Source organism: Vicia villosa, unplaced genomic scaffold, assembly GCF_029867415.1.
Source record: "Vicia villosa cultivar HV-30 ecotype Madison, WI unplaced genomic scaffold, Vvil1.0 ctg.000422F_1_1, whole genome shotgun sequence".
Lineage (NCBI taxonomy): Eukaryota > Viridiplantae > Streptophyta > Magnoliopsida > Fabales > Fabaceae > Vicia > Vicia villosa.
The window spans coordinates 14438-86526 of record NW_026705199.1 but is presented as its reverse complement, the minus strand read 5'-3'; the positions used below and the strand labels follow the sequence as shown (position 1 = coordinate 86526).

Below are 72089 nucleotides of genomic sequence, written 5' to 3'. Positions count from 1 at the left end.
GTCATATAGAAACTTGATCATTTTCTTAACACATTCATCAAAGTTGGTGAACCCATTTTTATTACCAGTCATGTAGTTATTGCATCATGAAATCGGGTACCACATATTGGTTTGTTTATTGCTCAACTGAGTATTGTCCACGAGTAACACATCATCAAAGTCACTTTCTCCAGCATGTGCATATTTCACATCTTCACTATATTTTTCTTTTGATTCCTTCTTTCTTCAACAGTCGCAAGGATAATGACAAAAGGCCTGATAGTTGTAGCACCACACCTCCTTTATGTCCACTTTCTTCCTTGCATACTTGTTGATTGCGTCTTTCTTGGTGGATTTACTATGATTCTTTGAGATCTCATCATTATCAAGCTTTTTTGTTTTACTTTTTCTTTTCTAGATGCATGTTTTTCCACCTTTTCCCTTTCTGAGCTCCTCTACTTCAGCCTCATCTCATGAGCTTCTAATGAAGCTTGAAGTTCTTCTAACTTCATCTCAGTTAGGTTCTTGGACTCTTGAATAGACACTACAATATAATCAAAATTTACATTTAGATATAATCAAAATTTTAGTGTGATCGAGGGGGAGAGGTTGTTGAAAGTTTGCCATTGTTATCTGTCTACCACATCTGGACCTCTAGCTGGTCTCCTCTTCATCTCCACGGAAAAGGTTGCCTTTTGCAGTGAGAGATCAATAAAAGTCTTCCACCAGAAAGGTCAAATGCGTAGGATCTACTATAAGGTATGTCATGAACAAACTTATTATATCTCAGAGTTTTCCTATTCAAATATTTTGTTAAGATTCTTATATGTGTGATGTACAGGTTTCCATTCCAGTGAAGAAGATAAAGAGTGTGAGACAAAGTGAAAATGTTGAGAAGCCAAGAGAGAAGTACATAAATATAGTTACAATTGACAACTTTGACTTCTGGCTTATCATAAGACTTGTAAATATTGTTAGAAATTTAATTTAAACCGAATAGAATCGAGGCTAGAATCGTGTACAGAACACTTTCCTTATAGTATTTCAAGCACTCTCAATTTGTCTTGGAGTTTCTACGCAGGAATACCCAGGATAATTCAGCCTTCTCGAGTTTGCGCAAGACCGGCGAAAACTCGAATGTAGCGAAGAGTGCTCTGGAATTATTTTAGAGGATTTGTATTTTGTGATATTAATTCTGAATATGAAATTATGCTTTTATAGGCCATGCTGATATTGTTTCACAAGGTAGCGACCCTTGGTGAAACAGTTTCTTTTCCAAGAGTTATGACTTTTGGCCCACAACATGGTTCACCAACGGTTGCAACATTTCATGAAGAGTTGTCAACTTTCAAATTCAAAATTCAAATCCACTAGCATATTTTCCTTGTCATTTTGGAACACACTCATATTATTAATTATAATTAATAATTTACAACAATCCCCCACCTGTTCTAATAATGACAAGTCTAATTCCAGAATATAGAAAGCAAAAGAGTGTTAATACAGTTAGGTATCTTTCGATTTGAACTTAACCTTAGTAAAGGCAACGCAAAGCCTAACCTGAACGTTAGGTAGCTATGCTTTGAACCGTTATCCCATGTGATCATACCGGCGTTACTATACACACACTCTTTAAAGGTTCTTCGCCTACATATCTCGCCTAGCACTATTTATGGCCATGTGCTTTTCTTGTTTTCATGAATTTTTCATGAGAGAAACTCCAACTCTCACTTTAAGACGGCACCATCTTGAAATTCATATAGGTGAAGTTCAGTTTGTATCTATTTTTTGAGATACATATCCTCCTCGATATAGAACTTCATTAAGAGTTTCTAAAAACTCAACCCTCAATTATGTAATAGTCAACATTGTCACAAAATGTTGCACCATTTTCCAAATCAACGACTTGTTGTTACCCATTGAATCTTAGGTTAAGATGTATTAACTTCAGATTGGGTTGCTATCATTGTTGGAACACTTATTCAAGGAGTTTCAACCTCACACCTCTTGAGGTTGTCTTTACTAAATCCCTGGCCAGTAGTTTAGTAAATGAAACATTCAAATTATAGATCAATCGTATATATGTGAATTAAATGATTACGTCTTTAATCAATTTTCTCACGAAAGAATGTCTAAGGCCTCAGTGCCCAGACTTTTCATTTTACACTTATCTGAATTCTCTTGCTAAATTGGCTTGACTATCACATTGTGAGAACACCTTTGAAACATCATCTTTAGCCAGTGGAACTTCCAACAGAAGGTCCTTCAACCATTCAAATTCTTGACCAGTGGAAGCGAGATCCACATACTACTATGGCTCCATGGTCAAGAGAGTGAGACATCTTTGTTTCTTGCTCTTCCAAGAAATTTCACCCCCAACTAGTGTAAATATCCACTTAGTTGTAAATATATGATCTCCAACACTTGATATCAAACTCATATTGGTATTTCCTTCTAATATGGAATGAAACCTACCATAATGGAGGTCAAGGTTTTGGTTTTTTTAAAAGATAATCAAAATCCTTGTGGTGGCCTTCCATTGCTCACCATTTAGATTGCTAGTAAATCTACTCATTTACCATTTGCAACTGCTATATCGCATATATTACATTGTATTAGAAAACCAATTTCACTTTTGTATTCTAATATATCCATAACTCTTCCAACATCATTTTGACACTAAGATCAGATTGAATTTTTGAAATGTGACAGTTTGAACTTATCAAGAACTTTATCAACAAAGTGTATTTGACTAAGTTCATAACCCCCACTATTTTCGCATTACTTTGATCCCCAAAAGAGTGTCAACTAGTCCAAGATCTTTTATCTTGAATGTGGAAGTTTTCTCAATATGTTTCTAGCCCCCCACTATTTCGCTTTACTTTGATCGAAAATAGTGTCTACCATTTCAAAATCTTTTCATCTTGAATGTCAAATCTAGAAACCTCTATGTTTCTAAAGTTCCATTCATATCATTAATGATGATCAACAATATCAACATGGAGACAAGAAAATCACAATGTTCTCACACAACTTTGTGTACAAACACTTGTCGCAAGAATTAGATGAAGAAATATATTTAGATAATCATGCATGATGATGCAAGAAGGTTTTTAGATGAAGTGAGAGTTGAAATTAAGAGCAATTTAAAACAGTACAATATAAATTGCAATGAGTACCTTGGTTATGTTTACTTCTCTCAAATTTTCACTTGAATTTCTATGTTAAACCTTCTTGGTCAACTTCGTCATTAGTGTGCATGATACTTTTGATCCTTTTCTTCTTTGATAATCTTTGTCTTCATCAAAACTAGATATAAGGTATATTCTTCACAATCTCCCCCTTTTTGATGATGACAAACTCTTTGAATTCTTGTTTTTGATAAGATTGAAAATTCTCCCTCTAACTTGTGTGTTTCCCCTTTAGTTTGTGTGTCTCCTCCTTAATCAGAAAATCTTACAATGAAAAATTCAAACTTTTAATGTCATTGTTTCGGTGCTTGTTTTAATCCATACAAGGATTTAACAAGCTTGTACACTTTTTTTGTTCATTAGTAGGAAATGCATAACCTTCTGATTTCTCCATATAAATCTCCCCATTGAGATTTCTATTTAGGAATTTCGTTTGACATTTACTTGATCAATAAGATCATGTAAAGAAACTAATGTAAGCGATACTTTTAATTATCGTTATCCTTGTTGGTGGTGCATATGTGTTGAAATAATCAACACATTTTTTTGTATAAAATCCTTGGTTACTAATGTATGCTTGTAGATGTTTAATGTACCATCACTATGATACTTTCTTCTAAACATCCATTTGCATCCAATGGATCTTGATCTTTTAAGTAGATCGACAAGTTCTCAAATATGGTTTGACATTATTGAATCCATTTCGTCTTGGATTACATCATTCCAAGAGAAGTCCCTTGAAGTTACTTTTTCATTGTAATTCTTAGGATCATCTTCCACTTGAAGAATAATAGGAATATTACGAACATAATTCTCACTATTTCCTTTTACTAGATAAAAGTGAAGGATAGAAAAACACTTAGAAAGGGGGGGGGGGGGGTTTGAATAAGTGTAGCTTTAAAAACTTGACAGATAAAAATAAATTGCACAGTTATTTTTATCCTGGTTCGTTGTTAACTAAACTACTCCAGTCCACCCCCGCAGAGATGATTTACCTCAACTGAGGATTTAATCCACTAATCGCACGGATTACAATGGTTTTCCACTTAGTCAGCAACTAAGTCTTCCAGAGTCTTCTGATCACACACTGATCACTCCAGGAACAACTGCTTAGATACCCTCTAAGACTTTTCTAGAGTATACTGATCCACACGATCACTCTAGTTACAACCTGCTTAGATAACTTCTAAGACTTCCTAGAGTATTCTGATCCACACGATCACTCTAGTTCCTTACAACTTAATGTAATCGATTCAAAGAGTATTATAATTGCTTCTTAAAAGCTATAATCACAAACTGTGATATTTCTCTTAACGTTTAAGCTTAATCTCACTAATATATTACAACAGCAATGTAGTGAGCTTTGATGAAGATGAAGATTCTGAGTTTTGATTTGAACAGAGTTTCAGCAAGTTGATATTCACAAAATAGATGTAGAATTCGTTCACCTTGCTTCTCATCAGAACTTCATATTTATAGGCGTTGGAGAAGATGACCGTTGAGTGCATTTAATGCTTTGCGTGTTCCGTACAGCATCGCATTTAATGTTATACGCTTTTGTCAACTACCTCGAGCCTTGTTCACGCTGTGTCTACTGACGTAGCCTTTAGTAGCTTTTAACGTTCCTTTTGTCAGTCAGCGTAGCTTGCCACTTGTACTTTCTTCTGATCTGATGTTTGTGAATACAACGTTTGAATATCATCAGAGTCAAACAGCTTGGTGCATAGCATCTTCTGATCTTCTGACCTTGAAGTGCTTCTGAGCGTGATACCATCAGAACTTCAGTGCTTCTGTTCTCTTGTTCTTCTGATGCTTCCATAGACCCATGTTCTGATTCTGCTTCGACCATCTTCTGATGTCTTGCCAGACCATGTTCTGATGTTGCATGCTGAACCCTTTGAGACAAAGCTTCTGAGCGCTGAATTATGCGTACTCTTTATATATTTCCTGAAAGGGAAATTGCATTGGATTAGAGTACCATATTATCTTAAGCAAAATTCATATTATTGTTATCATCAAAACTAAGATAATTGATCAGAACAAATCTTGTTCTAACAATCTCCCCCTTTTTGATGATGACAAAAACATATATAAATGATATGAATTTGCGATCAGAAAGAACAGACGGCAAAAGACAAATTACACAGCTATAGAATAAGCATATGAATATGTCTCCCCCTGAGATTAACAATCTCCCCCTGAGATAAATAATCTCCCCCTGAAATAAATACTCGAAGAACTTTAACAAAAGACTTCCCTGATTATTTCGGTAGAGACGATCATATAAGCTTCTGTCTTTAGAGAATTCATAGCTTCTGACTTCTGCTTCCATAGGACAGCTTCAGAACTAGAATTTCTTTAGATCCCTAGAACACTCACAGCTTCTGATTCCTGCTTCCATCTAGGACAGCTTCAGAACTTGAATTTCTTTGATCTTCTGAACATTCACAGCTTCTGATTTCTGCTTCCATAGGATAGCTTCAGAACTTGAGTTTTCTGGATCTTTAGAACATTCACAGCTTCTGATTTCTGCTTCCCTCGGATAGCTTCAGAGCTTGAATTTTTACCAACATCACTTCATGCTAGATTTGTATCAGAACATTGTTGAATGTACCAGAGCATCATCAGAGCATCTCTACATCCTGAAATGTTACAGAACAAAAACTAAACGACAAAAGTCAGCATGAACGAGTTAGAACATAAAATATATATTCGAACATATTATATGTATCAGAGCCATATAGGCTAAAATAATGTATCAGAGCAAATAGAATTTTGTCAGAACAAATAGACAAATATGGATCAAATTCTATTATCAGTGCTTCTGATCTCTGAAGCTTGACAGCACTCAGCTTGCTTCAGTTTCCATGGTTTTGCTTCTTGTGTTTGCTTTGAAGATTCTCTTTACTTCTTTATACCTGCAAAACACTTAAACCATATAGAACTTGCAGTTCTTGTTAGTGAATGTGTGGGAGCTTTACCCAGCAACTGATAGATTAATCAAATCATTTATCATTTATCTTCTCCCCCTTTTTGTCATAACATCAAAAAGAATATTTCAAAAGATTCAGATGCAAAGCAAGAGACAAATAAAAACACTGGAATGTAAAACAAAGAAACTTTTTCATTTATAATCAAAAAGGATTACAAGAGGTTCCTATGTTTAACAAGATGAGAAACATTCCTAGCAAATACATAAAAAGTCATCCCAAGAGGAAATGACTACAAAAATTAAAAACAGCACCCTAGCAGGACACGCTCTGTGTCAACCCATCAAGAATCCCTGTGGACTCTTGTCTTCCAGACTAGAACCTCCACTGTAGGAGAGATCCAAGTGACCAAAGAGGAAGAGAGGGACAGTTCACAGACAGAGAGCTAATGTTGCAAACGGGGCTTTCCCTTAACATAGAAGTTAAGAATATCATTCTTAACCTCCTCCCATAACTCAAGAAAGTCTTCTGTCTTTGGGTGAAAGTTGATAACAACATCAAAGAAGAGGTCTGACTTGAGAGGTATTAGGAGAGCCATCCCGAGATATGCAGAGATCTGTCGCCTTTGAGTCATAGATCTTCAACAGGCTTAGGGTGAACGCTAGGTTTGAGCTAGGATTTTTAAAAGAAAGAGAAAACTAGTTTGAGCAAGAGACGAAAACGGAAGAGAGAGAGAGAGAGAAAAACTTGATGAGGAATGCAAAGAGATAGAGAAAGAGAACACAGATAGAGTGTAAAAAAAACATATATGAGGGAAGGAGAAGCGTTTGAAGAGTATTTAAAAAAAATAAAATGAAACGAATGATGAATAGCATTTAATGTTACGTGACATGAGGAGAGATAATAAAGACAAATGAGGTGACTAGCACAGTTACCTATGGTCGGCGTCCCTTCAACTGCACGCGCGCTTATCCATGAATAGTAACGACAGGTTTACCATCCCGAGATAAAACGTTACAGCTGTTTTGCTTTTAAGAGAGGTTCTGAATCAACTTAGACAATGAAACGTTAGTAATAACCGAATCATAATTTCTAAAAGATTTCAATCAGAACTTCTGATTAAAAAAAATTCACATTCATTTCAGAAGATACTCATACGTAAGAACTTCTCATCTTCTCATTCTGGGCATAAATCCATACTGATGTTCTTCAGAATGAACTTAAACCTATCTTCAGCCAGGGGTTTTGTAAAGATATCAGCCCATTGATGGTCTGTATCAACAAAGTTTAAAGATATAACACCCTTCTGAACATAGTCCCTTATGAAATGATGTTTAATCTCAATATGTTTAGCTTTTGAATGAAGAATAGGATTCTTAGATAAACATATAGCAGAAGTATTATCACAGAATATAGGAATGTTACTCTCATATATCTGATAATCTTCTAACTGACTCTTCATCCAGAGCATCTGTGTACTACAACCAGCAGCAGCGACATATTCTGCTTCTGTTGTTGATAGAGCAATAGTTGCTTGCTTCTTGCTATACCAAGAGATCAAATGACTTCCAAGAAATTGGCAACTTCCTGAAGTACTTTTTCTTTCAATTCTGTCTCCAGCATAGTCAGCATCGCAGAATCCTACTAAGTTGTATTCTTTAGATTTTCTGTAAACTAAGCCAACATTAGTAGTACCTTTCAGATACCTTAGAATTCTCTTAACAGCAGTTAAATGAGATTCTCTAGGATCTGATTGGAATCTAGCACACAAACAAACACTGAACAGAATGTCAGGTCTAGAAGCAGTCATTTATAGAAGAGATCCAATCATACCTCTGTATAACTTCTGATCTACCTTCTTACTTACCTCATCCTTACCTAGGATGCATGTCGGATGCATAGGAGTTTTGGCTTCTTTGCAGTCTAGAAGATTAAACTTCTTCAGAAGTTCCTTCACATACTTGGTTTGGTGAACATACGTTCCTTCTGATGTTTGATTAATTTGTATTCCAAGGAAATACTTGAGTTCTCCCATCATGCTCATTTCGAACTCAGCCTGCATAGACTCAGCAAACTCCTTTCCAAGTGTAGCATTAGATGTTCCAAAAATAATATCATCTACATATATTTGACAAATTAAAATATCCCTTTTAAAGGTTTTACAAAAGAGAGTAGTATCCACTTTTCCTCTAGTGAAACCATTATCCAGAAGGAAAGAACTTAAGCGTTCATACCAAGCTCTGGGAGCCTGTTTCAATCCATACAATGATTTCTTTAGTTTAAAAACATGATTAGGAGATAGAGAGTCTTCAAAACCAGGAGGTTGATGGACATAAACTTCTTCATCTATATAACCATTTAAGAAGGCACTCTTAACATCCATTTGATAGAGAGTGATGTTATGTTGAGTGGCAAATGAAATTAATAGACGAATAGATTCTAACCTGGCCACTGGTGCAAAGGTTTCTGTATAGTCAATCCCTTCTTGCTGACTATAACCCTGAGCCACCAGTCTGGCTTTGTTCCTTACCACTTCACCTTTCTCACTGAGCTTGTTTCTGAAGACCCATTTTGTACCGATTATATTGAATCCATCTGGTCTAGGAACAAGATCCCAAACATCATTCCTTGTAAACTGATTCAGTTCTTCTTGCATAGCAATTATCCAGTTTGGATCTTCTAGAGCATGATCAACAGAAGTTGGCTCGATCAAGGATACAAGACCTAATTGACAATCTGCATTGTTCTTAAGGAATGCTCTTGTTCTGATTGGATCATCCTTCTTTCCAAGAATGACATCTTCTGAATGACCAGAGATGAGTCTGGATGATCTTCTGACAGATGGTTCTTCAGATATGCTTAGATTCTCCAGAGGAGCTGATACTTGATCTTCAGATTCTTTGCTTCTGAGAAGCTCTGCTTCTGATGCGTTGCTTCTTGGTTCAACAACTTCTGATATATCAATATTCCAATCTGCAAAATTATCAAACTGCTTTGGTTTTTCAGAACCAAGCTTATCATCAAACCTGATATTGATTGATTCTTCTACAATCAATGTTTCAGTATTGTATACTCTGTAGCCTTTTGAGCGTTCAGAATATCCAAGAAGGAAACATTTTTGTGCTTTGGAATCAAACTTACCAAGATGATCTTTAGTGTTCAGAATAAAGCATACACATCCAAAAGGATGGAAATATGAAATGTTGGGCTTTCTATTCTTCCACAATTCATAAGGAGTCTTATTTAGAATAGGTCTGATAGAGATTCTATTCTGAATATAGCATGCAGTGTTTATTGCTTCTGCCCAGAAATGCTTAGCCATATTGGTTTCATTGATCATGGTTCTGGCCATTTCTTGCAGAGTCCTATTCTTTCGTTCTACAACTCCATTTTGCTGTGGAGTTCTAGGACAAGAGAAATCATGGGCAATACCATTTTATTTGAAGAATTCTTCAAAGGATCTGTTCTCAAATTCACCACCATGATCACTTCTAACCTTTATGATTTTACACTCTTTTTCAGATTGAATCTGAATGCAGAAATCAAAGAACACTGAATGAGTCTCATCCTTGTGTTTCAAGAATTTTACCCAAGTCCAGCGGCTATAATCATCTACGATGACTAATCCATATTTCTTCCCTCTGACAGATGCTGTTTTGACTGGGCCAAACAGATCAATGTGCAAGAGTTCTAATGGCCTTGAGGTAGAAACAACATTCTTGGACTTGAATGCAGGTTTGGAGAACTTGCCCTTCTGACATGCTTCACAAAGAGCATCTGATTTGAATTTCAGATTAGGGAGTCCTCTGACAAGATTCAGTTTGTTAATCTAAGAAATCTTTCTCAAACTAGCATGACCTAATCTTCTGTGCCAGACCCACTGCTCTTCAGAAACAGACATAAGACAAGTCACCTTCTGACTCATAAGATCTTGCAGATCTGTCTTATAAATGTTGTTCTTCCTCTTGCCTGTAAATAGGATTGAGCCATCCTTCTGATTTACAGCCTTGCAAGACTCTTGATTAAAGATTATATCATAACCATTGTCACTCAATTGACTGATAGATAAGAGGTTATGTGTTAATCCTTCTACAAGAAGTACATTAGAAATGGAAGGAGAGTTACCAGACTTTATAGTTCCAGAGCCAATTATCTTGCCCTTCTGATCTCCTCCAAACTTGACTTCTCCTCCAGACTTAAGCACCAGGTCTTGGAACATAGACCTTCTTCCTGTCATGTGTCGTGAGCATCCAGAGTCCAGGTACCATGACATGTTGTGCTTTGTCCTTTTTGCAGTCAAGGATATCTGCAATAGGAATAATCTTATCCTTAGGTACCCACATTTTCTTGGGTCCTTTCTTGTTAGATTTTCTCAAGTTCTGATTGAACTTGGGTTTAACATTGTAAGCAATAGGAGGAACAGCATGATAATTTTTAATGTGAGTTTCATGATATTTCCTAGGTTGTGTCACATGCTTTTTGGTGTGTGTTATGTGAAAACTTTGAGCATGTGAAGTGTGCCTAATATCATGGGAGTGGCCATACTTGAACTGATCATACAATGGCTTGTATGTGAATTTCATTTCATCAACAGGTTCAAGTTTGTATGGGGTTTCACCCTCAAAACCAATGCCGACTCTTTTGTTTCCAGACACAGCATATATCATAGAAGCTAGCTGACTTCTGCCAATACTTCTAGATAAGAACTTCCTGAAACTTAAATCATATTCTTTCAGAATATGGTTTAGACTAGGAGTGGATTTTTCTGAATCAGAAGGAGATCCAACATTATTGGATAATTTTAAAAGTTTTTCTTTTAATTCAGAATTCTCCAACTCAAGCTTCTTTGTTTCAAATTCAAATTGCTTTTTCAGCTTTTTGTATTTGAGACTAATCTGAGACTTGAGTTCCAGAAGTTCAGTTAGACCGGAAACTAACTCATCTCTAGTAAGTTCAGAAAATACCTCTTCAGAATCTGATTCTGATGTAGATTCTGATCCGTCATCTTCTGTCGCCATCAGCGCACAGTTGGCCTGCTCATCTTCAGAGTCTGAATCATCTTCTGACTCATCCCAGGTTGCCATAAGACCTTTCTTCTTATGAAACTTCTTCTTGGGATTTTCCTTCTGAAGATTTGGACATTCATTCTTGAAGTGTCCAGGCTCATTGCATTCATAGCACATGACCTTCTTCTTGTCAAATCTTCTGTCATCAGAAGATTCTCCACGTTCAAATTTCTTTGAACTTCTGAAGCCTCTGAACTTCCTTTGCTTGGTCTTCCAGAGTTGATTTAGCCTTCTGGAGATCAAAGACAGTTCATCTTCTTCTTCAGATTCTGATTCTTCAGGATCTTCTTCTCTAGCCTGAAAAGCGTTAGTGCATTTCTTGATATTAGATTTTAATGCAATAGACTTACCTTTCTTTTGAGGCTCATTTGCGTCCAGCTCTATTTCATGACTTCTCAAGGCACTGATAAGCTCTTCCAGAGAAACTTCATTCAGATTCTTTGCAATCTTGAATGCAGTCACCATAGGACCCCATCTTCTGGGTAAGCTTCTGATGATCTTCTTTACGTGATCAGCCTTGGTGTATCCCTTGTCAAGAACTCTCAATCCAGCAGTAAGAGTTTGAAATCTTGAAAACATCTTTTCAATGTCTTCATCATCCTCCATCTTGAAGGCTTCATACTTCTGGATTAAAGCTAGAGCTTTAGTCTCCTTGACTTGAGCATTTCCTTCATGAGTCATTTTCAAGGACTCATATATGTCATAGGCCGTTTCCCTGTTAGATATCTTCTCATACTCAGCATGAGAGATAGCATTCAGCAAAACAGTTCTGCATTTATGATGATTCCTGAAAAGCTTTTTCTGATCATCATTCATTTCTTGCCTTGTCAGCTTTACGCCTCTGGCATTCACTGGATGTTTGTAACCATCCATCAGAAGATCCCATAGATCACCATCTAGACCAAGAAAGTAACTTTCCAGTTTATCTTTCCAGTATTCAAAGTTTTCACCATCAAATACCGGCGGTCTAGTATAACCATTGTTACCGTTGTATTGCTCAGCAGAGCCAGATGTAGATGCAGGTGTAGACTTTTCACTTTCATCAACCATCTTTTACTGAAGCGTTTTTCTCTTCCTGAATCTTTTCTAAACACGGTTAAGTGCTTGCACCTTAGAACCGGCGCTCTGATGCCAATTGAAGGATAGAAAAACACTTAGAAAGGGGGGGTTTGAATAAGTGTAGCTTTAAAAACTTGACAGATAAAAATAAATTGCACAGTTATTTTTATCCTGGTTCGTTGTTAACTAAACTACTCCAGTCCACCCCCGCAGAGATGATTTACCTCAACTGAGGATTTAATCCACTAATCGCACGGATTACAATGGTTTTCCACTTAGTCAGCAACTAAGTCTTCCAGAGTCTTCTGATCACACACTGATCACTCCAGGAACAACTGCTTAGATACCCTCTAAGACTTTTCTAGAGTATACTGATCCACACGATCACTCTAGTTACAACCTGCTTAGATAACTTCTAAGACTTCCTAGAGTATTATGATCCACACGATCACTCTAGTTCCTTACAACTTAATGTAATCGATTCAAAGAGTATTACAATTGCTTCTTAAAAGCTATAATCACAAACTGTGATATTTCTCTTAACGTTTAAGCTTAATCTCACTAATATATTACAACAACAATGTAGTGAGCTTTGATGAAGATGAAGATTCTGAGTTTTGATTTGAACAGAGTTTCAGCAAGTTGATATTCACAGAATAGATGTAGAATTCGTTCACCTTGCTTCTCATCAGAACTTCATATTTATAGGCGTTGGAGAAGATGACCGTTGAGTGCATTTAATGCTTTGCGTGTTCCGTACAGCATCGCATTTAATGTTATACGCTTTTGTCAACTACCTCGAGCCTTGTTCACGCTGTGTCTACTGACGTAGCCTTTAGTAGCTTTTAACGTTCCTTTTGTCAGTCAGCGTAGCTTGCCACTTGTACTTTCTTCTGATCTGATGTTTGTGAATACAACGTTTGAATATCATCAGAGTCAAACAGCTTGGTGCATAGCATCTTCTGATCTTCTGACCTTGAAGTGCTTCTGAGCGTGATACCATCAGAACTTCAGTGCTTCTGTTCTCTTGTTCTTCTGATGCTTCCATAGACCCATGTTCTGATTCTGCTTCGACCATCTTCTGATGTCTTGCCAGACCATGTTCTGATGTTGCATGCTGAACCCTTTGAGACAAAGCTTCTGAGCGCTGAATTATGCGTACTCTTTATATATTTCCTGAAAGGGAAATTGCATTGGATTAGAGTACCATATTATCTTAAGCAAAATTCATATTATTGTTATCATCAAAACTAAGATAATTGATCAGAACAAATCTTGTTCTAACAAAAAGAAATATGTCAACAATCGATTTTTGTTCGGTCATAATTCCTCAGCCTTTCAAACTTTCTGTTTATTCTAAGTTCAAGTTGTTTTTCAACAATCATTGACGAAATTTCGATTTTTATTTTCAACAACCCTTGGAGAAGCCTTCTCACAAGGTTCCTTATTTGTGTGAATCACAAATTCCTTATCCTCCGCGATAAGATTCTCAATATTTAACATCTCAAAATTTAATAATTATATAAGACTCAAATTTCAGAGACATTATGAACTATCTTTGAATAATCTTCATATTTCTTATAATAATAAATTTTATTCAATATATAGAATTGACTACGCATGTAATCAACAAACCCATATACTTTATAAGAATTTATTTCCCATATGACAATGTGACCAACATTTATTCATGGTCAATTTATACACCGTTTATTACTTTATTATTTCATCATTTATTTCGAACCAATACAATTAATCAATGTGAAAATAAAATATAATTCAACACTGATAAAAACGTTTGACAAAACACATCCTAATAAGAATTTGTTATAGATATTATTTTGAAAACCATTATAATACAGATAAAAAATATATATTGCATATGTCAATATATATTATGTACATACTAGTATATACACCGACTGGTACCGATGTACCGTTTCATTTTAAAAATTATATTGCCAAACAACATACACATTAGCGTAGGAAGAATCATACATAATAATAAAGCAAAATGAGTTTTTAGAAAATTTTGCCAAGTGTCCAATTTTTAGATGTCTTGCTATTTTAAAATATTCTATTAATAGTAATATTTCCATAAATGATAATGCTTATCATATTATTTTATTATTAATTTTTTATTATTATTTATATTTAAAATACATTAATATTGATATGCAGCTAATCTATACTGACCGTCCAAAACCTTTTCTACTTCCAACATATGTTTTTAATTTATAACATTTAAAAAATAAATAATATTTAAATTGCTTTTAATCATTTGAATATTTTAATTGTTTCTCTAAGCATTATTAATTTTTTTACTGCTAACTCCACTATCAATACTGAATGTACTCAATGCACTCAACTTTTTGAGTTCCCCGTAGAATTTTCTGCATTCCAAAGACTTGCCTAATAAATAGTATCAACTCATCTTTGAAATTTCAAAACATCACATTATAAACAAGATAACCTTTACATTTGTGAAACTCATTCGTTGAAAACAAAATCACATATTCACAGAACCTTACCACTTCCATTTGGTACTGAAATCAGAATCTAATCTATCAGGTAAATTGTTTGTTTTCAATCTGATGTTGTTGTGCTTCGTAAGGGGCAGAAAATGCCGCATCTTCTTTGCGAAACCCTAGCGCCGTTGTGCTCTCCTCATTCTCTCCTTTTCTCCGGCCGCTACTCCAAACAAAAAAGGAAACTATTTTCATGTTTCTCATCCCTGACCTATCAATTGAACCAATGGATATTCTCTTCAACCATGTCTTTGCTATTCTGGTATATTCTATTATAGATATCTATAACTTCTCCCTATTTATTTTATCTTCATGTTTTTGTGTTTATTAATTATCTTATGTTTCATTTTTAGATGCTAATTAAATTGTTTCTTAGGGCAAAGTTTGGAAACTGATAACATGTTTTGGTGGTTACGTTAAGCTTCATGGAGTAATTCATCATCTTCTCCAATTTATCTCTAATTTCGTATTCAATTTCTCTATTTTTTCTTTGATTGTTGCGATGGTGTGTAGATTCGTGGGAGCATGAAATGGGAGGCTCGGGTTGAACAAGATATTGATAAAATTCTCAAGAAAGCTAAGTCCGCTAATGAAGGACGTTACTTTGGTTCGTCTTTCAATTCTATGTTTTGTTTTATCCTGTTTTTAGATTCTTGATTTTTTCAATTGTTATAATGTTTTGTGCAGTGTTATTGTGTTAATATTTTGATTTGTAATTTGGATGAGGGTTTGCGATGATTTCGAATGTACACTTGTGGATGTCATTTATACTTATCAAGAGTGTCTTTCTCTCAGTTCAATAATTTTGTTTCTGGATGATTGTTTCTATTTTTAATACTTGGAGTTTTATTTGTTAGATTTCTGATGAAGTTCTTGCCAATATTTACTCCTTTATCATGGAAAGGTGATGCATGTTGTCCATTCTTATTTTTGTTTATGCTTGTGACCAGAGCTTCAATACTAATTAATATAAAGCCAATTTATTGGTATGTACTGAAAACAAAATGCACCGATAATGTATCTTAGCAATTTGAAGGTGTTGCACCCCAATTTTTGACCTCTGAGATCCCATCATTTTCTAAGTGTTATGATCATTATTGTTATACCCCAAAATTCGCCCGCGTTCTTTTTTTCAAAAAAAGAAGTCAACAGACTTCTGTCTAAAAATTTGGATTTTTATACAATCTTGGATTTTTATTTCATAAATATCCTGATTTTATGAATACTCAATTTTTAGAATTTTTTATACAGTATTTTGGTTCGCTGTTAAATTTATCCTTTCATAAACGCCAAATACTGTTTATCACTTCATACACTGTTTATTTGAGATTTATTTTCAGATAAATAATGCTGACGCAGTTCGTGCAGAATTAAAATTTGCAGGCGCGGAGTCCGGGTTTCAGATTATACTGCTAGTTACCAGTCAAACCCGCTATCAGCGCAATTCTCCGTGTTTGTACCATCAGTCAAATCAATTTTTCGCACTTCAAATTTCCAAGATTTTGTTCTAGAAGTCTTCTGATAATCACGTGGTCAACAGAGACTCAACACTGCACAAAAATCAGGTACGCCTAACTGTCTCCTACACAAACAGTCCCTAACTAGGGTTTTTGTTTTTTTTCAGGAGAACGAGTTTTTGAGACCTCAAATGGATTTCATGGATCTCCATATGTCTCAAAATACCACCAGACAAATTTTCAAACTTCGATTCGCTCAGACGCACAGTCAACAGCTCAAACAGTCAACAGACGACCAGTTTGACCAAAAACTCAACAGACAGTCAAAAATGCAATTTTTTGTCAACATCCATATTTTGTCAAAAGATTCATCATGTGATCAATGGTTGATCATAATTCATCAAGAAAAGTTCAGAAATCGACAAAACTCAAAATTGCAAAATTAGAGTTTTTTAGCTAAAAGTCAACTGAACTTTGACCGACCATAACTCTCTCATAATTTATCAGAAAAATTCCAATCAAAGCTCATTCTCAAGGAAATTCAATTCTTTACAACTTTGATGTTGGGACCAAGGTCAAGAAATGCTTCCGCCTAAGAGATATAAGCCAAAACATTACAGGTCATTTTCAAAGTCAACAAAAAGCAGTTTTTTGTCAAAGCCCATATCATCAAGATAACTTCTCCAAATGCAAAAACGCTTCCAAAGTGGCTTGTAGAGGACATCTTGGGCTTTCCAAAAAGTTAAAGAACACTTTCATAGGATCAAAATTGAGGGAGATATGCCTTGATGAAGTTGACCTTTTTTGGAAAAATGCATGAAACAAGTAATGACCAAAATTTGATTTTTTTTCAAAAAGGCCAATTCTTTTGTGATTCAATCTTGATTCTCATATGTTTAAAGGGCATCCACGACCCATCCATGATTCATGACATTTTTATTTCATTTTAATTAAATTTTATTCATTTAAAGTTTAATTAAAGTGAGATAATTCAAAGATATTATCAAAGATGCTTATGGTTGCCAATCAAGACCAATTCAAGATGCTTAAATATATTATTGCAAGATTGAAGAGAATAATACTTGAGTGTTTTAACCATGGTTAAGAAATACACTCATTGAAAATATTCCATTATCATATTTTTTCCACAAAATCAATCATGACAATTTCCACTTGCAAGGCTTCCAAGATCAAATTTTTTGCCTATAAATATAACTTCATTTTCTTCATTCAAGAGGAGGAAAAAAAGGGAGAAACAAGAGGAGAGCACAACAAACACCAAATCCATAGCATAAGTTTTATATTTTCCAAAAGTTTCAATACACTTGTAAAAATCAAGGCTCATTCAAATAGCCACTTTCAATCAATTTCAATCACTCTATTCCACTCTTGGGACATCATAGAGTAAGTACAATGTAATTTTTAATATGTAGTAGTGTTAGGAGTTCATGAATTAAAAACTCCATATTTATGCATATTTTCAATTTCTCAAAAAAAATGTTTTAATTTTAGTTTTAAGTTGATAAAATGTTTATTTAATTTTTAACATAAAAATATTTTATTTCTTTTCATAATTAATTTATTTTGCTTAATTAATTAGTAATTATGTAAATATTGCTTTTTTTTTAATTATTTTCAACCAATCAAAAAACTCCAAAAATATTTTCCTTTTAGATTTAGGTTTATATTTTTTATAATCTAATTTTTGACATATAAAATAATATTTTTCTTGTTAAGTTTAATTATTTGTATAATTATTTGTTTAATTAACTTGTTAATTAACTTAAAATCAATTCCAAAAAAATCACAAAAAAAATCGAATTAAGTTTAATTTGTTTTTATATTTATTTTTGTATATTATTTAATATTATTTCTTATCTTTTTCTTTGTCCCGAATCAGAATAAAAGATCAAATATGGCAGAGATTGTATGCAGTTGATTTAAGACTTTTGGAAATTTATCGTGTAGTCGCTATGATTCTATCAAGCTTCTGATAAATTTTCATCAACTTTAAATCCGAGATCATCATTCACTCACCATCGATCTTCACTAACATCGTGAATATACTTGACTAGCTTCAAGATGATTCACGTGCTAACATACTAACAATTGACTTTAATTTCCACATTTTATTATATTGTCCTTTATATTTTTTGCTTTATGCTTTATTTTATTATTTATTATTTATGTTTCTGTTATTTTTTCTTTGTCCACTTGGACATATTATTTATATTTCTGTTATTTTTTCTTTGTCCATTTGGACATATTATTTATATTTCTGTTATTTTTTCTTTGTCCACTTGGACATATTATTTATATTTCTGTTATTTTTTCTTTGTCCATTTGGACATATTATTTATATTTCTGTTATTTTTTCTTTGTCCATTTGGACATATTATTTATGTTTCTGTCATTTTTTCTTTGTCCATTTGGACATATTATTTATATTTCTGCTATTTTTTCTTTGTCCATTTGGACATATTATTTATATTTCTGCTATTTTTTCTTTGTCCATTTGGACATATTATTTATGTTTCCGCTATTTTTTCTTTGTCCATTTGGACATATTATTTATGTTTCCACTATTTTCTCTTTGTCCATTTGGACATATTATTTATGTTTCCGCTATTTTTTCTTTGTCCATTTGGACATATTATTTATGTTTCTGTCATTTTTTCTTTGTCCATTTGGACATATTATTTATATTTCTGTCATTTTTTCTTTGTCCACTTGGACCATACTTTACTTTTATGCTAAAACACTAATAAACAACAAAAATCTAAAAAAAACGCTTAAGGTTCTCTCTTGGACTACTGGTTACTATCCCTAGCATTTTGGAGATTTGGACTTATGGACTTAGTGCCTCTAGACCCCTATTCTGTTATTACTCTATGGTTGTTCTGTCTGTCTGGCATTGGATTGTTGTCTGTTTGTGTATGCAGGTATTTCCTTGAAAGTCCTTGATGGTTAATTCCGAGGCATTGAGATAAGGATTTTACCTGAAAACAGCCGTTACTCTGCCCGATTTTCATCAGAATTTTAATGTGATTAATGCAAAGTGGTGCTAAAGATAATAAGTTCATCTGGATCCCCAAGTGGTAATGCGTCGGTCAACTGTTGGTTTCTTATTTTGGTCAGATCATTCTCTCCTTAAACTTTTATTTTAAGCACTAGGATAGCCTCTTCATCTCCTCCCACTTCTTAAATTTTCAAAATCTTCTCCCTTTTTCCAAAATCTTCTTATGTTTGTAAAACCTCTTTTAAAAATCTTTTCTTATAAAATACCTTTTGCCCTTAGTGGCTTTTCTTTCAAAGTTTAGACACGATTAAATGTTGTAGTGAGTTGTGATACCCCACGATTTTGAGATTGATTGATATAATGGAATCTTTTCCACGTGAGAGAGATAGTGTCATACTCGTTGATTTTCATCCGAGTTGGAGCTCTTCTTTCATTTGTGATGCAAAGAATCTATTTGTTCTCAAGATCAAGATCAATGGCTGAGTATTTCTCTCCGACGACGATAAAGTGTTTATTCCTTTTAAAAAAAAAAACCGTTTTCCCTTTTAAGCGGAACTACATTAGCTCTGACTTCTCCATTGCACCGAGGAGGTATGTAGGCACAAGGCTTAATGTCTTGCCGAGCTTATTTTAAAAATCAAACAAGAGCAAAAGTGATCTAAGCAAAACTAAGAGCCCATGGATAACCATGGATACAAAGGGTGCTTAAAACCTTCCCTTTGTATAACCAACCCCCCGAACCCAAAATCTGTCAAAAGGTCTTTTTCTGTTCTTTTATGCCTTTCCTAAATGTTGGATAAAATAAAAGTCGGTGGCGACTCTTGCAAAAAAAATATATATAAAAAAATCAATCAAAAAAAAAGAGCAAGGAGTCAGTTCGCCTCAAAAAAACCGAGTTTACAGAACTGGCGACTCTGCTGGGGACTGAAAAAATCTTTTTTAAAAAGAGGGGTTACCTTAGAGTTTTTGATCACTTTAATATTTGCTTATACTTGTTTATTTTATTATTTTTTGCTATGCTGGATATATGTGTGGTTCTGTTACAAGTGATACATTATGGACAAATCCTAACCCGGATTAAGTACACATAAGAATTAGGTGGAGGGTATAGTCATGTACAGGCGTACGTGAGAATCCTTCCGCTCAGTGGAGGTTCCTTGTTGGTAGTATATGTTTAGCAAGTTCAGTTGCGAAGACATTATTGCTTTCATTGAACTGTAGAAGCTGAGTTGGCCGTAGAACCCCAACCCATCCTGGCCTTATTAGGTTGTGGCGCAGAAACTATTCAGGTGAAGACTTGGATTAGTTGTCATGCGGAGAGCCACACTCAGACGAGTTTTTCTTGAGAATATTATTGGCTCACAAGTTCAGTTGTGCAAGCCGGTAATATCCGAAATAAGAATGTGGACTCTGACGTATCAGTAGAACATGTTGTGCAGGTGATTAACCCCTAGTACTATCCCATGTTTGGTTCTAATTTGACCTCATGCTCGTGACGTTGCACTTTGGAACCTACCTTATGTGCACCATGTTTGTGTTACAATTTCTATATATGTGGCATTCATGCATTCATACATTCATAAAAATCTTTTCCTTTGATTTCCAATGAACTCAGAGGTCTTTTTTTGTAAACATCGTAAGTTTCATCAAACTCAATGGATCTTGGGTGTTGATGGGGTGAAAACTCTAATCCACCAAAATGGATGATTGATTTTGATGATAACTTAATCAATGCTTTAATCCAATGCTTGAATGTTTGCAAATTAATATCTTAAGTTCTTTGAAAATCAAATAATATAAACAACAAATACATCATTTGCATACATACATCTAGCTTATCCATGAAACTTATCCTTGTATATCTCCATCTTCGAAGTTGTCTGTCTACCATCGAGCTGATTCTTCCACCTCGGAATCCACTTCCAAAAGGTTTTAAGTCTGATTTTCATTGTCCTTTCCATCAAGGGACAGCAGACCATGATTTAGAAAGATGTTTCCCTACTGTTTGCATTTCCTCAGTTGTATTGTTTGCTTTTAAACTTTTTTTTCATTCCTGAATGTTAATTTTAATGAAATGAGCATCGTATGTTTGAATTCATTTTCATCTACTATGTCTATGTTCATTCTTCTTTTACAAAACCTTTCTCCTATTTTGCTTTCTCTATCAAACTTGTGTTTTATGGAAAGATTGGATGGAGGATGTTGACAACGAAATACCCAAGTTGTTGAACTGTATGCTTTCAAATAAAACTTTGCTGACGATGTACAGGCATTGTTTCAATTCCCAAACACTGGAGAAATAAGGAAGTTAATCCCTTGTCAACCCCTTTGAGCCTAGAAGTTGGTGTTTTTTTTTCTATACGAAATAACCCACATTTTAACCCGGGGCAGGGTAGTTCTCAGTTAATTTGGTTGTGCATTCTATTTTAAGAGAATCATTCAATACACCTTTCAACAAGTGTTTTAATCACAAGCTTTCCTCCGCATACATCAAAGAAATACTGGAGACGCCAAGCAAAAGCCAATGATGGGTCATTATAATTATTAAGCAGGATAGTCACTATCTTTCAAAAAAGTATCAAAAAAGAAAATCAAAGAAAAGTCTGCTAAGTCAAAATCAAAAAATGACTTAGGCAAAAATTAAGGCATCCCGCTGACTGTAAGTTCAAAATAAACAGTTCAGGCAAAAGTTAGGGATATCAAAAGGGAAAAAGGAGAGATAAGTCAATAAATTCTTGAACCACAAAATGTTGTGACTATCAAAAGGAAGAAGTGACTGGCATCTCCAAGTTTTCTTGGCTTGTGAACTATCATCATTACAACAGGTAAAATTCCAAAAGTCTCTTGGTACCTGAATGCATATTTTGAATTAACTGGATTTAGGAATGAAGATCATCACGAAGATGGGGTGGGTTACAAAAAATTTGAGCCTTATACCTTTTATTTTTTAAATCGTGAACTTGACCACATTACAACCTTCAAAAGCCCTAATTGAAGCAAGGTTTATTTTGAAAGCATACTACAACAAGGTTGCGTAAGCTGACTCCCAAGAGATTTACCAATCATTTATGTTGATACCATATCTTTGCTTTATCTTTCACGTTGATTGTTTTAACCTTTATATTTTGAACAAGTGATTCCATTTTCTTTACAAAATGACTTTGATTTCAAAAATATATTTTGAGCATTGCATTAAAATTACCATTCTTGAATAAACATTTTATTTGCAAGTAAGCACTCATCTTCTAGGAAGTTCAAACAGTTGAGAAACTTGATCAGTGATCCTGTCAGGGGCACATTCCTTCAAGATCCTGTTGTTCAGATGTTTAATCAAGATTTGTTGATCAGAATATCCTCTTCAAGATGTATACTATGGCAAGTCTTCCCAACATTCATTTCAAGAGTTGAATCCGTGATCAGTTCATCCCCAACATAGTTCAACTGAAGCCATGATCAGTTAACTTGCAACAATTACTCAATCAGGGGCAATCTTCTTCAGCAATACTCAAGCCTAGTTTATCAGTTATTCTCAAAGGATCATTTGTTTGATACAGTTATCAGTGTGACAAGAAGTTTGTTCATGCATCTTCTTTCCAAGCGGATTTTTTTTAGAGTTCCCGTGTTGAGGAATCAAAGCTCCAATCTTGCCTCACAAAAGAGTCAATCCCAGTTGTCATAAATGACTACATTGCATTGAGCATTCATCATGCATAGAAAACTTTAACATCATGCATAAAAACAAAATCATGCTCATTTACATTCTTCTAAGGTCCTGTTGTTGTCAACATCTTACCTTGAGATCAAAGTCCAACTTACTTGGCACCTACCCAAACAAATTTATCCTTTTGATTCGTTTTGTCTGTATCTATCTGATATTCTTCATGATATGTCTTGTTTGTTCTGACAATTTTTCAGAACTTTGTCACCTTTTATTCAAAGCTTCTATGGATGTCCCAATTCCAATAAAGTGTTATTACCTCATTCAATGTCACTCTTGAATGTCTCTGAGTTCAATCATGTTTTATCTTGATTGTCGTTTGATGCTGCTGCATTCATGGTTTATCTTAAAACGCTTTTGATATTTTCTTCTTAAAGTTCAAATCATGTTTTACCATGATTGACCTTGGTGTTCTCTAATCATGTTTTACCTTGATTGTCACTTGGTATTCTCTAATCATGTTTTACCTTGATTGTCATTTGGTATTTTTCAATCATGTTTTACCTTGATTGTCATTTGATGTTATCCAATCATGTTTTACCTTGATTATCCCTTAATGACATCCAATCATGTTTTACCTTGATGGATCTGTGACGATTATCTAATCATGTTTTACCTTGATTGTCCGTTGATGATTATCCAATCATATTTTACCTTGATTATCCTTAATGACATCCAATCATGTTTTACCTTGATGGACCTGTGATCATGTTTTACCTTGATTGTCCGTTGATGATTACCCAATCATGTTTTACCTTGATTGTCATTCGATGTTGCCCAATCATGTTTTACCTTGATTGTCATTTGATGTTGTCCAATCATGTTTTACCTTGATATTCATTTTATGTAGCCACATTCATGTATGCCTCAGATATTCTCTTCTCAAAGTTCAATCATGTTATATCTTGAAAGCTTTTGTCAACTGTTTCTTTCTTGTGTGAAGTCTGATTCTATTCCTAGATGACGTATACCTTTTCCCTAGCGGAGTCTGTTTACTTCTCCCCATTGGTGTCCTGTTTCCATCTCGTAGAAATCATGTGAATTCATAATCATAAGCATTACATTGCATCTCAGGTTCAAAAATTGTGTTTTTTCTTATATATTTAAGTCTCTTCCATCACGTTAAACCGAAGATTTACAATCATCGTGTCTCCGGATAGAAGAAACTTAAATAGGGGCATCTGTTGCACCCCAATTTTTGACCTCTGAGATCCCATCATTTTCTAAGTGTTATGATCATTATTGTTATACCCCAAAATTCGCCCGCGTTCTTTTTTTCAAAAAAAGAAGTCAACAGACTTCTGTCTAAAAATTTGGATTTTTATACAATCTTGGATTTTTATTTCATAAATATCCTGATTTTATGAATACTCAATTTTTAGAATTTTTTATACAGTATTTTGGTTCGCTGTTAAATTTATCCTTTCATAAACGCCAAATACTGTTTATCACTTCATACACTGTTTATTTGAGATTTATTTTCAGATAAATGATGCTGACGCAGTTCGTGCAGAATTAAAATTTGCAGGCGCGGAGTCCGGGTTTCAGATTATACTGCTAGTTACCAGTCAAACCCGCTATCAGCGCAATTCTCCGTGTTTGTACCATCAGTCAAATCAATTTTTCGCACTTCAAATTTCCAAGATTTTGTTCTAGAAGTCTTCTGATAATCACGTGGTCAACAGAGACTCAACACTGCACAAAAATCAGGTACGCCTAACTGTCTCCTACACAAACAGTCCCTAACTAGGGTTTTTGTTTTTTTTCAGGAGAACGAGTTTTTGAGACCTCAAATGGATTTCATGGATCTCCATATGTCTCAAAATACCACCAGACAAATTTTCAAACTTCGATTCGCTCAGACGCACAGTCAACAGCTCAAACAGTCAACAGACGACCAGTTTGACCAAAAACTCAACAGACAGTCAAAAATGCAATTTTTTGTCAACATCCATATTTTGTCAAAAGATTCATCATGTGATCAATGGTTGATCATAATTCATCAAGAAAAGTTCAGAAATCGACAAAACTCAAAATTGCAAAATTAGAGTTTTTTAGCTAAAAGTCAACTGAACTTTGACCGACCATAACTCTCTCATAATTTATCAGAAAAATTCCAATCAAAGCTCATTCTCAAGGAAATTCAATTCTTTACAACTTTGATGTTGGGACCAAGGTCAAGAAATGCTTCCGCCTAAGAGATATAAGCCAAAACATTACAGGTCATTTTCAAAGTCAACAAAAAGCAGTTTTTTGTCAAAGCCCATATCATCAAGATAACTTCTCCAAATGCAAAAACGCTTCCAAAGTGGCTTGTAGAGGACATCTTGGGCTTTCCAAAAAGTTAAAGAACACTTTCATAGGATCAAAATTGAGGGAGATATGCCTTGATGAAGTTGACCTTTTTTGGAAAAATGCATGAAACAAGTAATGACCAAAATTTGATTTTTTTTCAAAAAGGCCAATTCTTTTGTGATTCAATCTTGATTCTCATATGTTTAAAGGGCATCCACGACCCATCCATGATTCATGACATTTTTATTTCATTTTAATTAAATTTTATTCATTTAAAGTTTAATTAAAGTGAGATAATTCAAAGATATTATCAAAGATGCTTATGGTTGCCAATCAAGACCAATTCAAGATGCTTAAATATATTATTGCAAGATTGAAGAGAATAATACTTGAGTGTTTTAACCATGGTTAAGAAATACACTCATTGAAAATATTCCATTATCATATTTTTTCCACAAAATCAATCATGACAATTTCCACTTGCAAGGCTTCCAAGATCAAATTCTTTGCCTATAAATAGAACTTCATTTCTTCATTCAAGAGGAGGAAAAAAAGGGAGAAACAAGAGGAGAGCACAACAAACACCAAATCCATAGCATAAGTTTTATATTTTCCAAAAGTTTCAATACACTTGTAAAAATCAAGGCTCATTCAAATAGCCACTTTCAATCAATTTCAATCACTCTATTCCACTCTTGGGACATCATAGAGTAAGTACAATGTAATTTTTAATATGTAGTAGTGTTAGGAGTTCATGAATTAAAAACTCCATATTTATGCATATTTTCAATTTCTCAAAAAAAATGTTTTAATTTTAGTTTTAAGTTGATAAAATGTTTATTTAATTTTTAACATAAAAATATTTTATTTCTTTTCATAATTAATTTATTTTGCTTAATTAATTAGTAATTATGTAAATATTGCTTTTTTTTTAATTATTTTCAACCAATCAAAAAACTCCAAAAATATTTTCCTTTTAGATTTAGGTTTATATTTTTTATAATCTAATTTTTGACATATAAAATAATATTTTTCTTGTTAAGTTTAATTATTTGTATAATTATTTGTTTAATTAACTTGTTAATTAACTTAAAATCAATTCCAAAAAAATCACAAAAAAAATCGAATTAAGTTTAATTTGTTTTTATATTTATTTTTGTATATTATTTAATATTATTTCTTATCTTTTTCTTTGTCCCGAATCAGAATAAAAGATCAAATATGGCAGAGATTGTATGCAGTTGATTTAAGACTTTTGGAAATTTATCGTGTAGTCGCTATGATTCTATCAAGCTTCTGATAAATTTTCATCAACTTTAAATCCGAGATCATCATTCACTCACCATCGATCTTCACTAACATCGTGAATATACTTGACTAGCTTCAAGATGATTCACGTGCTAACATACTAACAATTGACTTTAATTTCCACATTTTATTATATTGTCCTTTATATTTTTTGCTTTATGCTTTATTTTATTATTTATTATTTATGTTTCTGTTATTTTTTCTTTTTCCACTTGGACATATTATTTATATTTCTGTTATTTTTTCTTTGTCCATTTGGACATATTATTTATATTTCTGTTATTTTTTCTTTGTCCACTTGGACATATTATTTATATTTCTGTTATTTTTTCTTTGTCCATTTGGACATATTATTTATGTTTCTGTCATTTTTTCTTTGTCCATTTGGACATATTATTTATATTTCTGCTATTTTTTCTTTGTCCATTTGGACATATTATTTATATTTCTGCTATTTTTTCTTTGTCCATTTGGACATATTATTTATGTTTCCGCTATTTTTTCTTTGTCCATTTGGACATATTATTTATGTTTCCGCTATTTTCTCTTTGTCCATTTGGACATATTATTTATGTTTCCGCTATTTTTTCTTTGTCCATTTGGACATATTATTTATGTTTCTGTCATTTTTTCTTTGTCCATTTGGACATATTATTTATATTTCTGTCATTTTTTCTTTGTCCACTTGGACCATACTTTACTTTTATGCTAAAACACTAATAAACAACAAAAATCTAAAAAAAACGCTTAAGGTTCTCTCTTGGACTACTGGTTACTATCCCTAGCATTTTGGAGATTTGGACTTATGGACTTAGTGCCTCTAGACCCCTATTCTGTTATTACTCTATGGTTGTTCTGTCTGTCTGGCATTGGATTGTTGTCTGTTTGTGTATGCAGGTATTTCCTTGAAAGTCCTTGATGGTTAATTCCGAGGCATTGAGATAAGGATTTTACCTGAAAACAGCCGTTACTCTGCCCGATTTTCATCAGAATTTTAATGTGATTAATGCAAAGTGGTGCTAAAGATAATAAGTTCATCTGGATCCCCAAGTGGTAATGCGTCGGTCAACTGTTGGTTTCTTATTTTGGTCAGATCATTCTCTCCTTAAACTTTTATTTTAAGCACTAGGATAGCCTCTTCATCTCCTCCCACTTCTTAAATTTTCAAAATCTTCTCCCTTTTTCCAAAATCTTCTTATGTTTGTAAAACCTCTTTTAAAAATCTTTTCTTATAAAATACCTTTTGCCCTTAGTGGCTTTTCTTTCAAAGTTTAGACACGATTAAATGTTGTAGTGAGTTGTGATACCCCACGATTTTGAGATTGATTGATATAATGGAATCTTTTCCACGTGAGAGAGATAGTGTCATACTCGTTGATTTTCATCCGAGTTGGAGCTCTTCTTTCATTTGTGATGCAAAGAATCTATTTGTTCTCATGATCAAGATCAATGGCTGAGTATTTCTCTCCGACGACGATAAAGTGTTTATTCCTTTTAAAAAAAAAAACCGTTTTCCCTTTTAAGCGGAACTACATTAGCTCTGACTTCTCCATTGCACCGAGGAGGTATGTAGGCACAAGGCTTAATGTCTTGCCGAGCTTATTTTAAAAATCAAACAAGAGCAAAAGTGATCTAAGCAAAACTAAGAGCCCATGGATAACCATGGATACAAAGGGTGCTTAAAACCTTCCCTTTGTATAACCAACCCCCCGAACCCAAAATTTGTCAAAAGGTCTTTTTCTGTTCTTTTATGCCTTTCCTAAATGTTGGATAAAATAAAAGTCGGTGGCGACTCTTGCAAAAAAAAAATATATAAAAAAATCAATCAAAAAAAAAGAGCAAGGAGTCAGTTCGCCTCAAAAAAACCGAGTTTACAGAAGGTGATCAAGAAACCAGTTTGTTAATGTAGTTCTAATTTTATTTTGCTACCAATGTCTTAATTCATCTGGTTGTGAGCATTTGAATTGAAATAAACATGGTTGTTAAAGTTAATTGTAAATGTTAATCATGCATCTACTGTTTTTTCACTACGCATTTGATAGAAAGTTACGTATATTGTAAAGTTCGGGCGGATTTTGAAAGAGCTGAAGAAGATTATTTCGGCATGAGAAATAGAGATCGCTAGACTTACTTGTGGATTTTAATTTCTCTTAAAGTTAGAGTTTTTTCAGTGTAGTCTTTATTTTGCAGCTTGATGCCGACTTTAAATTAAGAGACATGAAGAAATCATACAAGTTTTAGCACTGCAGCATGAGCTATGTACCTTAATGTTTATCACTGTGAGAAATTTGTTTCAAATTGGTCCTCTTTTGTAATTTTGTCTATCTTTATCATTTCCTCTATGATCTCAATTTTATGATGATAAAAGTTACATTTCTAATGCATAAATGGTTTACAATTTACAATATACGTAGCTAATTAAGTTAATGTCATGCTAATTGTTAATTGGCCTAAAGTTGGCCTATATGTTGCCAAGTTTGTTGGGAGCTTATTTCCCACTATGGATTATTTGTAGCATGTGTATATTTGTATAATAATATGCTTGATGTCATGTTACTGGGAAGATTATATTTTTTGTTCATTTTTTAGCTCATTTTTTAATAATATATGGAAAAATATATGGCTAATTTAAATATTTTTATATATTGAAAAATTATATTTATTATCCAATTATAAAAAAAATTATATGTTTATCTTAAAAATAATACATTCTATTGTTTAAATAATATTTTTTTTTCTTTTCATTTTATTTTGAAAACAAATATCCATAACATATCAGTATCCACGGGTTTAAATGAAACTACCAGTAGCCACGAATTTAATGAAATTATGTGAACCAGAAAAATGAAACTATTAACCAATATTCTAGTGTAAGTGTAGACACGAATTTAATGAAATTATATGTACCAGAAAAATGAAACTATTAACCGTAGTATTGAATAGTAAAAAATTATCAATTAATTATATACGCAAAAGAATATATTGTTGAACCAAATATTTTTAAACGGTCTTATTTTAATAAATGAGAATAAATATACAAAAACCAAAATAATATCTAAACAAAATATGTCATAACAAAAATAATATTTAGATAAAAAAATACTATTGATTTAAATATTTTTATATATGAAATTTTTTTATAGATACCAATTTATTCTATTTTAAAATCATAAAGTCTTTTGCTTAAATAATTTTTTTTTACTTTTTTCATTTTTATTATATTTTAGAAACAAATGCACGTAATGCATCAGCGCGAATACACGAGTAGTAAGATGGTAAGAATCTGTGCGATTCTATGTGTTATTACATTTTTTTATAATTAAAAAAATAAATATATTTTTAATAATGTATAACACGGTTTAATTATTTATGTTACTTATATTTATATTTAGAAATTATATTGAATTTAAGATATAATATTTTTTAAGATAATATATAAAAAGTGAACTATATATTATTGGAGTAATCATTTCTTTAATCATACAATATAATAAGGCAAAATGAGATTTTTGACAATTTTGACAAGTCTCATAATTATATAAAGCTTATTTTTTTTATTATTTCTATTTTTAGAATTTTTATTATTTGTGAGCTTAGTATTTTTATTTTTTTAATCATACAATATTACAACCATTTATTTTTTATGTATAATATTAATAAATGATATTTTATCTATATTTTTTTATCTATATAATAGTAATTTAATTATAAGTAAAATTTATAAATAATTAATTTTTTTAAAATAAGACTTCTTACTTTGAAAATATTTAACCGTGCCTCGCACGGGTCTAACTACTAGTAATGATTTATATGAGAATTAATTCTGTAAATGACACACCTTTTGAAGAATACAATACCTACCTTCTAACTAATAACTATGCTCTTTCTTTTTTAATCATAAAATGTTATTAGCACAAATTTTAAGATTTTGAAAAATGAAAAATGTTTTGGTAAGGTAAAACAGTATTGTGAGATCTCAAAACCTAGAATTAATAATCGCACATGATTTAGTTTTTATCACAAATTATTCCATATCTATCTGATAACAATGAAACTTGTTTGAAGCCAAGGATTTTGCATAGAAAACAAAAATGTGAGTCAAATATCGCAACAGAATGTAGAAACTAACAAATGATATAGAAAACAAAATTGTGAATTTATTATCTATGGTGGAAGTGTTAGTGTTAGTGTTTCATGCTGTCAAGGCTTATCCTACACTGAAAGCCATGGTTTTAAATTGCGTACCGCATCCGCATCAGGCCTCAATTGCGGTATGATTGCAAATCACAATAAAAACCGCATCGACCGCATCATAACACCGCATCGGCCGCATCAAGCCGCATCAGACCGCATTTGGCTGCAACAGATTATGCAATGCTCGCAAAAATTATTTCATCTACCTTTTCTTAAAATTATATTGTAAATTTAAAATATATTTTAAAAGAATTAATGATATTCAAAAGGGAGACAACTTGTTAATGAAATATATATGAAAATTTATAGAGGAAATGGAAGGAATGTGAAATCAAAATAAATAATAAAATATAATATTTTAAGTTCATAAATATGAATTCACACCGCAACGACCGCATTCCGCATCGCAACAACCGCAATAGCCGCAACCGCAGTGACCGCAACCGCATCCGCAACCGCAACCGCAATTTAAAACTATGCTGAAAGCTATAGGACCTGATGTTGTTTGATAAGTAACAATGTCATGCTTTCAGTAGGATGAAAAGTAATTCAAAAGTTGAAGATTGAATGTTTAGTTGTTTTGCTTACATCAACCAGAATTACAAACTAAATGGAATGAATATTTGCAGTACATTCAAAAATATCAGAAACCCCTTCAACAAATTTATGAATTTAGTACAAATCATATTAACAACTCTCATAAGGATATGGTGGACTTATAAAGGCCAGTTTGGAAATACAAGTCAGATTAACAAATTTTATATAAGCATCATATTGATCACATAAAACAATGAAGTTAGTTACAGTAAACATAATAATTTCTCAAGTTGCATATAGCATGAAGTTACTGGGCATCAGACTAACCATTAAACAAATAACAATATCATATGTTAACATATAAGCTGTAATTGAACCTCTAAACCAGGTCAAGAAGCACAACATCTACCAAGGTGATATCAAACTCTCAACATATACATCAGGTGTCATCTCACCCTCGTTTTTGTATTGAAATTTAGGAATCTTGAAATTATTATTTATGGAATCATAAACAACCAAACTACTTATTCCCATCTTCATACACTCCATCAGCACTTTGTCATCCTCTGAAATATATAATGCCTTGGTATACCCATAAAAATGACTTTCTTTCATGTGAGGAACAATTAACAATTTCGTCCAAGACTTTTCATTACCGTATTCTTTCATAATCCAAACATCACAAAACTCGTCCCTCTTGTCAAAAAGGAGAGACAAACAACCCCGCAATGTCCCTAAGGTCAAAAAAGAGGTAATATCATCAAAGACCGGCAGTGCAAATTTTTTATAAGACTCTTTCTTCTCCAAATCAAGAGAAACAATGGACCGTACAGCAGCACATACCAACCAATTAACAGAGTCATTCACAAATGTTCCCAATCTAGACTCTAGAATAAGGTTAGGATCTGGGACATTCCGAATCCTTCTCCAATGATCTGTACCCAAAATATGGACGCTGGCTTCTATTTTTCTACTAAGGTGATTAACAGCAATAATCTTATAATTATTAATGAAACTGTCATGCACTAAGATATAAAATATTTCAACAGAACTTTGGTCTGGAACTTTTAGAGGAGGCAATATTTTGAATTTTCGAATGAAAGGGTTACACAACATAGCCGAACAATTATCTATCTTAAGACATACGATGCCGTCACAAGTGGAAGCTCGATTACCATAGTCTCCTTTGATAAGAATCTCTCTAATACAGTACCTGAATTGTTTGACAGTAGCAGTGAACGGGGAACTGAAGACAGAGGAGATATGGGAATGTAAAAGAAGAAACTCAGGTGAACAGTACAGGTCGGTAGGGGTTAGGATGAGGTGGTGGCGGTCATGGTTGAAGGTTGACAAACGGAGGTGCTTCTTGGCAAACTTGGAATCTCGGGAGATAAGAGTATTCCATAAATTGCATACGCAACGGAATCGAATGAGGTGTTTGACGGAGAGTCTACAAAGTATTTCTGCCACCAGATCTAATGGAAGATGCAATGATGTTAGGGTTGGTTGAGATTGTTTCTTTCTTCTGGCCATCATCTTTACTAAGGAGACCAAGGCTAGGAGAGGGAGATTCAGAGTAACCCTTTTATAAATTTATTTAGGTTAGATTTTTTTTTTATTATTCTACGATTCCTTTATCAATCAAGTAACCTATTTTTTTAAATAAGTTACTAAACAACTTATATTTAATTTTAAATCTTAAATTGAAAAGGTTGTTATGTTACTCTCCGCCCTAATATTAGTTGCTTTCACATTTATCTTAACAAACTACACATATTTACTTATTCTGTATCGTGGATAATATATTATTAATTTAATTATTTTATAACAAATTTTTTTAATAATTATTTAAAAAACAATGGTTTATCAACATTTATTAATATAAATAATTGTCCATCTACACATTTCTTTTTTTATTTTATCTACTAAATAGTTATTTTTATCAATTTGTAATTTTATTTTAGCATAATTTATCTTAATAAATTTCACTATTTATTATTTAAATACATTTTGTGCGTATCCATACTATCATATTTTTTATTAATTTTAATTTAATTAAAATAATTTTTATTTCAATAAATTTAATTATATCATTTTAATTGCTATGCATTGTCAATGTAAAACGTTTTACACTATCATCGCATCTTAACCAATCAATTGTATTATTTTTAGAAAAGTTAAAATAAAAGTCAAATATTTAAACTAGTCAAAGTTGTGATTAATTGAAAGTGTAAGTTTTTTTTACATTATTGATGTATTTCAATAAAATTCTAGTTTTTATTGCACACATTCATGGTTTCTTCATTTCTTTCCTCCCTGCCATGAAATTTCTTCTCATTTCCCTGAAGTTTTAGCATATCCCCCAAATCTTTTTGAAGATGCTACCAAGAAACCAAATAGCAATACTCCTCTTTCTTCTTCAGTGATCTTGAAATCAGAAGCTTCCAAATCGTTTGCACAAGTCTTAAAGGAGGTTTGTGATATCCCAACATCTCAGCTCCCAATACCAGTTATCAAAGGGGATAGACCCTCTATTATCATTCCAAAAGATGAATACAGAGCTGGAATTGAAGAATGCAAGAATAACCTTCATGGTAGAGTGATTTGTCCTAAAGGAGCTACACCGCTCACAGTCGGCGCGCTTCGTTCGAAGCTTACTTCTCTGTGGGCTGAAGTGAAAGGTTGGGGAGTTATCTCTTTGAGAAAGGGCTTCTATGAATTCACGTTCTCAAACATTGAGGATATGCGAAGAGTTAGAGCTACAGGTTCAATCGACCTCAACCCAAGTTCGTTGAAGTTGTTCGCATGGACTAAATACTTTAATCCTACTCTGCAAAACAATACTTCAACTCAAGTTTGGGTTCATTTTTTTGGGCTATCTCAGGAATATTGGAGGACTCATATTCTTTTTGTGATTGCGAGCTGTGTTGGTACACCTATATGCATCGATTCCACATCCGCCAAATCTCGTGTTGACAGAACTTTTGGTCATTTTGTGAGAGTTCTGATTGATATGGGTCTTTCTTTTCCATTGCATCATAATGTGTTAGTTGAAAGAGAAGGTTTCGCTTTCTTTTCAAACATTGAATATGAGAAGTTACCAGCTTTTTGTGGTCATTGCAAAAAATCTGGCCATGATGTTCATGACTGCAAAATGCTTAAAATACTCCAATCTAATTCGAATGTGAAGAATCAAGAAAATATGAAGAATCAAGAGAATAAAGAGACTGTGGAACATAAGCCGGGGGAAAATCCTCCTGAGCCTGTGGAAAATTCTAAAGAAAGATGTATAACTCGGTGGAAGAACTGACTTTTATTTTTGCAAGTAATGTTGCGGTGAGCAAGAGTTGCCACTGACTTTTATTTTATCCAATATCTTGGAAGGGCAAAAAGAATAGAAAAAAGACCTTTTAAGAAAAACGGGCTCGGGGGGTAGATTATGAAAAGGGAAGGCGTAAGCACCCTTTTCATCCGTAGTTGTCTACGAGCTCTTAATTTGCTTAGCTCATGTTTGTTTGTTTGTTTTGAAAAGAAGTGTAAGGACTTTAGCTTAAAAGCGTAGCCTTAGTCTTTGAAAAGAGAGATGTGAAAAGTTTTTTAATTGAGCTAAGCATGTTAAGAACACTACCCTAAGTTAGTCTTTTTCTATGCTTTTTACTCTTCTAAGAGATATAGGGCTATCCTTACCATTTGGGGTAGGTAGTCCTATTGATTGGATATGCGGGACAATCGAAGGGTGATCGAAGGTCGTTGAAGGAAACATGGTAGAGGTACCTTTAGCAATTCGAATGGACAATCATCATTTTTCGTACGCAATAATCTAGGGACTATATCATATATTCGTAGGCAACATCGAGGGTCATCGAGGGACTTATGATCTTTGTGATGATTTTTTAACCGTCGGGACTTTTGCTAATGGGTACCTCTATATTCGAGGGACACGACCATATAATCGAAAGAAACCAAGAGGGGTGTATCTTAGGGGTGAGTGTGTGCAATGGATTTAGATTAGAATATTTTTGTTTGAGATTAATGAGCTACGATTCAATTTTGAAGTTTTTTCACTCCCTATTTTACTAACACACGCAGATATATATTGCAGCAAAAATAAAGGCGGAAACATAAAATACTAACTATTACAGGGCTTCGGGGAGGGGGATTACAATAAAAATTAGGAGTGCGGGAATTTAAAGCCCTGAATTAAACTATTACAACCTGTGAGCAATTGCATAAATTATAAAAAAAATCAAGTGAACAAAAAATACAACCACGGAGCAGTTACAATAATGGGCGCAAAAAAATCAAATTAGAGTAGAGTCAGGATAAGTTTGAATTTAACGAATAAAATTCGAAGTTGAAGTTAGTTTAGAAAAAAAACTAATAATTACTAATTAAATCTATTTAATTAAATTACTTAGTTAAATAAAATAAACAATTATGTATCAGTCCTAATTATTTAACCAATTTAACCTATTTAACCAATGAACAGGTTGCCAACTCACGAACAGTTGATGCATAGAGGAGTCAATCATTGTCGTTTCGGAGGTACATGCGTCTTTTGCATTAATTCTGCTGAGAACTTAGACCATCTGTTAGTCAGCTGTCATTTTGCAAATTTGGTATGGGAGAGGGTCATGAATTGGCTAGGTGTGCCGGTGTTCGCCGAAAGTTCTGTTTTGCAGCATTTTTTGGGCTTTGTGACAGCATTGAAAGGAAAAGCAAACAACAAAAGGGCTCTGTTATTTTGGTTGGGAGTGTGTTGGGCAATATGGACTACACGTAATAACATAGTTTTTAATAGCGGTGGATTCGGTGTGGAAGATATTGTGGACAAAATAGTTGTGAGTACATGGTATTGGCATGTTGTAGGATATAACTCTAAAAGGAGTAGAGATTTTTACTCTTGGTTTAGAAGTCCTTTGGATTTTGTTTAAAAATTGTATCTGTTGTAAAAGGTTGAGTACATTTTGTACTCTTTTCTAATATATCCCATGGCTTATAAAAAAAAAATTGTCTCTTTTAGAAAGTCCTATTTTTTTTACTAGTGTAAATTGTTCTCTAATTTTGTTATGTAAGAGTTTTAAATAGCCAACTTCTCAAATGAAATAAACAAACTTTTCAGTTTATCAATTTTAACCATCATTTATATAGACCGAGACAATAGAATAGTATAGCAGCTTTTTTCATCTTTAACCAGTAGCAAAATTAATAGCAAGATCATTTGTTAACATAAAGGCCACAGCCGAGTCTCTAAACCACGTCATATAGAACAACATCTACAAAGGTGATATCAAACTCTCAACATAGACCCCTGGCGTCTCCTCAGTGTAGATGTAGTTTTAAAATTTAGGAATCATAAAAGTATTATTTATGGAATCATAAACAACCAAACTATATTTTCCAATGAAATATATAATGCTATCGCATAGCCATAAAAAACACATTCTTTCATGGGAGGAACAGTTAACAATTTAGTCCAAGACTTTTCATTTCCATATTCCTTCTTAATCCAAATATCAGAAAACATGTCACTCTTGAGAAAGAGGAGGAAAAAATAACCCCTCAATGTCCCTAAGCTAATATAAGAGATAATATCATCAAAGACAGGCAGTAAAACTCTTTCTCCCAAATTAAGTAACATTAAAGGAAAAAAATTTAAATAACCATGTTTAATAAAAAAAAATACAAAAAAAACCATATTTTCGGGGTATTTACCAAACTGTCTAAGTTTGGGTTCCCAGTGTTAAAAAAGGGTGCATGCGCCAAACCATTTGGCTAACCCTAAAAAAGGGAGTGTTTGCGCCAAATGGAATGGCGCATTAGGCTAGCTTTTTGCCCTAATAGCCATTTCATTTGGCGCATAAGGCCTAATCCTTTTTTTTTTCTTTTTTTTTTTTTAATTTTTTTTAGTTAAGATTTGTTAATATATATATTTTTAAAATTCCATTTTTATTTTATTAGTTAAGATATATATTTAAATAAATTTTCAAAATATTTTTTTAGTCTTAAAAATGTAGTGAACAAAACGTAAACTGACATTTGTAAACGGAAAATGTAACATCGGTTTCAATATAATAAAGAAACGAAACATCGATTACAAATAATTAGAGAAACGATACATCGACACAATTGATTAAAGAAAATACAACAAAATGATCAATAGCGTCCATCACCAACACTACCACTGATACACAACTAACATCCAACAGAATATAACTTCAAATCCCCAAAAGAGATATGGATATTTCACCACCCCTCGAAACCGATAGTCGCCAAACACCGATCTAGAGAGTAGCTGGAAAACACAAAACGAAAGATAATTTTCTACAAAAAAACACATAACCATCGAGCCAACAACAGTGTTCTTACGATATTGACCACATGCTCTGCTTGAAGAATCCCAACAACAGTGTTCTTACGATATTGATCACATCGATGAACCTATGTACCAACTAAAACTCACAGCTTTAGTTCAATGTGTATAATACTAAGCAAACTATCATTATGAAGCACGTCACTCTTGGGCAACTAATAGAAAATCCATTAGAAATTTTGAAAAATCATTTGGATTCATACAAGTGGGTCCACGTAACACAAAACCATACAATTTTTTTGGCAATCAATAAGCATATCCACTTATTTACTTGAGTTTTAGAGTACGAAAACTTGTATGCTACAGAATAGCATGCTAAGACAAGTTCGAAAAATTGCTCTAAGTTATATAGTGATAATATTTGTATTAATACAATGCCTGCGAAGAAATGTGATGAATCACACCTTCAATAAAAGCTGAGTAACATCCTCCATCGTAGACACTTGATTCTCTGTAAGATTCTCAACATACACACTTGATTTGACATCTTCTCTAATCTGGATAAAGGATAACAAATCAGTTTCAGTATAAAGCAGTGAAACATGATAAACAATAAATAAAACCTGTAATGGTTAGGTTCTACTACCTGAAGGTTCCTTTGACTTGGATCCAACAAATATGTGATTTGTTCATTGTATATCTGCCAAAAACATTGTGTTATTATGCGGATTAAAATGAAAAATTTAAGATTAGGAACATTGAAAGAAATAGTTAATCAATCAACCTCAAGAAAAGAGCAGTTGCACTGATAATTGAACTGTTGATCAGAATGCTTTGTTTGCTCCTTTGTTTGCTCCTGTGAAGTAAATAAAACTGTAAACAACCAAAAACTCAAGATCTTCAAATAATTTAATTAGGAATATAACCGAACTCTTACTTCTTTTATGCGCGGAAACAGTCTTTCAAAAACACGGGGTGTAAGTTCTTGTTGCTCTTTTGCTTCAGCCAAAGAATTGGCAGGACCCCACATAGTATACGTCTTCCCAATCCCCGTCTAACAATTTCAAAAAGAGTATATAAAGAATCAAATCTAACAGGAACACATTATGAGAAACACAACTATCTGCTAGAGGATAGACCTTGATTATTCAAATCAAGCAATATACACAAACCAACAATAGCATCACAATTCAAAGCAATGTTTAGGAAGTGTCTATATATGGTTAAAATGTTATGTCCTATATAAAACTTAAAAGTAAAAGTAAGAATAAAATGGCATGAAATGAACTTACCCACACTGGAATGAAGACTGTGTAAGTATGTAACTCATGCTATAATCCCTGCACTCCAAGAATAACTTTAAAGATAAATTAGGACAATTCAAAATGAAATTATTGGTAAATATTACCTATTCATAGCATATACAATACAGTTTTGAAAAAAAACTTACATCTATATTAGAAAAAAATGAGCATGAAGGACTGGCAAAATGAAAACCAAAACCATCAACGTCCAAATTCATGAGAAACAGAAAAAAAAAACATAGTAAGCTGAACTTACCACCATTAATAACAGATAGCTCCTGGTATATATTATAAGTATAACTGTCATAATTATCAATCAACAAAGTCCTCACAAAATCTGGCTTTGGTAGAGACACTTGTACCCTTTTCTTTCTTCTATATGACTCCTCTAAATGCCCGTGCATCAATTGACAACACACCCTCGCGTTTCTTCCATCGCAATTACATACATCTTTATTAACGAAAGAAGAAACTCTTACCGAAGATTTGGACAAAAGAAAATTCACATTCCTACACTGCTTGGTTTCACTTGTAGGACATGTGAACTCAGAAGACAACAACCGCATTGACATGTTCATTTTGTTGCTGGAAAAATGTACAAAAGCTGCAGATAAATAAGCATACATTTATTAGCATAAACTCTACTATCACTGCTATTTGAAAATTCACAATCAGTGGTCTTGAGATCGGCAGCTTTGTCGACGATGTTAATTTATTCCTGCTGACGCCGTATAACAACTCAGCACCACATTAATATGATCTTGTCCAACGCCTCAGCTTACCCCTGATCCTAAATCAAAGATAACAGTCTCTCCAACAACCCATTGACGGGCTCACTGTGGTAGCAAACATATCTCACTTCCCTCTTACTGCAGTGTGCCTTCCTTAGATATGTCAATTTTTGCTGTAACATGTATGAAATATGCCTTGATGGATCATAGAAGTTGCAGCCAGTATTAACTTCCCAAGAGACTGTTATGATAACACTAAGTAACTTCCTCAAGGACAGTTATGAGAGTAATCATTAAAACAAAATGACAATACTATTGGCAACGTCTGCAACAACACAGAAACCGTGAAACATCCAACCACTAATAATAAAATGGTTTTCCTCGACTAAAAGAGAAAAAAGAGAATGCATAATAAAATGGTTTTCTTCATAACATGTAGAGAATTCATAACATGTAGAGAAAAAAGAGTATCACCCTTAGTTGTTGTCTCATGTCCCTCACAGCAAAATGACCAAGAGGAGGATACTCGGCAAAAGTTTCCACCACCATGGGCTTTGTTGGAATCATCTTAACCATACATGCATCCCCATTCTTCAAAAGCTTTGGCTCCTTCTCAATCTCCTTACCGGATCGTCTGTCAATCTTGGTGATCAATTTAGCAAACTTCACAGCAATGTGAGAGGTGTGGCAATCGAGCACTGGTGCATATCCGTTACCGATTTTTCCTGGATGGTTCATGTGATAACTTGGGAAGTGAAGTTGGCAGCTTCCTTGGCAGGGTCATCCTTGTAGTTGGATGCAACAAAACCACACTTGAGATCCTTGACAACAACATTCTTAACATTGAATCCGAAATTGTCTCCTGGAAGAGCCTTAGTGAGAGCCTCCTGGTGCATCTCAACAGACTTATTCTCAATACCACTTTCTCTATGAATTCCAACCGAACTTCCTCACCTGATCACCTGATAGAGTTTATTTGTTAAACTGTTAGTCACACAAAATGAGATTAAATAAATATGAAAATATAATATACTCCTTCATTCCATTTCTTCTCATCAAACAAAACAAAAAGGCAACAACAAATCTAACAAAATACTCACAAAATTGTGGAAAATAATAAACAACAATGCATTGATTGAGAGTAAAGGATTTGTACCGAGCAGTGATGCCTGAGGCTATTGTTTTTGCGTTGATGATGATGTTGAGTCGTGAAGCTTCAAAGGATTCTGAAACATCTGCAAACAATCAACCAAAGGCTTACCATATCCTATTTCAACAGATGAATATGTTTCATCTCAACACCACACCCATCACTTTCAAAAGCATCCCTCCCACACTCCTGAGTTTGAAACCCGCCCATTCTAGCAAGTGATTGTTTACCTGTAGATAACAAACCCTTCTTAACAACCAAATTCTCATTCATTATGTCATCATTTTCAGCCACACTCACATCACCAATCACACTATTATCTTCAGAATTGGACGACAGCGACAAAAACGAATAAACAAATGCAGTAAAAACCAACATATCAGGTCATTCAACCTTTAATTCACTTCCCTTTAACTCATAATCATCCTCTTCTTCTTCTTTATCCACAACACAATCGAACCATTTTTTAGAAACTATAGAATAAAAATTAATGCAATAATTAAGGCTATAATTTAGGATAATCGAATTGAACAATAAGAGAAAATTATGGAGAACTTACAGAAAAATGTAATAGCCATGGGAATCAACACAAATAAACAACATTGAACATCTCATTTGATAAAACATTAACAAAAATTTATCAACAAACCTCATCTGTAAGAATCTCAAAAAGCAGAGACTGGAATCAGTCAACAAAATAACATTCACACGGCGAGCCGCCATTCATCTACACGCATCAGAAACCGTCGTCCCATCAAGAATTGTAAGAGCCTTGGACAATTTCACCTTCTTCACTGCTCTCTCTGTTCCATCACCCATAATAAAACAACAAAAATAACAAATCAATATAAATTTCAGTTTCATAATTATTGAAAGAATAAATTTCAATTCCATAGGGAAACAAAACCCTAAACGAAGAAGCTGCAAATTTGTTTCATGTGAATAATAAAATGGGAATTTGCAAATTTGTTTCATGTGAATAATAAAATGGGAATTTGATAATCCAAATTCAGAATCAGAAACCGCTGTAAAAGAAGAAGATGGGAGAGGAAGATTGGAAGTGGGTGGTGAATGATGAATCAGTTCGTAACCGTGGAGACAATAAGAATACGTAACCGGCAGAATTGATAGTTTGGAGAAAAAAGTTATGAAGATGAAAACAAAACAAATTTAAGAGGATTGAATAAAACATTATGCGACTCCTCTCTTGAATTTGTCTAAAGAAAACTGAGTTAAGCATATAATTGCAACTTAAATTGGTCAAATTTCGATTTAACACATTATACAATATTAAAATAGAGCTGTATATATGTATCTACAACCTGTTTTATGTTGCAATTGGCAAAATCAACTACATGGTACCGGCTGCTACTTTTTGTTCACACTGTTCGCATCATGCTTTGTTACAGCCAATGATTCAATAGGGTGTTGCCAAGCCCACTCAACCTGCATTTCAAAATCAAAGTAACGCCATGAAAACAATCGACTTAACTTGCTCAACCAACCAATCAATAAACATGAAACTTTTTTGTTAAACAAAAACAACCTCATAATACATAGAAAGCAGAATTCGATTAAAACATGAAGAGCAGCCACATTCGTTGGGAACCCATACATACATAAAACCATCTCCCAAGGACGCTTGCTCTTAGTTCTCCAAGCTCCACTCCCAATTTCACCATTGTGTTGCCTGATCCGACGCCGCAGATTAACCGTAAATCTGCAAAACATAAAATCAAACCAATTAAACAATATAAGAACTTAAATATCCACAGTAGATGAAAATAGATTAATTGCAGATTACCGTTCGAGTAAATTCCTCTCTGACTCTCTAGCGTTTATGAACAATTAGCTTAATAAGAGAAACCCAAATCGAAACGAATCGCCACCTGAAATTCAAAGCATAAAGAAAATCAAAATACTACAAAGAACCAATCAATCCGTATAACTCAAGATGACGATGTAGATGCGTCGCTAATAGGAAAAAATAAGAGAGATTGGTTTGGAACTTTCATCAAACACTTTATAGATCAGGTGCAAAGCTCTGTATTTTGACAACACATTAACATCAACAACAACATAATACCACACAAACGAAAGAGAAGCAAAAGAAGGAAGGAGTACCAGAACCGAAATCAAAAGGGAGATCCATGTTTTTCGACCACCAGAAGACCGCTTGAAAATTGCTTCGATGAAAACTTTTGACAAAAAAACACCAAATAGGAGAAGGAAGAGAATATTTGTAATACCTGAAAACAAAATATAGGAATACACAAAATCAAGAACAACATCAACACGTAGAAATCACAGAAGAATCGAAAACGAAAATCAAGATTAAATGCTTACCCGAGCTTTCGCGCATCTGAAGGGTCGTGAGAAAGCGAAACCAATCACCGCGAGCATCATCCTTCCGGCCAAGATCGACGCAGCCGCAGACACCATACAGGAAGATGAAATCGAAGAAGAGATCCTTTATCAGACCAAGCATTCAATATTCCATCCCATCCATCGCCGGACACCTCATCACCGATAACGACTCTTCCTCCTCCGCCGTCGTCGCTGTTAGCGTTGTCGATTCGTCTTCCAGAAGACCGTTTAGCGTCGCTCCACCGTCGGATGTGAAGAGTAGAGCCACGTTGTTTTCTTCTTGCATGTCGGAATCCGATTGGTGGTGAGAGAAGAGATTCAATAGGATTGATAGTGAGAAAGAGAAAAATAGGAGAGCGAAGAATCTACCATAAAAACAGAAACGCAACGGATTGTGGATTGTAAACGGTTTGAGAATTTGGAAGAGGATGGTTGAAGGGCAGTTATGAGGAAAAATGATTTGAGAACCGTTTTGGGAATTTGGAAGAGAATGGTTGAAGGACATTTACGATGAAGAGAGTGGAAATTGAAGAACGATTGAGGCTGTTTTGAGGATGCTGATGTGGATCAACCATAGAAGAGTTGCTGATGTGGATAGCCTAAGAAAGTCCCAAATGGTAGACTTTTCTTATATGATAGATTGTTTTTTATTTATAAATAATTTTGTTTTAGCATAATTTATATTAATAAATTCAAATCTTTATTTTTTTAAAAATATTTTGTTTAATTTTATATGCTCGTGTATCATTTTTATCTACCGTAATTATTTCAATAAACTAAACATATCATCTTTCTGACTTGTTAACAAATAAGAAGTATTACTAATTTGCAAACAAGTAAGTGTGTTGTTGGATTGGGGAAAATAGGAGCAAAGTAGGAAATGGAAAATAATGAAGTTATTATCTATGATGAGTGTCAGAGGAACTGTAAAACACTTATTTTCATGATTTTATTGGAAAATTATACCCTATCCCTCAACAATTATGAAAATATTAACTATGATAGTCTAAGAATGATACTCTAAGGCACTTATCTACTATTGGCTTTATTGCCTATCAAATGTAATGAAAACCTTTTTCAGTATCTCCAAAGGGTTGGCCGACACTATCAAACATATCATGGAGACTTACTGCTCAAGATACATAAACCTTTCTCTTTTGAAAAGATATCTTATATCTTTCTTTACTATATTTTTCCAAAAGCAACCAAACAATCCATGATGTCATAATATGATCTTGAACAATAAAACCTTCAAGTTGCCATGTTAGTTGTGTCTTTATTACATCAATAAGTGGTTGAACCAAATAACTTTTTCAACTATTGGGCAGTAATGCCTATAAAAGAAAAGAATGACACTTGCTTATCTTCTTATTATGTGCACATGCATCATATCTAAGCTAGTTGCAATTCTTAACTTTGTGATGCCACCCTTCTTTAACTTCTCTTTTGATTAAGATAACAAAATGTAAAGAGATATAGTGACACATCATTCACCAATAACTTGACCTTCATTTTAGCTTCACAAAGTTACAATGCCGACTCATAAAGTTCTGCTAATGTAAACCATCTCATCATCCTTTACCTTTTTTGTTTTAATTTCTTTATACCTATTTTTCCATAATACTGCAGTTCTCCAAAGAGTTGGACAACGTGTCTTGTACACCATGAAATCTTGCTCCTCAAGATATATAAACCTTTCTCTAAACCTCTAAAATTAAACCTTGTTAACTTTATTTTTTAAAAAGCTTACTTATATATATCTTCCTTCTTTACCATCTTTTTTCTAAAAGTAACCAAACAATCCATGATATCAATATATTATCTTGAATAAAGTCCATCAAGTTCCCATGTCAGCAGTGTCTTTATTATATCTCCAACATCATAGTCGAGTCATCCAACAAAAGGCTCAAGATTCACTTCCTACTTTTCATCCCTTTAAATACTACCTCCTTACAATACAAAGGGACTGATCTAACCAAGTGAGTCTAACTTCCTTAAAATCTACTAGCTATCTCTTTAAACAAAACACAAACCTTATTAATCATTCAACATGCAAACCTCACTTCTTCACCAGCTAATTGTCGGAACTCCAATCATATATGATCAGTTTCAAAAGCAGGATAGCAGATACTTACTTGATTCTGCTTCTCTTCAATCTCAATATCCATCATCCGAACATCAAAGCAAATGTAAGACTTTCTTTTCCTTTATAGACGGACGAATCACGATTATCTAATCTAATTTCATTAAGTATTTTGATGATTTTACTAATACAGAGTACTTTAATGTTTCAGGTAGAGTAAGTTCTAACCAGAAAAAGCGCAGCAGGAAGGCCGATAGTAATTCTGAAATTACAACGAGACTTGGGACAAACATATCTGAAACTATCAAGAGAAAGTTAAGCTTAGGGGCTCGAATTCTTCAAGTGGGTGGAGTAGAGAAAGTGTTCATGAAGTATTTTAGTGTGATCGAGGGGGAGAGGCTGTTGAAAGTTTGCCATTGTTATCTGTCTACCACATCTGGCCCTCTAGCTGGTCTCCTCTTCATCTCCACGGAAAAGGTTGCCTTTTGCAGTGAGAGGTCAATAAAAGTCTTTAACCAGAAAGGTCAAATGTGTAGGATCCACTATAAGGTAATTCATGAACAAACCTATTCATATCTGAGTCTTCCTTGTCCAATATTTTGTTAAGATTCTCAAAGGTATATATATGTGTGATGTACAACAGGTTTCCATTCCAGTGAAGAAGATAAAGAGTGTGAGGCAAAGTGAAAATGTTGAGAAGCCAAGACAGAAGTACATAAATATAGTTACAGTTGACAACTTCGATTTCTGGCTTATGGGTGTGTCAAAATATCGTAAGACATATAAATATCTCGAACAGGCAATGTCTCAAACTTAGTTGAATTTAAGATATAACTTACAAGAGATGATATGCAGCAAGTAATTATATGGCAGCTGTAATTGAAGATATGCTTGGAGGACCAAACATCTCGCGTAAGTATTGGCTTTTCACTCAAGATTGAGCATTGATATATAGCAGATGCACATGCTGTCAACACATTGTTGATAAAGTTGTTGATGCAAGAGACCATTAATTTGGAACAAGCTTTTTAACAAACACCAAACAGTGACAGTTAGAGACAGGGATCATATTAGGAAAAGGTATCCATTGATCCATAGAGAGAGAAGCCTATTTTGTGTAGAAATTTTTCAAATGTGAATCTTTTACAATTATTTAGTTTAAATAGTTATTGTATATTACATCCACAATATGACCGGATCCTGTTGCAGACAAAACCGATACAAATTTTCACTCTCAAAAACATTACAACTAATTACTTTCAAACAAAAGTTCAATCCCTAGTTATTAAACTAATAATCAATTATAAGATACAAAAGGTAAATAAAAGAGGGATGCATTCTCACAATGGTGGTGACACAGAATGGTACTATATCAAGGCTTCATGGTTAAGCAACCGCGTCTTCACATTGATCAGCCAATGTAATGTTGTCAATGTGAGGGTTCAACTTTTAGTCTACCTATAACCTTCCATTAGTAATAGAAAATTATTAACTTTCAATATGTATTGATCATTCACTAGTATATTGCTGTCCTATGAATAAAACTCCCATTTTGGTGTAAAGACACACCTTTTGAAGAATATAATACATACCTTCTAACTATGCTCTTTCTTTTTGGAATATGGTTGATGAATGATTGTATTATATATATATATATATATATATATATATATATATATATATATATATATATATATATATATATATATATATATATATATATATATATATATATATATTTATGATTCTTGAATTGATCAATAGCCCCGTTTGAGAGAATCTGACATCTAATTCTCGCGAAACTCTACGAGAAACCACCGTCTCTTCATAGTAATTCGGCAAGCATATGATATTTTTCCCGTTCGAATCACCAATAAAGCTAGTAAAATAATGGAGATATCGAAATCAACTCGATCAACAACTCAATGCAGCACCATCGTTGCGGGCGCTACATCATTTAATGATCCCGATCTCACGAGATAGACTTCGCCTCCTCCTACGGTCAAGGATGAACCTATCACTTTCATAAATGCGGGACAACAATTCAAAGCTTCAGATTGGGATTTAATTACAACAATAATTCCATGTCGTTTACCAGTAGCCTGTGCCCATGCTAAAACTTCAGATTGGAATTTAAATATCTTATCAATTACAACACATAAATTTTAAACTATCACTTTCATAAATGCGGAACAACAATTCAAAACTGCATTAATTGAATAAGAATCATACGGTATCTGTAGTGAAGAACTCCGTAAAATATGTATAGGAATCAGACAAAGAAGCTGCTGACTCTGGACCACACAAGAAAAGAATGGGATCTGCAAACATACCGAAAATTTCAAGCAATTTCAAAATTTGCGGTAGATTTTGTGGCAAACCAGAAATTTCAAATATTTCAGTAAGTTATTCTGATTTCCAGTTTTGGAACTAGAATTTTTGCAATTTCCTGTAAATCGTTATCGAAAATTTTCCAAATACAAATAATTTTCGATAAAAAATCAATTTCACATACCGGAAATTTCTAAGAATGTACTAGAAATTTTAATCTTTACTGATTTCAAAACGTAAACTTTTTAACAAATGTAACTATTTTTTAAGTATATAGTATTGTTCTAGACTAACCCAACGACTAGACATGACCCAATCCGCTTCTACACCTAAAATGACCTAATAACATTGGTCCATCTGACTAAGGGCAAGGGAAAACACTTTTCCTCCATCTCCTCTACCGAGGACACATCTTCACCCCGCTAGAGGACCAACCCATCGTCGTTCTCGGCCAGGCCTCCACGTAAGCCAACATCAAGACTTCGCTTCTGCCCCTCCGTCGGGGACTGACGATACCTGCTCGCTAGGCACCATTGCTGCCCAAAAGTACATCTTTGTCCGCCTCAACGACTTGTTTCAGACAGCCTTCTAGGATTCCTAGTTTTACGCCTAAAATCCTCGCAACCATATTTTTTGGGTTTGAATTCCCGATCCAACCCAAATATGAACCAATGATCAAGCGCTGAGGGCAATATAAAAACCTCTCTTCTAATTCTAAAAACACTCAAACGTATATTTGCTCCTACTGTCTTTAGCATTAGAGTGTCTTACATGTACACCCCATCCTCTCCATCACCAACATTCTACTCGACGTTTCTAACCCATTTCAGATTCTAATCCATCAATAAGATCAAATATGAAAGACATTTTTGTCAATACAAAAATACTAGGTACCATATATAATTTATAGGGGTTGCATAATGAATTATCCGTGGATTTTTTTTCTCTACTTTTTTTTTTTTTTGGAAACTCCACTTAAATGTTGAATAAAAATTAAAATCTAAATATAAAATAAAAGAGATCTATCATATCATATATACACATTGAAGGTGGGTTGAAATGAAAGGAAAATATTATAGATCTATTCTATTCTTCTTCTTCCTCTTCGTGAAATGCAATGGGTTTAGGTTCAGTTTTGATTTACACGATCTTAGCACTCCTCGTTCTTCTATTCCTCTCCTCCTACTCCCCCTTCTCCACCACCACCAACCACCACTCTTCCCACCGTCACCGCCGTCTCAAACTCCGCTCCAACTTCACTCTCTCCCCTTCCCACTCCCACCACCAACCCGTCCCCTTCGACCCCCTCGTCGCCGAACTCGAACGCAACCGCGAAGACAAACAATGGGAGCAACAGCACATTCATCATTCCCACCCTGAACTCCACCACCACGAAGACGACTCGGCCCCCGCTCACGAGTCGCAGCCGGAGTGGGAGGACTTCATGAACGCCGAAGACTTCATCAATGACGAAGATAAGTTCAATGTTACTTCTCGCCTTTTGATTCTCTTCCCGAAAATCGACGTTGATCCGATGGATTCGCTCATCGATGTTCATGAGTTGACTATGTGGAATCTTCAACAGGCTCATAGAGAGGTTTTGCATCGGTCTCAGAGAGAGATGGAACTTCATGATAAGAATCGTGACGGTTTCGTTTCGTTCTCTGAGTATGATCCTCCTAGCTGGGTTAAATCCGCAGGTAATAATTTTATTTACTTCTCTTTCTATTTTTATACCTTTTTTTTTTGTTTTTGTTTCTCACTCTAGATCTATTGTTGTTGAATGTTGTGATTTGTTATCAGATCAAGAATCTTTTGGTTATGATATGGGTTGGTGGAAAGAAGAGCATTTTAATGCGTCTGATGCAGATGGAGATGGTGTTCTCAACTTAACTGAGTTCAATGAGTGAGTTTCTACTGTTTTTGTTAGGAAATTTTGTTGTTTGGACTTGCTTATTTAGTTCATGATGCTTTTCATTCGAGCTAATGATTTTGTATATTGTTAATTTTTTTTTGTTTATTATTGTTTTTCAGCTTTCTGCACCCGGCTGATAGTAATAATACAAAGCTTCAACAATGGTTGTGCAAGGAGGAAGTCAGGTAGGTTATTTGTATGATATTTCGTAGAAATTTGTCAGCGTGGATATAAGTTTCTTTTAGATTTAGTTGTTTCTGTTTGTAAAGATTTTCCCTTGATGTGTTTGTAGTAACCGGCATTGTGTACTGTATGATGCATTGATAAATGCATTTGACACGAGTATGACTCTGAAGTGTCATGTTACTAAATAAGTAGCAACTATTTCATTCCCCTAATTATGATTTACCATTTCACATTTGGCATGCTACACACAGGGCTGATAAACAAGCTTGGGCCTCTAGTTTTCATGCATTCACAATCTTAAGTAGATAAGCTGTTAAGGAACCTGATATGTAGTACAAAAATAGTAGGGGAAATCTTCCTGAATTAAAGATACAGGGCTGCAAAACTTTTAGGGTTTGAACCTCCTTATGCCCAAAAGCCCCAATTCTTTATCAGAATGACAAGATGATCTATCTCTCAATCCCACTCGTTATTTATTTTATACACTGCCTCATCTTTACTATTTTCAAATAGCTACTGATTGGACAACTAAATAATTTAGATCAAGTGTTGACAATATAGTTAGGAACCTCGTATGTTTTAGAAAGAAACATGGGAAAATCTTCCTTAATCACGGATATGTTGCTGGAAAACTTTGAGGGTTTGCAGTTTGCAGTTTCCCACAAGGGTGTTTATTTTTCATGGCTGTGAAAATTATTCTCCACAATGTGGAGGCTCTAAATATGGATTTCAACGTTTTATACAAAGTTAGAAAATTTACTCTGTCATAAAACATTGCCGTGAATGAAATTACTGCCACTGTCCCATGTTTTTGTTTCCAAGGAAGGGATTGGAAACAAAAGGTTCCGATGAAGGTGGGAACTCCTATACCCCACTATTAAAAATAAGCCGATATAGCTTTTTACTTAGGCTTCTTAGATTCACACCAGATACGTACAATAGACGGGTTCATATATTTGACATGAATCATGAGAGACAATACAGTCCTATACCCTGGTACCAAACACGAGCATCTAACTCAGGTATTTAGCTTATAATGGAATCCTCAATATTTAGGTGACGATAATGGTGTTCAAATAACTCCTCTTATTTATCATTTGCTTGTTTTCTAGTCTAAATAAATAAACACTCCTCACTAACTTGGGCCTTAAAGACTGGATTTCTTGTGGTTATTCCAAATCCATGAAACCAATTAGGATTGAAGTTGAATGTTTCAATCGTCTTGGGCTAGCCCAGCTGATGGTTACGGTTGGATTTTTTAATTTTCCTTGCAGTCACTGTCCTCATCTAGAAGAAGTTACAATATTGGAAATTTTTATAGAAATATAAACCTATTTATATTTTAGTTAATTTTATTTTTCTTAAGAGAATGGGAGATCTTTAGCTTATATACAGTTAGCTTATTTGTATGACTGGCCTTGGCATACTCATGCTTATGTACTCTTTTTATTTCATTATAGAGAAAGAGACTCGGATAAAGATGGGAAGGTCAACTTCAAAGAATTTTTTCACGGGCTCTTTGATTTGGTAAGAAACTATGATGAAGAAGAAAGTCACCCTGATTCCCATCATTCTGAATCTGATAACCCAATGGATGCTCCAGCTAGAAAACTGTTTGCGCAGCTTGACCAGGATGGTGACGGGTATTTTCCTATTCTTCATCCTTAATGTGCTTTCTCTGGAACATTATTGCAGTTTCTTTATCGAACTATCATTCACTTTTGGGTTTTCATCTCTATCTGTGCAGGTATTTGTCAGATACTGAACTACTGCCTATAATTGGGAAACTCCATCCATCCGAGTATTATTATGCAAAGCAACAGGCAGAATATATCATTTCACAGGTAGGGAACCCCATACAATAATTACACTCTTATTGTTGACAAAGGTGTCATTTGATCATGTGAAATCATATGAATATACAAATGACCATAAGTTCATAGTTATCAAATCATAATTCAAACTGTGAAGCATGTGTTATGTCCCTTTGTCTTGGATCAGGTCCATATCAGCATGGAGCTAATTTTTGAATTAAAATTGCATCTCATCGAATCACAAGATTCATAATCACAATTAAAAGTAACTGAAATATGTAATATAAATGATGTTTAATGCTTAATGTTATCTTAACCATAGTTATCAATCCTGGATAGCGGAGCGGAACGGCCGACTCTAAAAATGGGATAGCGGGATAACCGTTATTTGACTATTTTTTAGACTAATTATATGAATAATCTATTAAACATATATTTAATGTAAAACCATTACAGAAGAGGAATAGAGTTATTAAATGACTATTATTTAGAAAAACAGAGGTAATGAAAAACAAATATAAAATCAAACCAGATTCATTTATTTTAAGGGTAAATCTAGGTTTTGGCGTTCAAAACAGTTCAAACCCGCTTGGGATGGGAGGTGCCATGCTCCCGCTACCTACCAAACATCAAATAGCTGCCGCTAAACATCAAATAGCGGAGTGTCACCGCTCCGGGCCGATATCCCGGGATAGCGCCGATAGCGGCTGCTATCGACAACTCTGATCTTAATAACAAATGTTAATGTGTTATGTTGGTGGGGAAAGTTGCTAGGCCACCTTACTACTCCAACCCTTGTGTCCTTCCCTTCAAACCAACCCATCCACCTTATAATCCCTAGTTTAATGCTTGATGTAATAATTTCAAATTAGAAATTGACAAAACAACTTAACAATAATAATACTTCAGAGACGAACCAACCAGATCTAAGATAGCATAAAAAATAATAGGTTGGATGATAACTGAGGAGAGGCCTGCCATATGGTGGTCCTCCCTTGGGCCATTCCACCTACTGGATTCTTATGGAAATAGTAGGTCCAAGAGTTTTATCACTAGATGTTTTCGTTGGCCAACATATCAGAACAACAATGTTTGATGTCATTTACTTAATAAAGCTGATATTCTATACCTTGATGATGGTTCTGTAGGCAATTCTTCATCCTTCTTTTTTTGTACACTTCTTTGTTAGAACTATAATGCTTATTACTATAGCCATGAAGATTGGTAATACTGGTTGCTACTTTTTAGTTAGTTAATTTTTTAAAAAATAAATCGGGACTTTAGCTTGCAATTGATAATTCTACTTTCCCTTGATCTCTTATAAAAATATTTGATTTATTTTTCTGCAATTATTTTAATGATAAATTGCTCCTTTTAATTCTACTTTCCCGTTGGGGATAATGTTAAAAGAAGCTGATATTGACCTAATAATTCAAAAAGCATTCCAACATCCGATGAATTACATCATTAATTAATTTCATCAATAACCACTAATCATTGTATAATGTTATGACAGGCAGACAGTGACAAAGATGGGCGCCTCACTTTGCTTGAGATGATTGAGAATCCCTATGTATTTTATAGTGCTATTTTCAATGATGATGAAGATGAGTATACTGATTACCACGACGAGTTCCGATAAATTCATGCTAGGTGAGGGAAATTAACTGTTTCCACATCTATCTCAAATTTTATTCTGCATTTAGTTAAAGATTTCCGCTGTAATGTTTTCAATGATCATCGATTGCAGGATGCAAAAAAGCCTGAAACAATTTCAGTAACAAGGAGTTCATATTTGAAGCAGAATTATTAGGCTGCTAGCTCAATCCTGGTGATGGAATTTTCTGTCCATTCATATCATCTGCGAGTTCTTATTTGTTGATAGGACCCACCATGGCTTGTCATGGAGTCACTCCCGGATCAACTAGAGGATTATTGTAGGATCTAAACTTCATTGTAAAATTAGAAAGATAGATACAGATTTTCGAATCAGTCGTTGAGCCATCATTAATTAAGTCTTACTACATTTCAATTCTCAATGGATAATACATGTAACATATAACTATATTGACCATCATGATTCTAGTTAGACTCTTAGATTCATTTTGTTTTCATATTGATGACCATCAGTTTAGTCTTTTACAAATTGGTTTTTATTGATTTCATATTTCAAAGCTCAAATATAGTCTCTATTAATATTGTTCACGACTTAACTATGTTTTCCTACCAAGTTTAAGGGATTTGCTTTTAGTTCTGCTAAATTTATATTCTCTTATTGATCCGTGACAACTGTCACATTCATAACTTTTTGTCTCAACCATCATCGATCTTTGCATATATTAATGTTACAAGTTTGAGGCACTGTTTTTTAAGATGCTGTCTGCTTTGGTTGTCCTTTAGTATTGTTTGTAGTTAAAAAAACAACTCAATTGATTGGATTGAAGAGGTTGGAATGTGGAGTTTTTTTGTTGTACTAGGATTAAAACTTTAAATATGCTTGTAGGCAGTAGCCATCCTCGTTAGACTAAGCTTACGACAAGCTTTACAATATAAAAAAATCATCATGATTATAATCTAAGCAAGTAGCTTATATTTAACAATAAACTTAAAAGCAATAACATGAAGCACAACCTGTATTGTTGGATCAGTGACCAATAAATAAGTGCTGCATGCCATGTAGGACCAACATATATTGACTCTAAGCATCATTGAAAGCAGCCAGTGTCTTTCTCTTCATAAACATTTTGTTATTATTTTCATCTGTTCTAAAAGTAGTATCCAATGCAGTATCCACTATCAAAGAAAAATACATAAAAATAAGTCCTTACTGTTTTAATATCCTTCTTTACGCCGAATTAGAACTTGTGATGAGTACTTCACATTAGGCATGAGAGTTTTGATGAATGAAACAAACAACAATACTATGAGTAGCTCAAGTTATTGGAAATCATTTTACAGTTTTGCTGATAAAGTGAAAAGATTTCCAGGTTTAATGAGAAGGACAATTTGGAAAGTTGGCAAAGATGATCCAAAAAGGATATTCCATTCACTGAAAGTTGGTTTGGCTTTATCACTTGTGTCTTTGTTGTATCTAATGGAGCCATTGTTCAAAGGGATAGGAACAAATGCTATATGGGCTGTCATGACAGTAGTTGTGGTCATGGAGTTCACTGTAGGTATGCTATTCTCATTTCTATGTCACATTTCAATTTATATATGTGTTTAGATCACAACTTCATAGGTATTAATGAATGATCGATTATCACTGCAGGGGGAACCTTATGCAAAGGACTTAATAGAGGATTGGGAACTTTGTTAGCAGGATCATTGGCATTTTTTATTCGGTATCTTGCGGATATTCCTGGTCATATTTTTCAAGCAGTTTTTATCGGTGCTGCAGTTTTTCTTTTAGGTAACTATATTCTCGACTTTAATTTTCCCATGCTTCTAGTTTTCGTTATCTTACAATGTAGTTCTGATAAAGTTTTCTGTCTTGTGTCTGGAGATTCCCAAATACTTTCGATAACCGTTGTTTCACGGTTGGTTTTGCAGGAGCAGCAGCTACGTATGTGAGGTTCATTCCTTATATAAAAAAGAATTACGACTATGGTGTTTTGATATTTCTCTTGACCTTTAATTTGATAATTGTATCAAGTTACCGCGTCGATAATGTCTTGGCCATTGGAAAAGATCGAATGACCACCATAACTATAGGTGTTGGTCTTTGTCTTGTGATGAGCATATTGGTATTTCCAAACTGGTCAGGCGAAGAACTCCATAATTCTACTATATCAAAGCTTGAAGGCTTAGCCAACTCTATAGAAGGTAAGGTGACCGAACTTTAAGAAACAATGCTATCTGTGAAAACAATAACTGCTCAAGAGTATTTATATTTCCTAAATCCACATAATTGAGTGTGAAAACAATGATGCAGTTTCTGTCATGAAATATTTTTATGATTCTGAAAAACAAGCAAATGAAGATGATTCATGTGAGGATCCTATTTACAAGTGCTACGAGGCCGTTTTAGACTCTAAAGCTAAGGATGAAACACTGGTAAGTTAGTATCCTTTTTTCCGTCAAGTAAGTGTATCCGAAATTTCTCCTTCTATGTAACAGACGATCTTACAGTGTAGAATTTCACAGGCAATGCAAGCAAATTGGGAGCCAAGATACTCAAGAATCTGCCACAGGATCCCATGGCAGCAATACACAAAAGTAGGAGCTTCTCTTCGTCATTTTAGTTATACCGTTGTAGCACTACATGGATGTCTTCAGTCTGAAATTCAGGTACTATCTTTCATTTCATTTCATTTCCAAGTTGAAACAACTTACCACTTTATCTCACTATGCTAACTCATATTTTTCACAAGAAATCGCTTCCACTTGCATCTATAAGGTTGATCATTGTTATTTTATTCTTGAATATGTCCTTTTAACTTATCTATTATTTAACGTATGATTCATGAAGACACCAAGGTCAATCCGTGATCTATACAAAGATTCTTGTATCAAACTTGCACAAGAAGTATCAAAAGTACTAAGGATAATGGCCAACAGCATAAGGAAAAAGCATCAGTTTTCCCTTCAAATACTCTCAAACAATCTCAATGAAGCTTTACAAGACCTTGACAATGCCTTGAAATCTCAGCCCCAACTCTTACTAGGCTCGAGGAATGGTGGAAGTCGAACACTCATATCCCCTAAAACTCCCAAAACCCCCAGAACTCCAAACTCTTACAAACATGAAGAAGAAACTAGAGCCTCATTATCAAGAGTTAAAAGCGATTGTTGTTCCCCAACTGGAAGTAAATCCAAAGAGCATTCTCGAGAACAAACAAAAGAAGGACAAGTACACCAGAAGGTTTTGAGGCCGCAACTTAGTAAGATTATCATCACTAGCCTCAAATTCTCAGAAGCACTACCTTTTGCTGCTTTCACTTCATTGCTAGTGGAGATGGTAGCAAAACTAGATCATGTTATGGATAAAGTTGAAGAGTTGGGCAGAATGTCACACTTTAGAGAATTCAAAGATGATGATGATGAGAGTATTGTTGTGACTTGTGAGAGACCAAAAATGAATATAGTTGATAATGAATTGCCTTCATATGGAGCAGAATAATTGTTACTAATTGTTTATCATCCCATGAGTAAAGTTATACATGTTTGTTCTTGAAGTTTGATTTCTTTGAGAGATAATTCCTAATTATTATTCCTTGATAGGATCTATCCAATACCATGAACACTCTGACACATCATAAACTAGATTTATTTTAATAAGCAAGGAAGACTACATATGATTTGGCTGAATAGTGTTAACATTGTCTGTGGAAGTAAAGTAGGGGTGTTCGTGGTTCAAGAACTGCACTGAACTGAACCAAATTAGTGGTTCAGTTCAGTTTTTAAAAACCATTTTAATAAAAAACCAATTAATTGTTAAAGCAGTTTCAATTCAGTTTTAAATTGGTTTTGAACCAGATTGTATCTATAAACTGGTTTACAATCAACTTCTAGTTATAAACTGGTTTAAAACCAATTTATATTTAAAAGTCAAATTTATTTTATAATATTTTTTTTTAATTTATCTCCCTCTCTTTTTTATCTTTATATATATATATATATATATATATATATATATATATATATATATATATATATATATATATATATATATATATATATATATATATATATATATATATATATATTACGCTATAAATAATTTGGTTTTTATCTGGATTGCCATATGCTTTGTTATACTTTATGCGCTCCATTGCCTCTGTATTTATGGCATGGTTTTCTTTTTGAAACAAACAAGAGTCCCTGTTTGAAACTTATCTTACGAATATTTGTTTTTTATTTTATCAACCTATGCACTGAATATTAGGGCATACGTGAACAGCTACGCCAGTGATATGTCCAACTATACATTGTTTTTTCTTTTTTAACTAAATAATTAAAATTTATTATGGGTTCAAAAGATAACCATTCTTTGTAGTGACCTTCAATGTTAATATAAATTATTGATTAAATTTATACTTCATAATTTTATTTCATATTTTTAAAATATTTAAATGGATTTAAAGTTTCAAGTAAACATAATTTATTGAATCATAAAAATATTACATACAGTAAATATATTTTTACAGATTTTTTTTTTAATTTTTTAGGAAAAAATAATTTTTAGATTTTTTTGATTTTCAGGAAAATAAATATCTTTAATTTTTTAGGAAAAAATTATTTTTAGATTTTTAAATTTTCAGGAAAATAAATATTTTTAAATTTTCTAGGAATTTTTTTTTTAGATTTTTTAAATTTTCAGGAAAATAAATTTTAATTTTTTTTTGTGCTAAATTATTATTTTTGGTTTTTGGAAAAAACAAATATTTTCGAACCAGTTTATAAAACGAAACTGGTTCTAAACTGGTTTTAAACTGAAATTGAATTGTTTAAATTAAATGGTTCAGTTCATTAACCATTTAAGTAGTTCAGTTTTTTAATGGTGCAAAACAATTCAGTTGTAGTATACAATTCAATTAACCATATTTTTGAACACCCCTAAAGTAAAGTATGTACTTTTGAAACATCAATTAATGGAATAAAATGTAGTCAAACAATAGTAGCAATAAGTTCCAAGCACTAACACTTATCAATAATTTTGGTAATAAGGTCAAGTAAGATTAGTCAGCAATATTATTTCGATACTGAACAGACAATCGATGATGTGGGAGTATGAGCTCTTTCGAATACAGCAGACCAATTATCAAGTATCTATCTATTAAAGAAAGCCACAATTTTTATTTTTAAATATTAAAATTGAATTTATATTATTATTATTATTATTATTATTATTATTATAGAATTAAATAACTCATTTTAAATTTAGATGTATATCTAAATAAAATTATCTTGCTAGTACACAATTGATGATGTGTAAGTATGAACTCTTCCAATACAACACAATAGGCAGTAGGAATGCGCCTAAGATTAGAATACCAGACTGATGTGTGTAGTTAGGGGCAGGTCGAGAACTATTTATTAGTCGGTTCAAATATTATATATTACAAAAAAATTATATAAAAATATATTAACATTTAAGTAATTAAATGATAATATTATCACTACTACTGCATATGCATGCTTTTTCAATAAAATGTATAATAGCAAATGAAACACTAATTTTGCCATCCTAGAATATAAACATAAATTATTGAAGATCAAAACTTAGTCAAAATCGCAATTTTTTTAAAAAGTTGTATTTCAAAAATGATTTTTATAAAAATCTATTTGAAATAGCTTCAAAATTAAGTGATTTTTTGAAATTTTGATATCCAAGTTTTTTTCATAAATAAATGAAATAACTAAAATCACATTTTAAGAATAACTATTCAAACAAAATTTTTATTTGAAACTTTTATAAAAAATTTCTTTGTAAAAAATTTTTTCACAAAATTTTATAATACTATCAAAATCATTTTTTAAAAAAGTCAAAACAAACGGGCCCTAAGTATATACAATTTCTTTTTTGTGATTAATGAAAGATAGATGTTTAATTAAATAAAAATGACAAATTAATTATAAATAAAATAATTTAGATAAATAATAAAATTGAATGAAAAATAAGATACATTAAAGCTAGATATCTCTTCATATATGTATCATATTTAATAAATTCATTACATTTGTAAATTTTAATTGTTTCTTGTGTACGTTGGGTTAAGATCCTCTCTATTTTTTATTTTTTTCATTTCTTCTATTATCTTAAGTTTTGAAAATATAAATGTAATAATGTAATATTTAATGATCATATTTAGTTTTAATACACATAAAATTCTTCAAAACTATAGTAATGGAGAGGAAAACTAAAGAGAGAAAATGGAGATGATCCCAACCCATATACGTGTCTTCATATCTTAAAATTATTGTATTTTTTTTATAATACTATTAATCGTTCATTATAATTGATCTCTTATACAATTGAATATTTGATTTTTCACAATAGAAATATTTTCAATCTTTTATTATTATTGAAGAAAAATACTTTCAAATAGTTATAATTATCACACGCAAAATTTAGAACCAACTTAAAAAATAAATAAACCATATATTTTTTTATGGGCTTAATGGATATGCATTGACAGTGTAAAACAGTTTTACACTGTCAATCAATCACAACCATGTATTCAATTCCCATCACACTTTTATCTTTAAAAATTTTTAATGACATGACAAATTGCTTATCTTCTTTTTTTATTACTTTCTTAAAATATTATTCTTTTAAGGGGCAACACTTAACTTTTTAATATAAAATATTTAAACATTTTTAAACAAATAATAAATCTTGTGGATGCAGGTGCCCCCAATATGATACACCTTTAGTTGTATCTCTCCTTGTGTAGCTTGCAAGAGTGAAAGAAAAAATATTTGTTGTGGCACGTGAACAAGGTTATATAGGATCAATAGTTATAACTGTTTATGTTTGTCTTGATGTGGATTCTGGAAGAATGTCTGATCAGATCCAACTATTAATGATGAGTGAATGATTTGCATCTAGTGTGCATTACCTCTAATTTCAAACGATTATGATGTTTATGATGTCGAAATACAATTGAATTGTGTTTTCAAACAAAATTATTGACTCAGAACGAGAGATTTTGAAAAATTTTAAGAAAAAAATGTTATATGATCACAACTCAAATGACCATCTGAATGCTACTCTCCAAATTATGCTTATTAGAGTTTCACCAAATTCATCCCTATAAAATTGACTTATAAGATGGTGGGTATTTCAAATCTCAATTCAAAGATGTTCAATTGACGAGGAGTCTCAATAAACAAACATAAACGAAACAAAAGTTTAGAAGACAAGCAACAAAACCGTATTGGGGATCTCCCCCTTAATATAATAGAGACATGCAACTTCACTCATATTATGTTGTTACCTGAAGTTCATGGATTAAAGGGGAAGCGAGGTTTTAGAACCTTTAAACATCCAGCACTAATGATGCGACCGAGCATCCTTACGAACAATCTATCCTTACAAACATCCTCGAGAATTTGCCCTGTTTAAAACAAAAAGGCGGATGGAAGATGGCCTAGAAATTATTCACTCGAAGTGGAATCGAACCATGAAGGATTTTCAGCCCTCTGCTCTAACTAGCTGAGCTCCAGCGTCGCGAAAACAAAGCTTAACTTCGTGCATGATAATGATAGCGGCATTTTTTTTGTTTTGGGGAAGGAAGTCGCTCGCTAGTGCACTGCACCTCACCCAAGGTTCACGTTGCTTTCAGTCTGGTCAGTCCCAAGGTGATCTTGTTGGGTATGTTTCTGATCAAGCTGAACTTTCTTTGTTGTAAGGGAGTGAGAACCTCTTTGATGCTGAGGTTGCGGCTCATCGAGAACTGTTGCGGGGAGACCATAATAGAGGCTGTGCTTGATCTTAAACCTCTAACTATCCTAGGTTCTAGGTTAGGTGGAAGTGAAAAGACTAAGGGAGATGCACCATAGATAACTTTGCTAAGTTTGAAAACTAACAATAGATTTGAATAAATGAAGCAGTTTGAAAACTAAAAATAGATTTGAATAAATGAAGCTTAGAGGTTGATTCATATAAACTTCTCCATGTAGTTCACCATTAATGAAAGTGTTGTTGACATGTAAGCAAATTAATGCTAATCTTCTATGCTTATTTAAAAAAAATGCTAATCTTCTATAAATTAAACAAAATACAATTTGGAGTGGAGTGCTGAAGGTTAGATATGGGAATGTGAGGAATAGAATGTGGGGCTGTGAGGAAATAATCTCTAAATCCAAAGAGTCCATATAGCGGAGGGATATCATGGAGCTGTGTGAAGAGGTTGAAGGAGTGATGAAAAAAATCACTGCTAGAATAGGTGATGGAAAAAAATTATGTTTTGGAAGAATAACTGGTTAGGGAGAGGCACACTGGCCGAGCATTTTCCTTACCTTTATACGGAAGTGATGTTCAAAGACGAAGTTGTTTATAATTTTGGAAATTGGAATGGAGATGTATGGTGTTGGTATCTGTTTAAAGGTGAAGAAGTTTTGGGGAGAGAGGCGTCTAGGAAATATGCAGAACTGCAAGCTTTGTTTGGTTGGAATCAACCCTATCAAACTTGTTCAAGATGCGTTCATATGGTCATTTGACACATCCAAATGCTTTACCATGAAGTCGTGGTACGATAAGATCAATCAACAAGGAAGTGCAGCTATAGTTGTTGTACTAAAAGAGGGTCTTAGAACCATTTGAGGAGCAGTTGTTCCTTCAAAAATCTAGATATTTGGATGTAGATTGTTAAGAGATAGGCTACCAACCCGGAGACAACTTCGTAGAAGAAATATTATAGCTCAAGATCAAGAAACATTGTGTGTGTTATTTGATTTACAGGTTAAAGACTCATAACATTTGTTTATGCACTGTACCAAGCTAGCACCATTGAAGAGTAAAATTTTAATGTGGATGGATATTCATATGTCAACTAGATTGGATTGTTGTGGGCACCTATTGAATTGGGTTGAATAATTGGAAGGTAAAATGAAGAGTAATAGGGCTGCAAAGATATGGATAACAATTTGCTGGTGTATTTGAAAGGTGAGAAATTATATAATTTTCAACCGTGCAAAAGTGGACATTGAGGACTTATTTTATATGATACTATGGTACTCTTGGTGGAGGGTTGCTTTAGGTTGTAAGGGAATCATCAAATGTAATTTCTATGTGTGGTATAAAAACCCTCTTTTATGTTTATGTTTTTTCTGTAACCTAGAGCTGAATCTTGTGTCTTTCTTGTAAGGGTTGGAGTACCCTAGTACTCCTAATCTTTATACAAGAGTTGCTTATGAAAAAAATAAAATTAGTCAAATTTACACTTAAAATTAAATTAATTTAAACATGATCAAAGAAGGGTTTAAAAATAATTTTCAGAATATATTCTTTTGTTAAATAAATATTCGAAGGAAAACACTTAACAAAACGTTACATCTTTACTCTAAGTATCTATTAAACTCTTAATTATATACGTTTAAAGAAAATTTTAATCTCATTCTCATAAATAACTATATTTATTATTGGTTTAATATATTTTATTTTAAAATGAAGTAAATGCTTGTAACCCAAAACATAAGTTAATAAATTATTTATAAAAATATTTTTTTAAAATGTACTAGACGTCCACTCGTATGATATGCAGAAAAGTTTTATTTAATTAATAATAAATAATTTAATAATAAGTATTATAGTTTAAATTAGTAATTTTAAATATAATGATATGTATAAACAATAATTTAATAGTTTGTGTGTCTTAAAAAAATATAATAAATATATATTTTCAACAAAATTAAAAAGAATAGGAACAAATCATAAAATTTAAATAGTAAAATTTATAGAGTAAAAAAAATAGTAAAAATGATGTCTTTGTTTAATTAATTAATTATTAAATAATTAATTTTTTTTATTATTTAATTAAAATTATTGTCATAATAAATTTTTTTTTTTAATAAGCAACTCTTGTATTAAGACAAGGAGTACTAGAGGTGCTCTCCAACCCTTACAAGAAAATCAACACCAATAATACTGTAACAGCAACAGACTCAATTACACAAACTCGGGTTTTTATTCCACTGTGGATAAAGTTTTATTCTTAGTGTCCTATTTTTTAGTTTGTAAGTTATGAAATGAAAAATCTTAGGGTATTAGTAATTTGACTCCAAAATATACAATCAATTTTTAAAAATTTGAAATCTAATTTTATTTTCAGTCAAATTTTTTAGTCAAAGTATCCTTAAAATGTGCCAAGTTAACCGAACCCTAGAAATAAATAAGTTTATAAAACGGTTAGTAGTACTACTGTACTCTCATCGTCACTCTCCTAACCTTCTTCGTTAGGGTTTTCATGTGATGGGATTGGGAGGTAGCAAATGCGGTGCCCTAAATGACACCGCTTGTTCTTCTCCGGAGGAAACAACCACAGCCCTAACATCACTGTCTCTCAGCAATTCCCTTCACGCGCCACCTCTTTCATTCGATCTGATCGAAGAAATACTGTGTCGACTATCCGTGAAACACCTCCTTCAACTCCGCTGCGTCTGCAAATCATGGAATTCTCTTATCTCCCGGGATTCCAACTTCGCCAACAAGCAACTCCGCTTGTCAACCTCTAACCATGAACGCCACCACCTCATCCGAACCCCTATTCATTCCCCAAAGGAGTTCGTTCTATGTCATTCTCCGATCTCCTCTATCTTCGGCTCCGCCTCAACTACCACCGTCCAACAGGTCAACTACTCTATCGTAGAGATTCTTATCAAAGAAGACTATGGTGGTATGAGATCTTCCATTTGTGACGGCATGATATGTTTTAAGATAGGTAGTTCTTCAGCTATATTGTGTAACCCTTCTATTAGAAAATTCAAAAAATTGCCTCCAATAATATTTCCAGTTCCAGACCAAAGTTTTGTTCAAAGCGAATTTACCTTACTGCATGATCGTTTCACTAATAATTATAAGATTGTTGCTCTTAATCTCCTTGGTAGCAACAAAGAAGTCCATGTTCATATTGTAGGTACCGATTGTTGGCGAAGGATTCAGGACTTTCCAGGTCCTAGACTCACTCCTATGCCTCGGGGAATATTTCTGAATGACTCCGTTAATTGGTTGACATATGATTCGGCCTCTCGCACGCGTCTCATTGTTTCTCTTGATTTGGAGAAAGAGTCCTATCAAAAACTTTTGATTCCTGCCTTTGATGTTATTACGTCTTTTATTAGCTTCGGGATATTGAGGGGCTGTTTGTCAATTGTTTTTCAAAGGAACGAGTTTTCTGATGTTTGGATTATGAAAGAATTTGGAAATGAAAAGTCTTGGACTAAATTGGTAAGCGTTCCTTACACGAAAGAATGTGGTGTTTATGGTTATTCCAGAGCATTATATATTTCAAAGGATGATCAAGTGCTGGTGGATTTTTTTAATGAGAAATATGGTTTGGTGATTTATGATTCCATAAACAATACTTTTAAGATTCCTAATTTTCAGAAAAACATCCAAGGTGAGATGGTGACAGAAGATGTCTATGTTGAGAGCTTGATATGGCCTCTGTAGATGTTGTGCTATGGGACCAGAATTAGAGACTCAAATGCAATCTATAGCTTAATAAATTCGGTGTATGCATGCGACCTGATAAATTGCTATGTTATTTTTCATTTATTTGTTAGTTAGAGTTGAGATTATATTTTATGTTGTTAACAACCATTGAAATCTTTCACCATTAATTATAAATTTCTCTTATTATTTACATTACTATTCTCAATTTTGTATCATTTGTTGGTTTCTACAGGCTGCTGTAATGTTTTCCTCACAATGAACCCTTGCAAAACATGCTTCATTCAATATCAGATAGAGATGAAATATTTAAAAGTGCATGTGACAAAAATTAAGTCCTTTGCAATTTTTAATTCTAGGGTCTGAGTGAGATATTTTGTTCTGGTAGTATTCTAGTAATGGTCTGTATCAGTTGTCTAATTTACATGTGATATGTCAGAATACAGTTTTACCTTATTAGAATATTTTTCATGAGTTGCTTGCTTCCTTTTCATTTGTGAAATGTAAAAAAATTGTGGACATTTGTGATATGGTTAGAGAAATTTGGGGAATGTTTTGCTACTGATTTGGTGGAGTGAGGAGTGGTGAGCTGTTAGAGAAAATTTAGGGAGTAAGAAGGACTGAGAAAATCGTGGAATTGTGGTGAGTTGTGTGATGTTTGGGCTGAGTCATAACTGAACCGTTTTTTTCCTCTTTATGTAGGTACATGGATGTATCGTAGGGCTTTTTTACGTGGTGTCCCCTTTTTTTGCTTGTTATTTTCGGATTCATATAGGATGATGATGTGATAAAACCTCAACCATAGGATAAAAATTTTGAAAACTTAAATTTTTTACTATTTAATATAGAGCCTTGCTATTTTGACACTAGAAAAACATACACCGTATCTTACACCCTATGAATTGCAGCATGATTATGTATTTGTTTGCATGAGAAATAAATAAAATATAATTATTATACATGATAAACATACAAAACCGTAGACAACTACGGTGTAGTTGTCAACATTTAGTGTATGATTAGCCTTTCTCTTTAATATAAGGGCAATGCTTTGTGGAAGGTAGATCTATCTTACATAATGCGATGATTGCTTCCGAAATCATCCATCATCTCAAGAGGAAGACGAGTGGTAGGAAAGCGTCGTTGGCTCTAAAGATTGATATTAGTAAGGCTTACGATAGGGTGGACTGGGGTTTCTTGAAGGGGATGTTGATGAGATTGGGTTTTGTGGATAAATGGATCCACTGGATTATGATGTGCGTTACTTCGGTGAACTATTCTGTGTTTGTTAACACTGACAGTATTGGACCTATAGAACCAGGAAGAGGCTTAAGGCAAGGAGACCCACTGTCTCCTTATCTCTTTATTATTTTATCAGAAGGTCTTACTACCCTTATTAAGAGTTTCGTGGCCAGGAGCGATATCCATGGCATCCAAGTTTGCAGAGGGGCACCCAGTGTGTCCCATCTGCTTTTTGCTGACGATTGTTTTTTATTTTGCAGGGCCAATCTATCTGAAGTTCATCATATCATGAAGATTCTTGATTTATATGCTAAGGCGGCTGGTCAGGAGATTAATCTGACAAAGTCGGAGGTGTTCTTTAGTCGTAACCTGAGCATTCCCGCGCAAGAGGATCTTGCAAAGGTTATGGGTGTTCGTCATGTGTTAGGTATCGGAAACTATCTGGGGCTGTCTTCTTTGATAGGTAGGAGTAAAAAGGCAACATTTTCCTTCATTAAGGACCGCATCTGGAAACATATTAATTCATGGAGAGGAAGGTCTTTGTCCAGAGCTGGTAAAGAAACTATGATAAAGTCGGTTCTCCAGGCAGTTCCAGCCTATATTATGAGTATCTTTCTTATTCCGAATGTTGTGATCAATGACATTGAGAGAATGATTAATTCCTTCTGGTGGGGAGGTGGTTCGAATAGTAAGGGGATTAGGTGGATGGCGTGAGACAAACTGACATGTCCTAAGGCAGAAGGTGGTTTGGGATTCCGGGACTTTAAAACTTTTAATATGGCTATGGTTGCCAAATAGGGCTGGTTTCTCATGTCTAACCCTGCAGCTCTTGTGTCCAGAATATTCAAAGCAAGGTACTTTCCGAGAACGTCTTTTTTTTATGCTACCCTTGGTTACAATCTCAGCTTTGTTTGGAGAAGTGTTTGGAAGGCTCGAGAGGTTCTCTCTTTAGGTTGTAGGTGGAGTATTGGGGATGGGAGCAACATAAAAGTCATGAATGAACCGTGGATCCGTGGTGCTCGTGAGGGTTGCTTGAGTGGACCTTAAAGGCACGAAGTCTATACCATTACTGTTAAAGATTTGTTGTTGTCTAATGTTAAACAGTGGAATATGAGGGTTCTTCGTGAGGTCTTTGATCCTCCAGTAATTAAAGATATTTTGCAAGTCCCTCTTTTGGAAGATGTTATGATGGACCGATTGGTTTGGAAGGAAGAACATCATGAGTCTTATAGTGTCAGATCGGGGTATCGTATCTGGGTGAAGGCGAGGAATAGAAACAGTAGGGTGACCGAAAATGGTAATTGGAATAGCTTATAGGGGATTGTGGCACCGGCTAGAGTTAAACATCTTCTTTGGAGAATTTGTAGGGATTGCCTTCCGACGAGAGTGTGTCTCTGTATTCATCATGTTCCTTGTGTTCCTAATTGTCCGTCTTGTGATAGTAATTACGAAGATGATTGGCATGTTTTTTTTGGGTGCCCGGATGTGATTTCCTCTTGGCGGGCAGCAGGTTTGTTTAATGTTATATCTCCCCGTCTCCACTCTTTTCAGGATGTTAAATCTATAATCTTTGATATTTGTTGCAAGGAAGACAGAAATACTGCAGGTAGAGTTGCGGTTATGATAGAGGGGTTGTGGAAGAATAGGAATGATTGGTTATGGAACAAGGAGAAGGAAGAAGCTTCTAATCTTGGTTGGCTCGCCTTTCACAAATGGCAAGAATGGTTTTCAGCCCAACAAGTTCGTCAGACTACCGTTACTCTTGAGAACTCGTTACATTGGAGCCTAACACCAAGTGGAACCTTTAAGTGTAATGTGGATGCGGGTTTTAATCAGATTTTAGGGACAACGAACCGTGGTTGGTGTCTTCGTGATGATCATGGGGACTTTGTTGTTGCCGGTACGGCTTGGGACCGCGGAACCTTTTCCATCCTTGAAGCGGAGGCCTTGGCCCTCAAGGAAGCTATTCGAGGGGTTATAAACTTCCACTTTTCTCATGTTATTTTTTAGAGTGATTCTCAGTTGCTTGTTCATGGTCTTAAGTCAAATTCTTGTGGTAATTTCGAGTTTAATGTTATTATTGACTCTATTAAGTTGTTACTTTTAGATTTTCCCAACTTTGAGGTTAAGTTTGTAAAGCGTCAAGCGAATTTGGTTGCCCATACCTAAGCTAAGGCGGCCAATTCTTGGACTCGACGCATATTGCTTGATGAAATTCCTCTTTGTATCTCCTCTTATTTGATTAATGAAAGTTAAGTTTATCTTTGTCAAAAAAAAAAAATATAAGGGCAATGCTAACGAGTGCCCCCGGGGCACTCGTTAAGGATCATTAATTGTATCTTGAATGCATTAATATTATTTAAAAAAAGACTTTAATAATAGTGTCATTTAAGACAAAAAGTATTATTTAAGACAAAAAAATTTGAAATTTTCTAAACCATAAAAAATTTGAAATTTTCTAATTGTTGCTGCATATTTAATTTGGAGTAATGTTATTCTTACACCCAACACTTACACCAATACTTACACCAAACATTGTTCACCGTATTTATACGGTGAACAGTGTTTTTTAAAATAAAATAATAATTTTTTATTTTTAAAATTAAGGATCACACTGTTCATGTACGGTCGTGCATTAACCAACTTTATTACTGCATTAACCAATTTTTTACACTGCATTAACCAAGTTTGATAACTGCTAAAAATTATTTTTAATACATGGATATTGCATTAACCAACTTCATTACTGCATTAACCAAATTTTTACATTGCATTAACCAAATTTGATGACTACTGTAAAGTACTGTTCATGGGTGTAAGATTAACATTACTCAAATTTGGTTAATGCAATGTAAAAACTTGGTTAATACAGTAATGAAGTTGGTTAATGCAACATTCAGGTATTAAAAATAATTTTTAGCAGTCACCAAACTTGGTTAATGCAGTGTAAAAATTTGGTTAATGCAGTAATGAAGTTGGTTAATGCAACATCCATGTATTAAAAATAATTTTTCGCAGTCATCAAACTTGGTTAATATAGTGTAAAAACTTGGTTAATTCAGTAATGAAGTTGGTTAATGCACGTCCGTACATGAACAGTGTCGTCCGTAATTTTAAAAATAAAAAAATATTTTTTATAAATATTATTATTTTATTTAAAAAACACTGTTCACCGTATAAATACGGTGAACAGTATTTGGTGTAAGTATTGGTGTAAGTTTTGGGTGTAAGAATAGCATTACTCTTTAATTTGCAATACTTACTGATTTTTAATTTCAAAATACATTATTAGTTATATATTGAAATGAGATTGTAATATTTGAATCCTAAATTTTATTTAATTTCACGTGTATAAATTTTGTAGTGTATGAAAGAGAAAATGAGTGAATGAAATAATTTAAGTGAATCTAATAATTAAATATATTTAATTATCATTTTTAAAAAATAAAAAATATAATTAAAATTCATTTAATGCTTCTTATCCGGTGCCCCCAAGGCACTGGTTAACAGGACCCTTAATATAAATATAAATATTTATATTGCAATCAAAATTATAACTTGACCATTTGTATCATTTAAAAAACTTATAACATTTTTTTTTCTAATTATTGTCAAGGATTATCATCAATGCAAATTCTAACTCAATCACAATAACTCAAATAATATATATTGAGTAATCTTTGGATTTAACCTTTTTTTTTTTGTTTTAATCAATGGTATATTAAAGAGAGAACCCAAGTTCTGAAATATTTTCTTTTGGTAGTTGTCTCATTTATATGTGATGTGTAATTCTTACCATTTTTGGAAGCTACCACCCTATATATATATATATATATATATATATATATATATATATATATATATATATATATATATATATATATATATATATATATATATATATATATATATATATATATATATATATATATATATATATATATATATAAATGCAAGGTTGTCATGATGGCAACCCTAGCCACATGTCAACCTGATAGCAACTCTAAGCTCAAATTTTAATTCTAATTTTACTAATTTGACCTCACACCCTAATTTTAACTTTACTAATTTAACCTCACATTAAGAATAAATATAATAATACTAAAATTAATAATAATAATAATACCATTAATAATAATAATATAAATAATAAGTAATATATATATTTATTGCCACAATCTGAAATCTATTAGTTATATTGAATTGACATAATATTAATAATTAAAATAATAATAATAATCATAACAACAACAATAATAATAATAATAATAATAATAATAATAATTACAAAAATAATATTAATAATAATATAAATAAATAATAAGTAATATATATATATATATATATATATATATATATATATATATATATATATTTATTGTCACAATCTTAAATTTATTAGTTATTAAATTGACAAAATATAAATAATTAAAATAATAATAATAATTAAAATGATTAATATAATAATAATAATTAAAATAATACTAATCTAATATTAAAATTCAAACATTATATATGAAAAACAATATTGTATATTTTTTTCAACGAGATATGAGATTTTTATTGTTTACCTTCATACGAATTTTAATGTATAAGTTATAAAACTAATAGTTTTATAGTTTTTCTCTCTTTCTAAGAATTTATCATATATGTTGTTTGAAGTAACATTAAAAAATCTTGCATGTTGGAAATATGTTTGAAAACTCTGATTTAATAGGAGCTGAATATAAAATATGTTGAAAAGTAATAAGTCTTCGAAGTATTATGTTTTAGAATTACAAGTTGAATGTAATTTTGTTATTTAAAGGTATGATGGTTAAATTGTTGTTTGTCATAGTAAAAGATTAATGTTATTGTAGATTATCTTCGCATGTTGAAAATGTGTTTGAAGAACTCTGATTTAGTAGGAGCGGAGGTTTATATTTGGTTTCAATTTCACAGCTAATTGTAAATTAGCTACAAATCATTTTTAAGTTTCCTTCATGTTCATCTAGGTTTTTGTTAGAATCAAGAATATTAATGATATTATAATGATTTATTATTTATTTAAATATTTAATCTATTTTTGTTATTATATAAGTTTAGATATTTGTAATTAATTTTAATTGTTTTTTATATTTTGTACTTATTTTATCTTAATAATAGCTTAATTTATATAATTTTTGTAATGGTGGTATGGATATTTCTTTAAATTATATTTATTTTATCTTAATAATTTATTTAACTATCTAAATTAGAGTAATCATTATTAAAAATGTTTCTTTTTATAGTTTAAGATTATTTGGATAAAATTAATTTCATTACCTAATTTTATAAAATAAATTTCCCTAGCCACATGTCAACCTGATAGCAACTCTAAGCTCAAATTTTAATTCTAATTTTACTAATTTGACCTCACACCCTAATTTTAACTTTACTAATTTAACCTCACATTAAGAATAAATATAATAATACTAAAATTAATAATAATAATAATACCATTAATAATAATAATATAAATAATAAGTAATATATATATTTATTGCCACAATCTGAAATCTATTAGTTATATTGAATTGACATAATATTAATAATTAAAATAATAATAATAATCATAACAACAACAACAATAATAATAATAATAATAATAATAATAATAATAATAATAATAATAATCATTACAAAAATAATATTAATAATAATATAAATAAATAATAAGTAATATATATATATATATATATATATATATATATATATATATATATATATTTATTGTCACAATCTTAAATTTATTAGTTATTAAATTGACAAAATATAAATAATTAAAATAATAATAATCATAACAACAACAATAATAATAATTAAAATAATAATAATAATTAAAATGATTAATATAATAATAATAATTAAAATAATACTAATCTAATATTAAAATTCAAACATTATATATGAAAAACAATATTGTATATTTTTTTCAACGAGATATGAGATTTTTATTGTTTACCTTCATACGAATTTTAATGTATAAGTTATAAAACTAATAGTTTTATAGTTTTTCTCTCTTTCTAAGAATTTATCATATATGTTGTTTGAAGTAACATTAAAAAATCTTGCATGTTGGAAATATGTTTGAAAACTCTGATTTAATAGGAGCTGAATATAAAATATGTTGAAAAGTAATAAGTCTTCGAAGTATTATGTTTTAGAATTACAAGTTGAATGTAATTTTGTTATTTAAAGGTATGATGGTTAAATTGTTGTTTGTCATAGTAAAAG

General features: G+C 32.8%; 7 protein-coding genes across 14 annotated transcripts; 4 read left to right on the top strand and 3 right to left on the bottom strand.

Annotated features, from left to right (window-relative positions):
* Positions 1 to 31686: 31686 nt before the first annotated feature.
* On the bottom strand, positions 31687 to 32397 carry LOC131628065 (F-box/kelch-repeat protein At3g23880-like). The gene has a single exon (XM_058898927.1). The coding sequence runs from the start codon at positions 32395 to 32397 to the stop codon at positions 31687 to 31689; it is 711 nt and encodes a 236-aa protein (XP_058754910.1).
* Positions 32398 to 37447: 5050 nt separating this feature from the next.
* Positions 37448 to 40514, bottom strand: LOC131628092 (kinesin-like protein KIN-12A). 8 transcript variants are annotated; one of them, XM_058898955.1, is made up of 9 exons: positions 39155 to 40063; positions 39045 to 39075; positions 38887 to 38934; positions 38532 to 38648; positions 38379 to 38450; positions 38241 to 38294; positions 38059 to 38151; positions 37651 to 37722; positions 37448 to 37576 (listed from the first exon to the last, which is right to left on the bottom strand). In XM_058898955.1, exons 4-9 carry the CDS (start codon positions 38622 to 38624, stop codon positions 37460 to 37462), a joined length of 501 nt encoding a protein of 166 aa, XP_058754938.1. In that variant the 5' UTR covers positions 38625 to 38648; positions 38887 to 38934; positions 39045 to 39075; positions 39155 to 40063; the 3' UTR covers positions 37448 to 37459. The 8 variants fall into 8 exon arrangements, with proteins under 8 accessions (XP_058754938.1, XP_058754939.1, XP_058754937.1 ...); XM_058898956.1 differs by lacking the exon at positions 39045 to 39075 and having other exon boundaries at positions 38887 to 38951; XM_058898954.1 differs by lacking the exon at positions 39045 to 39075.
* On the bottom strand, positions 39898 to 40525 carry LOC131628064 (elongation factor 1-alpha-like). Its single transcript, XM_058898925.1, has 3 exons — positions 40376 to 40525; positions 40104 to 40271; positions 39898 to 39954 (listed from the first exon to the last, which is right to left on the bottom strand). The coding sequence occupies exons 1-3, from the start codon at positions 40523 to 40525 to the stop codon at positions 39898 to 39900; spliced, it is 375 nt and encodes a 124-aa protein (XP_058754908.1).
* A 4602-nt stretch (positions 40526 to 45127) lies between these two features.
* On the top strand, positions 45128 to 46563 carry LOC131628034 (GEM-like protein 7). The gene is made up of 3 exons (XM_058898897.1): positions 45128 to 45335; positions 45441 to 45778; positions 45873 to 46563. The coding sequence occupies exons 1-3, from the start codon at positions 45197 to 45199 to the stop codon at positions 46044 to 46046; spliced, it is 651 nt and encodes a 216-aa protein (XP_058754880.1). The 5' UTR covers positions 45128 to 45196; the 3' UTR covers positions 46047 to 46563.
* A 2038-nt stretch (positions 46564 to 48601) lies between these two features.
* On the top strand, positions 48602 to 53589 carry LOC131628091 (uncharacterized). The gene is made up of 7 exons (XM_058898949.1): positions 48602 to 49260; positions 49364 to 49466; positions 49595 to 49660; positions 51122 to 51304; positions 51409 to 51505; positions 52992 to 53128; positions 53226 to 53589. Exons 1-6 carry the CDS (start codon positions 48678 to 48680, stop codon positions 53115 to 53117), a joined length of 1158 nt encoding a protein of 385 aa, XP_058754932.1. The 5' UTR covers positions 48602 to 48677; the 3' UTR covers positions 53118 to 53128; positions 53226 to 53589.
* A 136-nt stretch (positions 53590 to 53725) lies between these two features.
* On the top strand, positions 53726 to 56721 carry LOC131628090 (aluminum-activated malate transporter 14-like). Its single transcript, XM_058898948.1, has 6 exons — positions 53726 to 54651; positions 54747 to 54887; positions 55028 to 55300; positions 55410 to 55531; positions 55622 to 55765; positions 55947 to 56721. Exons 1-6 carry the CDS (start codon positions 54363 to 54365, stop codon positions 56595 to 56597), a joined length of 1620 nt encoding a protein of 539 aa, XP_058754931.1. The 5' UTR covers positions 53726 to 54362; the 3' UTR covers positions 56598 to 56721.
* Positions 56722 to 63392: 6671 nt separating this feature from the next.
* LOC131628063 (F-box/kelch-repeat protein At3g23880-like) lies at positions 63393 to 64592 on the top strand. The gene has a single exon (XM_058898924.1). The coding sequence runs from the start codon at positions 63393 to 63395 to the stop codon at positions 64590 to 64592; it is 1200 nt and encodes a 399-aa protein (XP_058754907.1).
* Positions 64593 to 72089: the final 7497 nt, after the last annotated feature.

What these genes read in the sequence shown, in the direction of transcription:
- LOC131628063 (XM_058898924.1), top strand. Translation starts at nt 63,393, where the DNA reads ATGGGATTGGGAGGTAGCAAATGCGGTGCCCTAAATGACACCGCTTGT.
- LOC131628064 (XM_058898925.1), bottom strand. Translation starts at nt 40,525, where the DNA reads ATGCACCAGGAGGCTCTCACTAAGGCTCTTCCAGGAGACAATTTCGGA. An exon ending in CTGCCAACTTCACTTCCCAA is followed by an intron (nt 40,272 to 40,375) that starts GTTATCACATGA and finishes TTGATCACCAAG; the next exon opens with ATTGACAGACGATCCGGTAA. An exon ending in ACATGAGACAACAACTAAGG is followed by an intron (nt 39,955 to 40,103) that starts GTGATACTCTTT and finishes GTGTTGTTGCAG; the next exon opens with ACGTTGCCAATAGTATTGTC.
- LOC131628092 (XM_058898950.1), bottom strand. Translation starts at nt 39,205, where the DNA reads ATGACAGTTATACTTATAATATATACCAGGAGCTATCTGTTATTAATG. An exon ending in GCTATCTGTTATTAATGGTG is followed by an intron (nt 38,649 to 39,154) that starts GTAAGTTCAGCT and finishes TGAAATTGTTAG; the next exon opens with ACGGGGATTGGGAAGACGTA. An exon ending in GCAACTGCTCTTTTCTTGAG is followed by an intron (nt 38,295 to 38,378) that starts GTTGATTGATTA and finishes TGTTTTTGGCAG; the next exon opens with ATATACAATGAACAAATCAC.
- LOC131628090 (XM_058898948.1), top strand. Translation starts at nt 54,363, where the DNA reads ATGAGAGTTTTGATGAATGAAACAAACAACAATACTATGAGTAGCTCA. An exon ending in GGTCATGGAGTTCACTGTAG is followed by an intron (nt 54,652 to 54,746) that starts GTATGCTATTCT and finishes TTATCACTGCAG; the next exon opens with GGGGAACCTTATGCAAAGGA. An exon ending in CTTAGCCAACTCTATAGAAG is followed by an intron (nt 55,301 to 55,409) that starts GTAAGGTGACCG and finishes ACAATGATGCAG; the next exon opens with TTTCTGTCATGAAATATTTT.
- LOC131628091 (XM_058898949.1), top strand. Translation starts at nt 48,678, where the DNA reads ATGGGTTTAGGTTCAGTTTTGATTTACACGATCTTAGCACTCCTCGTT. An exon ending in TAGCTGGGTTAAATCCGCAG is followed by an intron (nt 49,261 to 49,363) that starts GTAATAATTTTA and finishes ATTTGTTATCAG; the next exon opens with ATCAAGAATCTTTTGGTTAT. An exon ending in TTGTGCAAGGAGGAAGTCAG is followed by an intron (nt 49,661 to 51,121) that starts GTAGGTTATTTG and finishes ATTTCATTATAG; the next exon opens with AGAAAGAGACTCGGATAAAG.
- LOC131628034 (XM_058898897.1), top strand. Translation starts at nt 45,197, where the DNA reads ATGCAAACCTCACTTCTTCACCAGCTAATTGTCGGAACTCCAATCATA. An exon ending in ATCCGAACATCAAAGCAAAT is followed by an intron (nt 45,336 to 45,440) that starts GTAAGACTTTCT and finishes TTAATGTTTCAG; the next exon opens with GTAGAGTAAGTTCTAACCAG. An exon ending in TGTGTAGGATCCACTATAAG is followed by an intron (nt 45,779 to 45,872) that starts GTAATTCATGAA and finishes GATGTACAACAG; the next exon opens with GTTTCCATTCCAGTGAAGAA.
- LOC131628065 (XM_058898927.1), bottom strand. Translation starts at nt 32,397, where the DNA reads ATGTTGTGTAACCCTTTCATTCGAAAATTCAAAATATTGCCTCCTCTA.